The sequence below is a fragment of the Theropithecus gelada genome, chromosome 7b (assembly GCF_003255815.1).
Source record: "Theropithecus gelada isolate Dixy chromosome 7b, Tgel_1.0, whole genome shotgun sequence".
NCBI lineage: Eukaryota > Metazoa > Chordata > Mammalia > Primates > Cercopithecidae > Theropithecus > Theropithecus gelada.
Genome location: NC_037675.1, coordinates 5,051,420 through 5,120,633, shown reverse-complemented (window position 1 = coordinate 5,120,633; position 69,214 = coordinate 5,051,420). Strand labels below are relative to the sequence as shown.

The following is a 69,214-nucleotide window of genomic DNA, read 5'->3' as shown; positions in this document are numbered from 1 at the left end:
CCGCTTGGTAGAAGATCCTGAGACACACTCGCCCCACCCGGCCCCACAAGCAGCTTTCTCAAGGGCTGGAGTGACTTCCACTTCGAAGCGCAAGCACTTCACCTTCTCCTTTTTGTTCTTCTCTACCCTGTTTCCTTCTTTCTTTGTGAACTCAGAAAGCTTTGAGACTCCCCTCCCGTTCCTCCTTTCTTCCCCTTCACTCTTGCCGCCCGCCCCCCACCCCCATCCGCCTCTGTTTCTCTCTTCCTCTTTCCCTTGCTTTTATCTGGGGGAACCCCTTCACAGGTTTGCTGTATAACATTTCTCTTCCTTTCACTTGGCGCCGTTCAATTTTAATGTTCCTTTGAATGACACCAGGCGAGTGCTCCTTGGGTTTCCAAAGCCTCTCTCTGAAGTGGCTGGAGCCAGCGTCTTCCCCACCGAGGGACGTCCCTTCAGTGGCCTCTGGCTCTGTCCAGATGGTCTCTCTCCATTGGGAGCCTGGAATGAATTCTCATTGTGAGCATTCATCACTAACCACCTCCTCCCCACATTCAGCTGTCAGTCCTACTGGCCGCAGTGGAAAGAAAGCCAGCTCCATTATTTCTAGTGACAGACCTGGCCATCATTCCCAAGGTCTGTGGCTCCCATGCAGGCCTCGAGCTGGGGGTGGGGCAGGGCATGGGAAAGGGTTAAATAGATAAGCTCAAGACACAGTCCTGGCCCCCCTCGTCCTCTTCACACAGGAACCAGAAGGGTCTTCAGCAACGTGCATGGGATCATGTTACTTCCTGGCTTCCCATGCCTGAGAATGGCATCCAGACATGGCCTTCAAGGCTCTGTCTGCCCCATCTCCAGCCACTGTTCCCAGTTCCACGTCAGGAAATTCTCCTGCCCTCCTGGAGAGGCAGCCCAGGTTGCTAAAGAGGCACTTCAAGCACATTTCAAAGAATGCAATAATTCTGGAGAGGTGGGGAGGAGGAGAGCAGCACAAGCAAGGGCCGCCTCCAGGGTCAGGCTAGAGATGGGAGGTCAGGCATGGTGGGGAGGAGGGGAAGTGGGACTGGGTTCGAAGCCTGGCTCAGCTTGGAGGACCTGGCAGGGGCTCGGGGTGGGGGTGGAGCATCTCAATCCTGGTGCACAATGGAGTCATTCGAAGGGCTTTTAAAAATTATCAGAGTTGTTCCAGGTTCATTCCCTGGGTGGGCCACACACTGTTTTTAAGTTTAGCTCTCCAACCCTTCTTCCTGGTCCTCCCCTCCCCTTGGAAGAAAGTCCCTGGGGCTAGGTCCAGCCTGGGTGTTGGCATTGGCATTTGCCCTCCCAGGGCCACCGGGACTGGGAATCCCCAGGAGGGCTTTAGAAAGTGTCAGGAACTGCTCTGTGCACTGGGGCTTTTCTCCAGTGATGGGAAGGCTGCCTTGCTCAGTCAGCCCCAGGCCCCTGGACAGAAGGAACTAGGGGAGCACTAAGCACAGATGTCCCTAGAGAGTCTGCTGGAAGGGACCTAGTTCAAAAGAGGAAAGTGAGTCTCAGTCACCAGCGAGTACCACCACCAGGTAGCAGAGCTTGGGCTTTTCAGCCTTGGACACCACTGGCTAGGATGGAGTGAGGGCTGAGCTGGAACACTTCTGAGGAAATGATCTCCGACCCGATCACGCCACGATTATGAGAGCATCTTCAGCACTCATAAGCATCGCAGGCTGGATCCCTTTCTCTGACCTTCAGATGTGGCGTGCCAGAATCTGTGCTTAAAGATGAGGAAGGCCAGGTTTCTGCCCTCGAAGAACTCTGGATCTCGAGGGGACAGTGGGCCTAAACATAGAATATTCTAATACGGGTCCCTAGGCTTCCAGAGCTATAAGAGACAGGCTTGAGCAGGGAGAGACGAATTCCCCGAGGGAAACCTTGATGAGGAGGTGAAGAGACAAGTGAGGGTCTGGTGTCTACTCCCTTTTAACCACAGGCCTGGCCTTCCAGCCAGGGTGCTGTACCAAAGTGAATGCTGGGGCCGCTGAGTGGTACCCAGGCACTGATTTCCTCTTGACCCTCAGTCAGCTGAGCTAGGTGGGTCTGTGGATGGTTTGGACCAGCCTTGCCCAATTACCCCAGTGTATGGTCCAAATATGATTTTCTAGGTGTGCCATGCAGATCAGGAGCACTGTCGCAGGCCCCTTTCTCTATCACCAGTGCATCACTTTCATTGTGGAGCAGATTGGGGAACAAGCCAAAGGCTGGCCCCACAGACGCAAAGAATAAGTCACAACTCACCCACGTGGTGTGTTTCCTCCTAACTCCTTAGTTGGAATTTTCAGACTTGACAGAAACGTTAAGAACCTTCGTCCAGATTCACTCATTGTTGCCATTTTGCCACCTTTTCTTTATCACACTCTCTTTCACGTGGTTTTGCTGAGTCATTTGAAAGTGAGTTGCAGACAGCCCACCGCTGAGTACGTCAGCAGGTATATTTCAGGAGTGTGGACTTCCCTCTTTGCAACCACGGTGCCATCATCCCACCTAAGAAATTACCACTGTCCAATAATATCCAATCTACATCCCATTCATATTTCCCCAGTTGAACTCCAAAAATGTGTTTTATATGGCTGTTTTCCTGATCCAGAAAGCTTCATGCATTACATTTGGGTGTTGTGTTTCTTTACCTTCTTTTAATCTAGAACAGCCTCCCTGCTCTGTGTGTGTGTGTGTGTGTGTGTGTGTGTGTGAGAGAGAGAGAGAGAGAGAGAGAGAGAGAGGGAGATTGGCTTTGAAGAGTCCAGGAAGGCCAGCTGTGTTACACAATAGATTCATGTAATCGAATATGTTCAGGTTAAGTTTGCATAGTTTCAAAACTTGCCTGATAGTTGCTTCATTGTGTCCAGGAAAATCCTAACGCAGAGAGACTATCTCTTTGGCTCTCTGTCCCTATGTGAGTCGTGGGGTATCCTGTCCAGCCACCTAGAAAAAGCGATGGCTTTGGTAACATGACATGTTATGTATAAAATGCTTCCTGCCAGGTGAGGTGGCTCACGCCTATAATCCCAGCACTTTGGGAGGCCAAGGCGGGTGGATCACTTGAGGCCAGGAGTTCGAGACCAGCCTGGCCAACATAGTGAAACCCCATCTCTATTAAAAATACAAAAATTAGCCAGGTGTGGTGGTGGGCGCCTGTAACCCCAACTACTCGGGAGATTGAGGCAGAAGAATCGCTTGAACCCAGGAGATGGAGGTTGCAGTGAGCTGAGATAGTGCCACTGCACTCCAGCCTGGGTGGCAGAGTGAGACTGTCTCAAAAAAAAAAAAAAAAAAAAAAGTGCTTCTGATGCGTAAAGATTTCGCTGGCAGGGCAGATATTCTCTTCATTTAGTGGTTGGGATTCTGAGAGGTCGAGGCTATGCCCAGGTCCACTATCTTAGGCAAAAGTGGACTAGAGCCCTGCCTTGTGACCCAGCGTGGGGCTCTCTGCAGTGACAGCTGGGAGTCTTGCCCCACGACTGTATGACAGGTGGTCTCACCTCATTTCACTCCTGGATCCAACACGTGCTTGGCTGAGTGCTCAGCCGAGTATTGAATGTAATCGAATACAGTCCAATCCGTCTTGATGACTGCAAGTCATGAATAGGAGCCCTCGGTGCTGAGCTGAGGTATGGAGGTGTCCGAGCTGCTTATCCCATCCCTAATGGCCCCAAACTGTCACTGGGTCATTTTCAGCCTGCATCCTGGCCAGCCACCATTGTAGCCTCCAGCAGCGAGTGGCACCCCTTTCACCTCCTTGGGTTCCCTCTGCATCTGCCATGGTCTGAGAAGCTGGATAACCATGCTTGTTAGAACTGAGTCCAAAGCCTCCAAGCAAGGGGCACTGTCTCATAAAGAGAAAAGTGCCTGGGACACCAAAGGCCCCTCTTCAAGTCACCCACATCTGTTTCATTCTGGACTCAGCTTTTTGATATGCTCTGCAATTCTCTAGTCTTTTGGGGAAAATTTGAGGTGGCCAGAGAAGAGATCTCTGGACAAGTGTAATCTTGCTGTCACATATTAGGAAAGACCATAATGTACAGCAGAGGTGCCTGATAAGGAAACAGTCAGCTCGCAGTGAGAGCCAGAGCCTGGGGGCACTTTGTGGTAGCCATGCTGCTGGATGACCATGCCAGCTTGGGCTGTGGCTTGGTGAGGACACCCAGGCCTCAGGCCTGTGCACTGTGGCCACTGCCTCCTATGCATGTAGATCATGCCGCCTTAGTTGAGGAAGTCGTATCTGAGGATCTGGTCCCCAGCTGTAGGCAACAGCAGGAACCCTGGTACCCAGATCCCCCAGTCTCCAGGGAGGTGTCCTTAGTGCTACGGATGCGGTTGTTAAAGCCACATGTGAACACTCTGCAGATTTTCCCTGCGAGGTACAAGCCCTCCAGCCTCTTCCACCCAAATGTGTCACCATGGGCAGCACCTCCCTGAATTCTGTTCTTTCTTGAAGGAATTTCTGTTCCCATCAATTCGTAAGCACAGTGCCCCTTCTATTTCTTGGCTGAATGCTCTGGGGAGTTCACAGTGATCTCAATTTGACTTAACAGTGACTCCTTTACCAAGCCTTTTTTGCTTGTTTGCTTGCTTTTAATTTTGTTTTTTATCAGAGTAATATATGCGTCTTTTTTTACATCAAACAATACTGATGGGCTTCTAGTGCTAACACAGTAGGCCCCGCCCCACCTCACTCCCGACTCCAGCCCTCCAGCTAGTTAACCATTTGCAAACTGCTTACTTCCTCCTTCCTGTTGTTTACCTCCATGTTCTGAAATAATATGTTACTCCGATGACTTCTTGATTTATCAATTTTGGACATTATCTTTTGCCTCCATATTCTTGTAAGTGAGGACTCATCTCTCCACCACCCTATCATTCCTCCTCCTCCTCCTCTCTTAGTATTATCATTAGGTCGCAATTTTGGGTTAAGCCCACAGTGTAAATACTATTCACTGCTAAACATGGCACTGAACTACTATTACTTCTTTAAAAAAAAGAGTTCATTATTGTTTCTGTTGTTCTCACTGCATTACTTTTCTCTGTGCTTCTGATTCCTCCTAATATACCAACAGATGAGGAAAACATCATTGGATATTTATCTGTTGGTTCACTGATCAATTCTATTTTTTATTCTAGACACCTAGGTATCTTGCCAGTGAAATTCTTTTCTTTTCTTTTTGTTTGTTTGTTTCTTTGTTTGGTTTTTAGAGATAGGGTCTCACTCTGTCACCCAAGCTGGAATGCAGCAGTGTGATCACAGCTCCAACATCTGGGCTCAAGTGATCTTCCCACCTCAGCCTCCAGAGTAGCTAAGACTACCAGCATGCACCATCATGCCTGGCTAATTTTTTTATTTTTTGTAGAGGTTGGGTCTCACTATATTGCTTATGCTGGTCTCAAACTCCCAGGCTTAAGCGATCCTCCTGCCTTGGGCTCTCAAAAGTGCTGGGATTGTAGGTGTGAGCCACTGGGCCTGGCCACCAGTGAAATTCTTTAACTCTTTTTCAAAACAAATGAAAATTTTGTTCACTTTAATATATTAAAATAACTCCATGCCACCTCCTCTGAAAGCGCTTCCCTGACCCCCCAGCCTCTCTAAGGCTGCCCCTCCTCTGTTCTTACACACCAAATTAAAATTGCCTGTTGCTCTTACAACACCGTAAGTTCTTAAGGGCAGGACTGAGTCTTGTGCACTGCTATCTCCCTAGGAACGCACAGGAGCTGGCTGGCACATGGTAGGTGCTCAAAAAGTATTTGTGGGATTTGCTTTTGTCAAATGGAAGCGCAAGGGTGATTTTATAGGCTGCTGGTGGCTAGGTTAAATATCTGCCCCATGCCTCTTTGTTTTTTATTTATTTATTTATTTATTTTTTGAGACGGGGTTTTGCTCTGTTGCCCAGGCTTGAGTGCAGTGGCATGATCTCAGCTCACTGCAACCGCTGCATCCCAGGTTCAAGTGATTCTCTTGCCTCAGCCTCCCAGGTAGCTAGGATTGCAGGCGCCCACTACTACGTCTGGCTTATTTTTGTATTTTTAGTAGAGACAGGGTTTCACCATGTTGGCCAGGCTGGCTCGAACTCCCGACCTCAGGTGATCCACCCGCCTCAGCCTTCCAAAGTGCTGGGATTACAGGCATGAGCCACCGCGCCCGGCCCCTATGCCTCTTTGTATTTTCCATGCCCCCCTTCTCTCCAGCCTGCTTGTTGGGTTCTGAGGCCCTCCTGGGGCCTGTTCCAAGAAATAGCAGCCTTTTCCAGATAAAGATAGCAAAGGAAGCGTTTTCTTTCCCTGATCCATGTGTCTCCCCGCATCCCCTCCAGGCAGCATTAGGTTGGCCCCAAGCACCTCAGGGCTCTGTACTGGTCCTCGTGGCTTTATAATCCCAGCCCACACCACTGAGCTCGGCACAGACTGAGTGCTCAATAGATGAGTAAGGTTGAGACTCGCTCAATCAATCAGTCAATAAACCAATCAGTCTTCCTCCACTCAGCCTCTCTGCTCCCAGGCATTTCTCATTATCTAGCGTTTGGATGATCAGAAGGAAAAAGGAGCCTTTGCGTAAAGGTGACCCCATTTCAGGTTTCCTCATGACTCGATAGGTACTGAGAGACAGCAGGAGAAGGGAAGACAAAGAAGGGGGACGGGGAACACTCACCTGTGAGCGCAGAGGGACATTTTGGGAGACACTCGGTCACTAGACTGAGGGCTGTGTGTGGGCATTTGCTGGCACTATCTGGTGTGTAACTAAGGCCCAACCAGGAAGGACAGGAAATCTAAATCCAGGTCAGGGCACGTATATTGCACGTAGTCTTTGGGTCTTGGCTAACTCAGGAAGGTGCTGGTCTGCAGTGACCCGTGATGTGAGAACACGCCTCAACGTCCACAGAGGCCCTCCCTTGTGAGTGACATAGACCCAACAGCTGGTGGCCTGTAAAAAGAGCCAACCCACCCGCTCACCCTCCTGGAGTGAGGGCCCAGCCTGAGCAGGCGGCAGGCTTCCTTGGAGCAGTCCCTTGAGGGGACAGCCCATCCCAGGGCTGACTCAGAATGTCCTTTACCCCACACATCCACCGGGGACCGAGCACCTCCTGTGTGCAGGCAGCCGGAGAACCAGGTGGACATGGCCCAGGCAGGGTGAGTTGCCATGGCTTTCACCTCCAGCCAGAGGAGCTGTCTCACTGAGACCCCTCTCATCTGCCCCCCGCTACCTGGTTAAGGGTCCAAGGGCTCTGAGAGAGGAGACCTGCGGGCACCCAGAGGTCCGAGCTGCCTTTGGAGACCGAGCCTTGTGCACAGCATCACAGGCTGTCTCCCTTGGCTCACCCAGGACCCTATGGGAGGAGGCCACAGCCAGGCAGCCAGGGCAGGGAGCAGCCGACCCTGTAATAAAGCTGATGGGCACTGGCCTGTGGTGCCCCTGGAGAGGGAGCACTCCCCTTGGGGGTGTAGCCTGTTTGGGGGAAGCCTTTACAGCAGCTCTTTGATGTTTCTCCAGTGGAACTGAATTTATTTTTTGTACTTTTAGGAATTAACTTGCAGTGCTCAGCCTCTCCCTCCCCAGAAAGGAGAGAAGGAGAAAAGAAGAAAGGGTTTGCATTGTCACCGTGATTGGCACCGCCTGTGAATGAGGGGTCACTGCTTCAGGCTGCTCCTTTTCAAGCACGCCTTTCTCCCCTGCACGCTGCATTCACGCTAGAACATTCTTTCTTTCAAAGCTTCTGTCTTTCTCTCCCCCACCTTTTGTGTCTCTGCCTTCCTTCCCTTCACTTTTGCCTTTCATTCCGAGCCCTCACCACCTCCCTTGGGGTTCACTCTCTTCTCCCTCTCTTTTTTCCCCTTTTTCTTCTTCTTCTATTCAGTTCCTTTTTTCCCCTCTTGCCTCTCTCTCTCTTTTAAATTTCTTTTTTCTTTTTCCTTTTGAACAGTGCTTCTGTTTTCAAGGGAAGAGACCAGTAGAGAAGTGGGTTTATTTGAGGAAGGGAGAATAGTTTTTTTCTCCGTTGTTCTAAATGTGTAAAACAACAACAAAAACAAAAAAAACCTGTTGAAGGCACTGTTTTCTTTTAGGCTCCTGCTTTAAAGAGGGAAGAGTGTTTGGGGGTCTCCACCAGCTGGAGGGGCCTGTTTGTCACACAGGAGGAGTCCTGAGTGGGTCAGCAGGGATAGGTGACTGAAGGCCTGGGGTGGGACTGGCAGGATCTAGACATGGCCTTGGGATCCCTCCCTTCTGCCTGGCCCAATATGGGGCTCGAGGTGAGGGTGAAGGCAGAGGTGGATGTGGTCCCATGGGCCTCCCCACTCTGGCAGAGCCTGGTGTCACCATTCCCTGCCGAGGAGGGCTAAGTGGCGTCCGTGTGAACATGACGCAGGGGCTGAATGTGAGGAAGGGGGCCAGTCCACAATACACAGGCTGGACCGATGGCTGAGCTGGATAGCCCTCACCAAATAAGGGGCCTACCACCTTGGGTTTGGCAGCCTGTGTTGACACATCCTTTGTGGCAGGGACGCATGTGTCCCACGCATCAGAGGGATTTTAAAATGTCACTTGGGAGCTACAGAGAATATTCACTCAGGTTTTCCTAAATTATCCAAACAGAACAGTTTGATTCTTTCCCTGTAGGCCTCTTTATTTTTCTTTAAACCTGTGGAAACGAACCTCTTCTGAGAGCCGACATACGCTTGTCAATCAGGCGTGTGCGTATGCCTGGTTAGCACATTTACTTTACCTGCTAAGCGGTGGCTCCTCTCCTGTGTGCGTGGGTCAGTGGATAGGACCGCAGCAAGGCCTCCACTTTCTACATCCCCAGGGGCCACCAGTCGCTGTGGTCTGAGGAGTAAAGGTGGCCCTGCCTACTCTTGAGGTGTGTTTATACCTGTGTAGGCCAAACCCCCCGCACTGTGTCACACTTCCACATTACAATCACTGCTCCCTCCCCCGGAGTGCCTTTCTTCTGTTAATCCGCCTGCTGAACTCCTACACAACCTACAAAACCTTGCTCAGGTGCCACCTCCCCCTTTGACTCCCCCACATAGACTTAATCACATCTCCCTTTATCCACCTTCTGGGAGTTGTATGTCATAGCTATCAACTCACAAAGGTGATCATCCATTTACTGTGGCTGCTGGAGGGCGGAGACTGTTGTCTTCATCTCTCTAGCTCCTAGGAGAATGGCGTGCTGTCCGTGTTTGCCAGCAGAAAAGCCTTGCAAAACCTCAGTCACTCTACAGTGACCTCAGGGCTTGAGCCTGGTCAACTGGAACAGCAGAAAAAAGGAAGCTGGAAATGGCAGATGGCTTCAAGGACACGAGCCATGGAGAGGTTAGACAGTGACGGCTGACAGGTTTGCCGTCTAGGAACCGGTGCGGACCTGGGTAAGGGTGCAGCTCTAGTGAGGTCAACACTGAGGTGAGCGCCGAAGCCATGAGAGATGGTTTCTCTGAGGGAGCCCACTCAGGCCAAGGCCTGAGCCCAGGGGCCGCTGGGATGCAGGAGGCCAAGGAGTGGGCCGAGGTAGAGGGTGGTGGTGCGTGGCCTGGGAACCCAGAGAGGGTTGTGTGGCTGCTGCCAGATGAGGAGGAGGCCCAGCTCAAAGCTCTTGTGTTTGGCAAAGGGCTGCCACGTTCCAGAGGACAGTTGAACTCTGGTGGAGGGGACAGATATCATAGAGTAGAGCTTGAGGAGGTGATGGAGGACATAGATCTGGCCCCAGTTCAGGGGGTGGAGAGAAAACAAGAAATTGGACATTGCCAGGGTTGCAGCGGGCTGTGGTGCAGGCAGGGAGACTAAGTGTGCATGAAAGCTTTGAGCTGAAGGCCGGAGAGGGAAGAGACACGAGGGAGCAGGGGCCAGGTCTCTTCGGGAGGACCTACCTGCATGTCTGGGCACATTTCTGCCCTGCAGAAGGGGCACGTCGGGCAGTGGGCCTGGAAGACCCTGGCTACCTCCTCAGAGCACAGAAGAAGGGACCTGGTCACACTCTGGGTCCCCCAGGGCCACAGAGAAAGCTTGTGGGGCTCCCGTCCAGCCAGGGTTCCCAGGGGCCCCAGGAAAAACCATGGTCTCTGGGGGGGCACAGGGCTCTCTGCAGGAGGAAGCTCCCTCTGGGAGGGAGCCCTGAGATGTGAGTGGCCTGGGCTATGTGAGATGAGGGCTCCAGGCCCAGGTGTGCTGGCACAAGCCATCAGGCCTGGAGGTGTGGCCGGCAGGACCCTCCCAAGACAGAACCCTGTGTGCCCTTCCTCCTGCGCACCCAGCTCAGTGCCTGGCCCATAGTAGGTGCTTCATGAATGTTTGCTGAAGTGTGAATTGCATGTGTCGTTAACAGATGTAGAGTGGAAACAGTACAGCTCACAGCCAAGTGCTGTGTAAATTGTAAAGCCTCATGCAAATGGGAGTCCTATTGCTTCCCCACCCCACGCAGAGCACAGGGCCTCAGGGAAGGAGCCATATCCTCCCCAGGGAAGACTGGAGGAGGGCGGAGGGATAAGTCAGTGCCAGGTACGGAGGGCGGCAGGAGAAGAAAGGGCTAGTGACAGGAGAAGAAAGGGCTAGTGACCAAGCCAGACACCTAGACGGGTGGGGACAGCGAGCCCACTCATCAGTCGTGACCAGACCCAGGTAGAGGAAGATTGTCAATCGGATGTGGAAATGAGGGAGGTGGATCTGAAGTCCCAGATGGTGCTGAGTCCCTACTATGTGCAAGTTGGGTGCTAACACCCACTTCCCAGGAGGAGGGTCTGGGGCTCCAAAAGGGTTGGGGAAAAAGCTGTCCTCCATTTGGGTCTGGGTGACCAAGACAAGATGAACTGTGGGTAAAGGTAGCAGGGACTCTGCTTATCTAGGGACATTTGGGATTTATGCTCCAAGAGAGGGATCAGAATGGCTTTGGGGCAGGCACCATAGAGATTTGAGCCTGGGCCCAGGGGAGGAGGCCACCACTGCTCTTCCTGGCCCCACCTGCTTCTCAGGATACTACTAGCAACCCGGAAGCTGCCAGGGCGGGCCTGCCTGACCATCAGGTTTTTCCGGTTTGGGCAAGAACATCTCCTTACACCCATTAAGACGCCCACCCACAGCCGAGCTGGCCTAGAGATGGAAGGGGGGTTGGAGGCGGGTGGGGACAGGACGAGGGTCTGAGTTTGTGAACAGGCTTTAGTAGCAGGCATGTTTCTGGGGCCCCAGTTTCCCAGGTGGCAGGGGACCTAGCAGTCAATTCCCCACTGAGAACTGGCATCAAGGAGTCCAGCTCCTCCAGTAGCTACTGTGTGGCCCCAAGCGAGCTGCCGAATGCTAATAATAGCAGTAAACACCATAGGCGTGCCAGGTTCTGCTTTCAGCACTTTACATATTTTAACTGGTAAGGCAGGTGCTCTTGGTACCACCCCACTTTAGTAAGGAGAAAGAGTCATGCCGTTGGGAAGTAGCAGAGGATGCAAACTCAGGCCTTCAACTCTAGAGTCTGGATCTAAACCGGTGCTTCGAAACCTGGTGGTTTTTTTTTAAAGTCCATTTCTAAGCCTCACAGACTAATACTTTATCAACCTGGCTCAGATGTCACAGCGTTGTCACATTGCTATACAAGTTTCTTTTCTCTTTCTTTCCCTCCTTCCCTCCCTCCCTCTCTCCCTTCCTTCCTTCCTTCCTTCTGTCTTTTTTTTGACAGAGTCTTGCTCTGTCACCCGGCTGGGGTGTAGTGGCGCAATCTCAGCTCACTGCAACCTCCATCTCCCGGGTTCAAATGATTCTCCTGCCTCAGCCTCTGAGTAGCTGGGAGTACAGGGGTGCACCACTGCACCCGGCTAATTTTTGTTTTTTCTAGTAGAGGTGGCGTTTCACCATGTTGGCCAGGCTGGTCTTGAACCCCTGACTTCAAATGATCCACCCATTTCGGCCTCCCAAAATGCTGGGATTACAGGCGTGAGCCGCCACGCCCAGCCAAGTTTCTAAGGCTTCCCTTATCTATTTGGAAGCAGTGCCAGAGCTCGAGGGCCATGCTGCGAGGAGCAATGTTCTAAAGCTAGTAACCTTTCTGTGCCTCAGTTTCCATATTTGTAAAACAGGGTGATGGCACCAGTACCAACCATAGACTGCAGTCAGGATTAAATGACACACTGTACTGAAAGTTGGCCAGGCTGGCACTGTCACTCTCAGGGCAGCCAGCCAGTCTGTGAACGTCAGGTTTTGCCATCAGGAATAAGAGCCCACGCAGGTGCTGCCCATTCAGATGCCAGTGCAGAACCTGGCAGGGAGTGTCCCATGACCTCATGCCTGGGAAGGGCTTTGTAAACTGTAGAGGGCTGTGGCTGTGTGAGCAGGCCTGCTCATTCTCTTGCCCAGCCTGTCTTTCGGAGTTCCAGAAGATCTTGTGTTTCCTTCTTCACTTTGGCACCCAGAGCTGGGGGCATTTGAAGGAGGGAACCCACCAAGGCTCCCAGGGGCAGGCCCTGAGTACTTCAGAGCCAGGACACAGCCCAGCCTGTCCTTGTGTCAGCACAGGGAGGAGGGTGACTCTTGTCTCCTGGCTGTACACACATGAGTGTGTGTGGGCTTCACACAAGAAGCTTCTGGGCGTTTTGGTTTCAGGGGTTGGGGCTAGCACGGGGCGGGGTGGGGGTCCCATTCTTGGACCTGGCCCTTCCTCTGTGACCCATCTGAGCTGCGTTTGTTTGCTGAGGAGTGGGTCATTCCAGCTGGCAGGAGTGTGATCCCAGAAAGAGGTTATCTACACTCTGATGAGGAGAGTTGGATCTTGTACCTCATTTAGGAATGCGGTCTTCTGAGCTACCTGGATGAGTTGTAAAATTTCAGAAAAGAGGTAGCATCTGTGATGAGACTTCTAGAGGCCCACAGAAGATGCCTTCCCACCTCTCCAGCGTCCTCCTCAGGTGGAGCCCAAGGGACCCTCACAGCCCCACAGGCACTGGGGTTGAGACTGCCCATTTCCTGGCAATCCAGGGGCTCCCATGTGGACAATGGACTTAAGCTAGAACCTTCTGTGGGACCGGGTCCATTCCCAGCATCTCTGTCCTTCCTCACACCTGATTTCATTACTTTTTCCAAGTGTTCATCCTTTCCCAACTCCTTCATGGGGTTTAGATATTTTTAGTGATAGTGAGAACATGCCACATATTGAGGGGCCCTGGGTGACTCATATTGTATGTGTACATATATTGTGGTGTAAAAGCTAAAACTGACCATTTATCAGAAGCCAGCCCCCAGCTCCAGGTGTATCCCCTTGCATTATCTTATTGAATCTTCTTCCCCATCCTGTGGGGAAGGCAGCTGTTACCCCCATTTTACAGTTGAGAAAAAAGAGGCCCTGAAAGATGAAGCAACTTGCCCAACACAGTACAGCAAAGAGGTGGCCATGCCAATTCTAGAGCTTCCCATTGCTGAGGGGCCCCACCCTGCCTCCATGGCCTGCCCCAAGGGGCCTCAACCCCACAGGCAGTCGCACCCCAGGCAGAGGGGATGGAAACCCTCACACTACTAGTCACGGCCAGGCATTTGCTAGTTTTATTATCATCCCCTCTGCTAAAGTCACTTTCGCCCTTGGGTCACACATGCATTTGAATTCCAGCATCTGGGACACATGGCCCAGAGCCCACCACCCTGCAGATAGGGCTTCCAAGCTCCTACAGGTCATCCTCTGTGATCCAGTTTGGAGAGGAAACTAGTTCCTGCTCTGGGCTGAGCCGACCATGTTGGGTACCCTCCCCACTGACATCCATGGTCCTGCCCTCGAGACCCTCTTCTGTCTCTCCTTCCCAGGCCCCACTGTCCTCTGGTTCTCCTCCCGCCTCTCCTCTATCCTGCAGCCAACAGGCTGCCTTGGCCACCTCCTCTGTGAGCTCCTGGTAATGTGCAGACCCAGGAGCTCCTGGCTGGGATGCCCATCATGTGGCTCCTGCCTTCTCTGAACCTCTTATCTGAGGCGTGCATCTCCCTCCAGCTCGACTGCAGGGTCAAGGGTGGGTACCCGAGCTTCCACCCCTTGCATAGGTCCTACCCCTCGGCTCACTGCATGAAAGTATCGTTGTCAGGTGACTGAGGAAGGCATGGCTTTGTGCGCCACTCCTGCCTGCCTCTGGTGAGAGCCTGTGTGGATGGCCGCATGTGTCTGATGTCTGCGTGTGTACACTATCAGCTGATATGCTGCACCAGCCGTCCCTCCCCTCAGGAGATACACGAAGGCATTACGTGAATGAGAGAGGCATTCTTTACTCCTCCTGGCATAAATCCGTACTCGAGCTGGGTGTGTGGGTGACTGCAAAATAAATGTTGATTACAGTAGTGGCTTCGGGAGGCAGCCACTGCCAGGGGCTCTGCTGGCATGGAGGCCCAGGGAGGAGTCATAACGCTGCTGTGAGAATGGAGAGGGCTTGTGCCCAGGCCATACTCTTCGCCTGCCCTCAGACCTCAGCACCTTCCCTACCTCCTGCGCTTCTGTCCTCTTTCCCTTCCTTTCTCCATCCCGTGCTTCCAGCCTGGGCAGGCCCTCCTTTCTGGCTGGGTCTACGGGGGAAGGGGTCTTCCTAACCAGCTTCTCCCTTCTCTAGACCTCCCCGTACCCCTCCACCCAACCTTTCGGTAATAAACACCACAGATCATACTCATTTGTCTAATGGGCTCAGTTAAACCCCCTAACAACTCCAGGAAGTGAGAACCATTATCTCATGCCACAGATGAGGAGACTGAGGCACACACAGACCAAGGTGTGAGTGATGGGGCCAAACTGCATTCTGACTCTGTGGCCCCTGCCCTGAGTTTATCGCCTCCTAACGTGCCCATTTATATGGAAGAACATTCCTGATCCCTTAAATTTGTTTTTTTTTTTTTTAAAGCACATTTATTTACTGCTATTTCCTATCTGATACTTTCCACTACTACTTTGTGGTTCTTAATCTTGTCTCTAGCCAAATTGTGAGGTCCTGAGACTGGGGATCTTTGTGCCTCACCAGCACCCAGCACCAGCCTGGCTGGATGATCGGAACAATAATAATAGCAGTCGCACAGGCCAGGGCACCGTGGCTCATGCCTGTAATCCCAGCACTTTGGGAGGCCGAGGTGGGGAGATCACTTGAGGTCAGGAGTTGGAGACCAACCTGGCCAACATGGTGAAACCCCATCTCTACTAAAAATACAAAAATTAGCCGGGTGTGGTGATACACACCTGTAGTCCCAGCTACTTGGGAGGCTGAAGCAGGAGAATCTCTTGAACCTCGGAGGCAGAGGTTGCAGTGAGCCAAGATGGCACCACTGCACTCCAGCCTGGGCGACTCAGCCAGACTCCGTCTCAAAAAAAAAAAAAATTAGCAGTCACTCCCAGTAACTGGGTCCTTACTATACACCAGCCCTTATGAAACACGTCATTTCCTTTATGTCCTTGATCTTAAAAGCACAGGCAGACTAGGAGTGGTGGTTCACACCTGTAATCCCAGCACTTTGAGAGGCTGAGGTGGGCGGATCACCTGAGGTCAGGAGTTCAAGACCAGCCTGGCCAACATGGCAAAACCCCTCCTCTACTAAAAATACAAAAATTAGCTGGGTGTGGTGACGTGTGCCTGTAATCCCAATTATTTGGGAGGCTGAGGCAGGAGAATCGCTTGAACCAGAGAGGCAGAGGTTGCAGTGAGCTGAGATGGCACCACTGCACTCCAGCCTTGGCAACAGAGTGAGACTTTGTCTCAAAATAATAATAATAATAATAATAAATTAATTAATTAATAAAAGCAGAGGCATTTAAGTTAGACCCAACTCCACTTATTCTCTGGTGTACCCGGTGACTGTGGGTGAATCGCTCAACTCCTGTGCCCTGGTTTCCTCCTCTGTTAATAGGTTTTGTTGTCAATATTACGTGCTATATAAAAATGATCTCAATAGGCACAACTCCAGGCTGAAAGGAAGGGCACAGTGATTAGACCCTTCTCCTGTCACTATACAGACAAAGAAACCAAATCCCAGGGAGGAGGTTGAGACACTTGCCTGAGGGTGTACAGCTCCTAAGTGGCAGAGCTGGGGGTGGAGGACAGGTCTGCTGGGCTGAGAACCATGTACCCCTCCCTCCTACCACCTGCAGAGGAAGGGGCCGTCCTTCCCCGTTTCCTCCTCACCTCTGCTGCTTCTCATCTCCCCCTCCTCAGACCCTGCTCTTGGGGTCCAGGAGGTGCTGAGCCAGCCTTTTAGTGGAGGACTACCAATACCATACCCTCCTCCCTGGCCTGATCCCTGGCGCAGCAATACTTCTCACCTGCAGCCAGACACTCACACAGCTCGAGGGCTCCTGAAGACCTAGGGCCCCTTTCTTTATCCCCATGTGACATTTTTTTCTCGCAGGGGATCTCTTCTCTTGGTCATTTTGAGATGCTGGGGCCACAACCATAATCGGTTTGCTTCATTTTCTGCAGTCAGTCTCCATTCCCGGATCTTTGTTTCTCCTGTCATTTCTGATCACTCGAGATTAAACACAGCAATAGAGAAGCCAGGAGGAGGCTGAGCTAAGGAGGACTTGGAGTGATGTGACCTCACTCCTCCCAAGAACACAGGAAGAAGAGGAGTAAATGGGGAAGAATGTGATTATAATCGGCTCCAATCCTGCTTTTATCTTTTACTGGCTCTGTGACTTAGACAAATCATAGCTTCTGTAAGCCTCAGTTTGCTCATCTGTAAAATGAAAATTAAAATGTCTATCTTGGGCTGGGTTCGGTGACTCACGCCTGTAATCCCAGCACTTTGGGAGGCTGAGGTGGGCTTATCATCTGAGGTCAGGAGTTCGAGACCAGCCTGGCCAACATAGTGAAACCTCATCTCTACTAAAAATACAAAAAAACTAGCCAGGTGTGGTGGCGCATGCCTGTAATTCTAGCTACTCAGGAGGCTGAGGCAGGGGAATCGCTTGAACCAGGGAGGCGGAGGTTGCAGTGAGCTGAGATCGTGCCACTGCACTCCAGCCTGGGCAACAGAGAGAGACTCTGCCTCTTAAGATAATAATCATAAAAATAAAATAAAATAAAATGTCCATCTCCCTGGGACAGCCTGTCTCTTGTGCCTGGTCCATAATATGAGCTCAGTAAATGATCCCTGAAAAGAAATTAGAAAGAGCTGGCAACCTTTCATTCTGCCTTAAACTTGGGGCACAGAGACATGGGTGGGAAAGCCCGTGAATTTTGCTTCCTTTACTCAGAGGCAATTTAGGAACATAGAAGAGTGAATTGTGGAGAATTGGTGAACCTCACCATCCTGTTTGGAGTGAGGGAGCTGCGCACCCTGAGCATTTGTTGGGTGCCTCACCCTGGGGCCAGGCCCTGTGTCTCATTCACACAATGCAAGGTAGGGCCTGAAGAGGCAGCATGGGGCGGTGAATGGTTGGGTTTCCCTGGACAGCAGTGAACTCCTTTTTTTTTTTTTGAGACATGGTCTAACTCTGTCACCCGGGCTGGAGTGCAGTGGTGTGATCATGGCTCACTGCAACCTTGACCTCCCAGACTCAAGCCATCCTCCCAGTCAGCCCCCCAAGTAGCTGTTACTACAAGCACGTGCCATATGGCCTGTTAATATCTTGTAGAGATGGGGTTTCACAATGTTGCCCAGGGTGGTCTCGAACTCCTGAGCTTAAGTGATCCTCCCGCCTTGGCCTCCCAAAGTGCTGGGATTATAGTTGTGAGCCACTGCGCCAGTCAGCAGTGAATTCCTGCCTGGGGCTGGTCATGGGGGATTTCTGCACCTGGCCACCCCCTGTTCTAGATCCTGCCCTTGCTTCATCTTGAGGGGGTGCTGGCTTCTCCCCTATCCTGAACTCAGGGAAGCAGGGCCAGACTCTCTGGGATGCCTCTTCCCAGGGAGCTCCCCCAACACGTACTTCCCACCCTTGTGTTTTCTTCCTCCCCTCCCTAGGTGAGGTCAATAGAGAAGCTTCCCTGTGGCAGGCAGGGGTCCATTCTGGGGTTTGTCTCCCCTCTCCTGGCCCCCGTGGGGAGTCTGACCCTTAGAGATGACCGAGAGAGAGAAGGCCAGGACTGATCTGGAGAAGCCCTGGCTGATGGAATGGGGTTTCTTTTTCCCTCCTTTCTTTCTTCTTTTCTTTTTTATTTTTAAGCAAGAGATAAATAAATGTCACCCTGAGATGACAAGAGAACATTGAAGGAGATAAAAGGAGAGTAAAAGGAGCGAGAGAGCAGAGGCAGAGGACAGAGGGGGATTTGGACTGTACACTGCGATGAGGGGAGAGATGAAAGAGGGAAGAAAGAGATGAGATGGGAAGGCAGGACCGAGTGGCGGAGCGGAGGATGGGGTTGCCACGGAAACCGAAGGAGGGGAGGAATGGAGGGAGAGGAAGATGGGATGGAGAAGGCGGAGGGTTTGGTGCAGGAGGGGTCTGAGGCAAGGCTTGGTGAGAAGGAAGGGAAGCCATGAGGGGCTCCCAGGTGTGAATTAGGCCCCGGTGTGGGAAAACAGGTTGGCAGGGGAGGAAGACAAGACCCAGAAAGCCCATCCCTGACAGCTGAGGTAGAGAGGGCTGGGTCTCAGCCCTGGGCCTGCTCTATCCTGCCTGCGGGGGACTGCCTCAGTTTCCACATCTATATAGTGGAAATGGTACGTCCCATCCCAGAGGACTGCCCCGAAGGCTAGAAATGGTGTGCTTTCATCCCAGGCCCTGATGAAGTTCAAGCCCAGTGAATGGTCCTATTGTTACTTCCTTTGATCCTTATCTTTGTCCCCTTGAACTTGTGAGCTGAAGTTGTGTCTGTTTTTCCCGTTACATAAAGCTGGTGGTCTCTGGGTCCGGGATAGTGTACTTGTTTGGGGAACAGATGTGCTTCTTTGCTTCCGGACTTGGAGGAAAGATGTGGAGCCCTCTGGAAACATGAGGCCTGCTGTCCCTCCCCCTCAGAACAGGAACTGGCCCTAAAGCTCGGGGGAAAAGAGGTGGTCTGGGTCTATCTGGCTGCTGTCCAAAGCTGGGCTTAGCAAGGGGCCTCTTTTTTCTTTGCCCTTGAATATGGGTGTTCTCAAAAGGGCAACAATTTATTCTATCTGTGTACTCTGCTAGGGATGCAGTAGTGCGCAAACAGGCAAGGTCTCTGCCCTTGGAGAGTGTAATCTAACTGGGATGTCAGAATCTAACTGGGATGGTAGCTATTAGGCAAGTAATTCTATAAATAAATAAATCATTAACAAATGATTAAAAGTTACAATAAGGTCCAGGAAGGAAAAGTATGAAACTTGAGACTGCTCAGGATCTGGGGTCTAGACCTGGTCAGGGTGGGGCACGGGGTCAGGGCAAGCTTCCTGAGGAAGTGATACCTGGGCTGAAAGCTGAAGGGAGACGAATGAGGAAGAGCATTCCAGGTAGGGGACAGCATGTGTGAAGAGGTCGTGTGCAGGTGAGGTCTATTAAAGAACATGGATGAAGTCCGTGTGGCTTCACATGGAGGGAGGGGACAGCACGCTGTGGACTTGTCATGGAGGCAGGGACCAACCAGGCAAGTTCTGGAGGCCTTTGGTGAGATGTTTGGCTTGATTGCAAGAGCAATGGGAGGTGACTGGGATGTAGAGCAGGTGGGATGTCGTGACTGATTGGTACAAGCACAGGGCTTGCTTCAGTCTTCTCTCTTTTGACTGACTATTAGCATCCTAGGGCAAGAGACAGCTATGTGGCAGAACTCTTGAGAGCTCAAAACATTTCCTTCAGGTGGGTTGAATGGTGGAAATTCCTTGCCCCATACAATCTCCTGTGCACACCTTCACGGCCTCCAGACAGTAGAAGGTAAACACCCTGATGGGAGAGCCTGAGTTGGGGGGTGACCCTCATGTTTGACATGGATGGAAGGAAACACAAGGAGTCAAGAGCTCCAGAGGCATGGTGGCTCATGCCTGTAATCCCAGCACTTTGGGAAGCCGAGGTGGGCAGATCACCGGAGGTCAGAAGTTCAAGACCAGCCTGGGAAACACGGTGAAACCCCATCTCTACTAAAAAAATACAAAAATTAGCCAGGCATGGTGGTGCACACCTGTAATCCTAGCTACGTGGGAGGCTGAGGCAGGAGAATCGCTCTGCTACTGGAGGTTGCAGTGGGCCAAGATCACACCACTACATTCCAGCCTGGGCAACAGAGCAAGGCTCCATCTAAAAAAAAAAACAAAACGGCCAGGCACAGTGGCTCACGCCTGTAATCCCAGCACTTTGGGAGGCCGAGGCGGGTGGATCTCCGGAGGTCGGGAGTTTGAGACCAGCCTGACCAACATGGAGAAACCCTGTCTCTACGAAAAATACAAAAAAAATTAGCTGGCCGTGGTGGCTCATGCCTGTAATCCCAGCTACTCTGGAGGCTGAGGCAGGAGAATCGATTGAATCCGGAAGGCAGAGGTTGCGGTGAGCCAAGATCACACCACTGCACTCCAGCCCAGGCAACGAGAGCAAAGCTCAGTCTCAAAAAATATATATATATATCAAGAGCTCCAGATTAGTCCTCACTGAGGGGTAGGGGCCTTGGGGTCTTTGTTTCCATATCTGTAAAATGATGGCATTGGACAGGAGAGTCCCCAAAGTTCCTTTCAGCCCTGCCGGCGAAGATTCTAAGACCCACAGCCAAAGTGGCTGAAGCAAAGGGTCTTCAGCAAGGCCACCATCCTGCCATGGGAGAGCCAAGCGTCCCTCCCTTGCTGTAAAGAAACACGCATGCATTTACTGGGCATGTGAGCTTCGAGGTGGGAGGATCAGGCCCATGGCTTCTGGGATCCTGGTGTCTTCAGATCACAGGCGGCGCATTACTCCTGTACTTAGCATCAAAGAAAAGCTACCATGGGCTTTTTATGCAGCTCTGCAGGCAGCTCAGCATTTGCCCACAGTAATTTGTGCAGCAGACGCCCTGTTAGTTTAGGCAGGCTCATTTCTATAAGAACCAGAGGCCCACCCAACTCACCTCAGGGCTAATGGGGGTTGATTTCCAGCGAGGGTCCCCCAGGCTAGGAGCAGGGGCCGGGCACCATCTGGAATTCAGGTGCCTTCTGGGATCAGCGTTCCCTTGGGCTCTCCTCAGACACCCACTCCGCCACCACCACTTGCCCAGGCTCTCTGCCCCTTTGCGTTTTGGCCTCACTCTACCCCATGGCGCTCCTTTGTGTGTTCTTTGCCCGTCTGCTCCTGTGGCTGATGGACGACTGAGGCTTAATGCAGAGCCATGTTTCCAAGAGAGGAAAGTTTGGCTCAAGTTCTTTCAGGGGATGGGGAGGGCCAGGCCATAGGTCTGGGCCCAACTTCTGTATGAACTGCCCTAGATGGTGGGGGTATGCTGTGCTTGGAGGTATGCTATGCTATGCCAGGGGTGGAAGTGGGGCAGCTGCCATCAGGGGAAGGTGAGGAAGAAGGCACCTGGTGTGGGGAGGGGCCTCCCGCTTGATTCACCAGGCAAGGCCAGGTCACTGAGAGTATGCGTCAACTCTTGCTAATTAATTTCAAGAGGCCGGGCACGGTGGCTCACGCCTGTAATCCCAGCACTTTGGGAGGCCAAGCTGGGTGGATCACTTGAGCCCAAGAGTTTGAGACCAGCCTGGGTAGCATGGCGAAACACCGTCTCTACTAAAAAATCCAAAAATTAGCCAGGCGTGGTGGCGCACTCCTGTAGTCCCAGCTACTCGGGAGGCTGAGGCACGAGAATCACTTGAACCCAGAAGGTGGAGATTGCGGTGAGCTGAGATCCTGCCACTGCACTCCAGCCTGGGTGACAGAGCAAGACTAAATAATAATAATGATGATTTGGAGAATCAGAATCACTTGAGAAGCCTCTAGAAAATCCTGTGTCCAGGCCCTGAACCCAGAGATTCTGGTTTAACTGGTCTAGAGTGAGACCCCGGTATTGGCGTTCTAATCAAACAATACCAGTTCTGGAACTCTGTGGACCCAGGGTCTCTGTCTTCACAAGAGTTTGTGTCTGAGAAGTCACATCAAAATAGTTCAGGCCTTGCCGTGGGAGCCCCACTCCTCATTTCCTTGGGTTTTAGGGTCACTGTGACCTCTTAGAGGAGGGAGATCCTCACACAGGGGCCACCCTGTGGCAGTCAGGCCCACCTCAGCCCTCAGCTTATAAAAGCAGAGGCGTGGCTCCCAGGTCAGGTGTAGGTGCACCTGGGCCTGGGGGATGGATCAAGAGAGCTACCATTGTCAGAGCAGGCCCTGTAGGAGGGGCTCTCTCTCCTGGGAGGGCGTCAGGTGAGAAAGCACTCAGAGCTCCTGGGCCTGAGCTCCTGGAGACTCTGCCATTAGGGGAAGGCAAGGAAGAAGGTACCTGGGGTGGGAAGGGCCTTCTGGCTTGATTCACCAGACAAGGTCAGGTCACTGAGAGTGTGTCTGTTCTTGCTAATTAATTTGGAGAGGCCCTTCCCTATGCTGCCTGGAGACTACCCCAATGAGGAGGCAGGACTGTCCTGGGAGTGAGGTGCACAGAGAAGAGCAAAGCCTTGGTAGAACTCTCAGGCAAGGATTTCCCTCTCCATTTCACTTACGGCATTCAATCCTGGTCCCTTGGTGACTGTCAGCTTCCTTCTCTTCCCTTTTCTGTACCCTGGTGTCTTTCTCTAGAGACACTCCCCCGCTGGGCCCCCTCTGTTCCTCTGCAGTCACTGTCCTATAGGGGTGGCCTGGCTGTTGGGGGAGATGATCCACAGTGTGATCGTATCAGTCAGGGTTCTAGAGAGAAATAGGACCAGTAGGAGATACTATATATATGTGTGTGTATATATATATACACACACACACACACATACACACACACACACACACACATATATATATACACAGAGAGGTCTCTTTTAAGGAATTGGCTCCTGTGATTGTGGGGGCTGGCAAGTCCAAAATCTGCAGGGCATACCCAGGGGCTGGAAACTCAGGCAAGATTCATATGTCAAGGCAGAATTCTTTCTCTGGGAAACCTCAGTGTTTGCCCTTAAGGCCTTCAACTGATTGTTTGATGCCCACCCACATTATGGAGGGTCACCTGCTTTTCTTAAAGTCAACCAATTGTAAATGTGGGTCACATCTACAAGATACCTTCATAGCAACATCTAGCTTAGCCAAGCACACAGCCGGGCACCATAGCTTAGCCAAGATGACGCATAAGATTTACCATCACAGTGATGATCTCAGGCTGGGAGAAGGGTCCTCATCCTGCCCTCGTGTACTTCAAGGGAGGCAGTGCCTGCACTAAATCCTCAAAGATGATGGGAAATTCACCCAGTTCAAGGGAAGGGCAGTCCTGGCAGGGCAATCAGCCTGTGCAGAGGCCCCGAGGTAGGGAACATCGGTGAGTTGGGGGCAGAGGGGCCATGGAGCCCGCCTGGGAGCCATCTTGGGCAGCAAATGAAGGCATGGGCAGTGCATCCCACCTACCAAAAGGCTGTGGGGGATGCAGGGCTGGAGACCTGCATTCTAGTCCTTGCTCCCTCACTGTCTCACTGTGTGACCTTGGACCATTCCCTTCCCCTCCCTGGGTCTCAGTTTCCTTATCTGTTAACAGGGCTGGGCACGGTGCGCATCACGGTGGTTTGTGGGTTGGTGGCCCTGTGTCAGGGGCCCAGCCACCAGAGGCAGGGCTCAGTGAATCTGTCCATAGAGAAAGGGGAAGCAAGGCAGAGACAGGATCCCAGGAGGAAGAGACTCTGGAGCTTCCTCTGCCCCTCCCCCGTGCGGGCAGCAGCTCCCTGGGCCCCTGGCTCCTGAGGCCTGTGGGCTGGGCAGAAGTGAGACTGTGGCAAGGGGCCCCGAGGTGTGCACAGGCCTCCCAGCTCTCGCTTCCTCTTCCCTTCTGCGCATGCGAGCAGAGTTTCCCTTGAAGCCTCCTGCGAGGAGGACAACAGGGGAAACCAAGAGGCTGGTTTCCTTAGGCGGTGAAATCCCATGCATGTTTTTCACAGCTGTGTACAGGCCTGGAACTTCCTCTTCTCCTCCCACCTGGTTACCTGTCCCACCCACTCCAGCTTCAGCCTCTTCAGCCCCAGGGCCCTGGACTCCGAGGGGCAAAAAGCCCAGAGTCACATCCTGGAGGACTTGAATGCCAGACCCAGGGTCAGGAGTCCCCTCCCTGCTCTTGCTCTGTTGGGTCCTGAACTGCCTCCATGGGACCCAGCCCTCAGTCCTGTCCTCACTCCACCCCCATACTGCAGCCCCCACCTCCCAGAGATCCTGGTGCTTCATGTGGACTGATCTCATACAAGTCAACTCCCCAAGGGTGAGAACTTTAATTTGCCCCTTCTATGTACCCACAAGCAAGCACCTAATAGGTGCTTAGTAAATGTGCATTAAATCAGTGGCTCAAGCCTGGCACAGTGGCTTATGCCTGTCATCCCAGCACTTTGGGAGGCCAAGGTGAGAAGATCACTTGACCCCAGAAGTTCAAGACCAGCCTGGGCAACTTAGCAAGACTCCACCTCTACAAAAACAATGTAAAATTAGACAGGTGTGGTATCATATGCCTTTAGTCCCACCTACTTGGGAGGCTGAGGCGGGAGGATCGCCTGATCCCAGAAGTTTGAGGCTGCAGTGAGCTATGATGGCACCACTGCACTCCAGCCTGGACAACAGAGGAAGACCCATCTCTTAAAAAAATAAAAAGTCAGGCCGGGCGTGGTAGCTCACGCCTGTAATCCCAGCACTTTGGGAGGCCGAGGCGGGTGGATCACCTGAGGTCAGGAGTTCGAGACCAGCCTGGCCAACATGGCAAAACCTTGTCTCTATTAAAAATATAAAAAAATTAGCCGGGCATGGTGGTGGGTACCTGTAATCCCAGCTACTTTGGAGGCTGAGGCAGGAGAATTGCTTGAACCCAGGAGGCAGAGGTTGCAGCCATCCAATATCACACCACTGCACTCCAGCCTGGGCAACAGAGTGAGACTCTGTCTCAAATAAATAAATAAATAAATAAATAAATAAATAAAAAGTCAGAGGTTCAGCTGCAGGGTTGGAGACTGCAGTCTCTGAGCAACCTGGTAATTCAAGGCCAAGATGAGGGAGCCAACAGGCAAACCTGTCCTTCCAGCATAAGTTCGAGGCACTGCTGAGGCTGTGTCAGGGAGTATGGGCTCACTGGGTCCTCAGGAAATAGTCATCAAATTACATTGATCAGGGGTGCTTGGTGATGTCCCAAGCCTGGCCTGGCAGAAGCCCCAGACCTCTGTCTGTTCGTTGTTTTGTTTGTTTGTTTTTTATTTCTATACTTTTTTTTGTTTTGTTTTTTGAGATAGGGTTTCACTCCAGTCACCCAGGCTGGAGTGCAGTGGCACGATCTCAGCCCACTGCAACCTCCGCCTCCCGGGCTCAAGCGATTCTCCTGCCTCAGCCTCCTGAATATCTAGGGCTACAGGCATGCCACCATGCTTAGCTAATTTTTGCTTTTTTTTTTTTTTTTTTGTAGAGACGAGAGCTCATCATGTTACCCAGGCTGGTCACAAACTCCTGAGCTCAAGTGGTCCGCCTGCCTTGGCCTCCCAAAGTGCTGGGATTACAGGTGTGAGTCGCTGCACCCACCCTTCAGTTGGTGTTTGAGATCTCCCTAGTGGTAGGAATTAGCCAGAGTATCCAGGTGGCCACAAGGTCCTGTTGGTTCTTCCTTCAAAATGGCTCCTGTCGTGCCAGACCAGGTTTTGGGTGTCTTCACCTACTCTCTGCCCTGAGATCTGTGTCCTAAGGGACACCAGCCACCCTGATCCCACCCGATCCTCCCCTGCTCCTAGAGCAGGGGTGTGATGGGGTCCCCATGAGAGGAAAGGAGCACTGTTGTAAGCAGGGTGGGATGAGATGAGGTGCTGTCACAGCTTGGGGAAGGGACCCTGGCAACCGGCAAGTAGGTCAGTAGTTTGCCCGCCTCCGCGTTCCAAGTAGGCTCTTGTGCCCATTCTACAGATCAGGAAACAGACACGTGGAGGAGCCAGGTGACTTGCCCAGCCTTTACAGGACCCATGGGGCAAAGCCATAGAAGTCACAGTGAGAGATTCCAGAGCTCTGAGGAGCCTGTGTCCCTGCTTGGGTGGGGAAGGTCCCCTGCTGGCCCCCAGACGATGAGTGTTTGTTCCCTCCCCAGGGGCTGGCCTGGCCCTCAGGCCTGGGAGGTGGAGGTGCGGAGCCCTGGGAAATAGGGCAGTCCTGGGCTTCCGGTGTCACTGCACGCCCCTCCCCCTCCTGCCTTTGTTTCTTGGCCTCCACAGCCTCATTCTCTCTCCCTCCCCCTCACTCAGGCTCCTCCTCTGCTCCCCCTTCCCTGTCTCTTCATTTCTTCTCTCCCTCTCCCTTTCTCTCTCTCTCTCTGATATGGCCTCCCTTCCCCCACTCCCAGCACAACTACAGTCAGGCAGCTCATCTGCGTCTCTATTTCCCCGCCTTTCACATTGACTTTCTCCCCACCCTGGGGACCAAGGCCATCCTGGTGGGAGGCCACGCCACATCCCAGCCAGTGGACGCCCCTCATCTCGCCAGCCTGGGGCAGTCTGAGCTCCCCTTTCTCCTGGACCTGGGGGGAGCTTTTGTTCTGAGTCCTCAGCACAAGTGGTGGAAGAGGCCCTGCTCTAAGAAGGGAGGGGCCACAGTAGGGCCCCAGGCAGATGACAGAGGGGCCTTGGGGTGGATGGGGAGGCAGCCCTGGCACACAGGTGACACACACCTGGCAGGCTCTCTTCCTGCCGTGGATGGCCCCGTGCCAGGACATAAACAGAAGGGTTTAGCCCGGGAGATGGAACCAGAGCGGGTGAGGAGACACGAGCCACAATGCTGGCCCAGGAGGAGGAAGAACAGAGCGATACCGGGGCTCCCCACTCCTCATTTCCATGTGTGATAGGCAGGCAGAACACACATGCGAAACACAGGTAAATTAGATTCCCTCCTCAGCAGAGCCCCTTCTGCATACACGCACGCACGCACGCACACAGAGCCTGCCTGGCGTCTCCAGTGAACAAGACAACATGGACACAGGGCCTGCCCCCATAAGCCCCACAAAGTGAGCATTACAGGGTGGTGGGTGTTCTACTCAACCAAGTGTCCAGGCCAGTGTAAAAGAAAGCATGGGGCCAACTGCCCAGGTGGGCGGTGGCTCAATGAAGACTTCTAGTAGAAGGAGAGACCCCAGTTCCCCCAACCGGCTGAGGCCCTGGACCAGCCAGCCAGGAAGGAGCCCGAGGCTTCATGTTGCAGTTTGCCCAGGTCTTGCCTATGTGCCCCTGCTGGCCTGTAGTGACCCAGGACAGCTCCTGAGAACTGAGGAGCCGGGCTCAGATGTGACCTCCGCAGGTGCATAGCTGCAGATGGGACCCGCTGTGGGGCTAGACGGGCCTGGCTGCAGACCCAGCTCTCCCTTCATTGATGAGGCACTCGGGAGTATGTTACTCAAGCCTGGGTTTCCTGGGGCATGAGGTGGGGAGCGCACTACCCTACCCCTGCCCCCCGGGTTGTTTCTAGTATTAAATGACTCACTGGGGACCTGGTGAGTCTCTGTAATGAGAAGCTGTAGCTCTTCCGTGGTGTTCGTCGTCAGTTGTTGGCAGCTCTCTGTGCCGCTCTCCTGCCCCCACTTAGGCACAAACCCTCAAGAGCAAGGACTCTGGGTTAGTCCCTTTCTACAGCCAAGCACAGGCTCCTGAGACAGACGCACCTTCTCAAGTCCAAACTACCTGTTCATATGGGAAGGGGTTTGCTTCTGGTGTCCTGGTGTGACTATAAGGAATGGCTCCTTGTAGAAGGGGTCCCAGTGTGGACGGTCAGTTCCATGGTTACCCTTGCTGTAGGGAACCACACTTCAGCTCCCATGGGCAGTTCGTTGGCTGACGTTTTCGCCCTCTCCTCGCCTCTAAAGCAGTGTTAACTGTTTCCTTGTGCCCGCGCCCTTGAGGTTGGCAGGAGGGGGCTGATGCCTGGTATTAGGCTGCAGGGGAAAGGAGAGGAAAGGGAACTAACGACACTGCCATTCTCATCTCACTGTCCCATGAGTCAGGAGCCTTTTCCCCCCCATAGAGATGAGAATCACCTGATGTCACACGGCTAGTAGACAGCAGGGCCTAGATTGAACTCAGCATCCAGGGCCAAGGGGGAAGCACTGGCTTGGCCATTGATGCTCAGTTCCTCCTTGCTGGTCCTGCCTTTGGGGAAGTTTTCAAAAACTGCTGAACACATCATTTGCCCAAACCCCACAACAGACAGGAGGGTTGCCGCTGGGTGCTGTGTCAGACAGACCGCAGTGACAGGAGGCAGCCACATTCCTCAGCGTGCTCTACAAACCTGACAGTGGCTGGAGGGCACTAGGGGTGGCTGTGGTGGGCCCCGAGGGGCAGGACCCTACCTCATTCACCTTGCTGTCTCCAAGCACGAGCCCTAACCCATAGCAGGGATTTAGCAGCTATTTATTGTATAAATGAATGAATGAGTTCTCAGTCTCTAGCGGTTGTCCTCAGAATCACTTAAGCTTTGCTGAATTTGGGGCCCAAGAATGGAAACATCTCTTGGCTCTGTGACTTTTTTCAGAAAAGGCTTCTCCCAGAGATCTGGGCAGATAATAATGGTTTTTTTTGTTTGTTTGTTTTTTTCCTTTGAGACAGAGTCTTGCTGTGACGCCCAGGCTGGAATGCAATGGCGTGATCTCTGCTCGCTCCAACCTCCGCCTCCTGGGTTCAAGTGATTCTCCTGCCTCAGACTCCCAAGCAGCTGGGATTATAGGCACTTGCCACCACGCCCGGCTAATTTTTGTATTTTTAGTAGAGATGGGGTTTCACCATATTGGCCAGGCTGGTCTCGAACTCCTGACCTCAAGTGATCCGTCCACCTCAGTCTCCCAAAGTGCTGGGATTACAGGTGTGAGCCACCATGCTCCGGCCAATAGTGATTCTTTACAGTTGGTTAGGGCTTTATAATGAACCAAGCTGCTTCACTTGTGTTAGGACCCTGGGCTCTCACAACCTTTCCATGGGTGAGTGTTTTCATCCCTGTTTTTCAGATGGGGAAACTGAGCCACTGCTGTGACTTTGCTTAGTCACTTTCAAGTGACTGAGCTGGGACTCCAGGTCCTCACTGACTGCATTTCCCAGCAGCTGGACATTGGGGTGGGGTGTGGTGGTTTGGAAGCAGGGTTAGCCCCTCCAGCCTATTTCAGATGCACCCTGACCCCTAGGCCAAGGTTTCCTTCTATCTGATCCCTTCCACGAGAGCCTCACTCTAAGCTTAATAGTTTAATCTTTGGTGTCCGTTTCAAGAAGGCTAAATTCCTGTCTGGGGTATTTTTAGCCGTCCTCAGGAAAGGGAAGCTCCACTGGGCGCTAGGGGGAGGGGGATGCCTTGCCCGGAGCCGGTTTCCTAAGGAAGGGCTGCTGACCGTGTGCCTGACCGTTAGCCCTGGGAGAAGCTGGTAGTTGGTCGGTTGGGAGCCCTGAGAGCAGAGCAGGCGACAGTCACCCCAGTAATGCCATCCCCCCTCCTCTGATGTGCCAGGTGTTGAACCAGGGCAAGGGGTATAGACCCAGGAGGAGGCCGCCACCCCCTGTGGGCACACTGCCTGGCGTGCTGCAGTCCTTGGAAGCCTGGAGAGGGCACGAGGGCAGGCCGGGAGAGCCAGGAAGGCCCCAGGAGCAGGTGGACCTCGAGCCATGCCTCGGAGGCTGGTGGGAGGAGCAGGGGTCAATGGGGTTGGGAAAAGGCTGCCCCAGGTGGGAAGACCCATGGGTGCAAAGACCGGGCTCCACAGAGAGCTCACGGAGCAGGTGCCTCCATATGTGGCTGGAGCCCCCAGCGAGGGAAGAGGCTGCTGTGCTGGGGGTTTGTACCTGGGCAGGTGGGCACATTGGCACTATTCAGAAGATCATGTTAGGGGCAGGTACAGTGGCTCATGTCTGTAATCCTAGCATTTCGAGAGGTTGAGGCAGGAGGATCATTTCAGTGCTGGAGGTTGAGGCTGCAGTGAGCCATGATTGTGTCACAGTAGCCTGGGCAACAGAGCAAGACCCTATCTCTAATCAAAAAGAAAAAAAAAAAACCTGTTAGATGAGAGACTATGAATGTGAACCTGGGAGCCTGTTTGAGCATTCAATTCAGATAGTGGTCTCAAACATGTTAGCTGTCAAGGAGCCCTTCTTTCAAATCAGATCTGACATGAAACTCCAATGTATAAATCAGATAAAAGTGATATTTTGATCAGCATAAATTTAGATATTTAAATGTATAACATTTAGTTAATGAAGAAAAACAACAACCAGTTGTGATAGATGCATATGTTTAGCATCGGGGCTGACAAGTGATAGCCAGTGTTTGAGATCAGCCTCAGCACCTAATTTATTTTTTTATGTTGTGTCTTTTTGTCATACATTCTCATTCATACAGCCGAGTCATTACAAATAATGACAGTTAACACCTCACCGCACAGTCCCAAGGTCTGTGCAAATTAATTACTTTGGCAACAAAGCCAGTGGGGCTACTGAATGTGTTAGAATGTGGCGCATACTACATTTGAGTAGGTGGGCCTTTTAAAATCAGTTTTTAAATAGTAGAATCTTTATTTTTTGCATTTTTGAATACAATTTTTAAGGATTTTTTTTTTTTTCTTTTGAGACAAAGAGTCTTACTTTCCTGCCCAGGTTGGAGTGCAGTGGTGCAATCTCGGCTGACTTGCAACCTCCACCTCCCAGGTTCACACGATTCTCCTGCCTCAGCCTCCTATAGCTGGGATTACAGGCGCCCGCCACCACGCCCAGCTAATTTTGTAGTTTTAGTAGAGACGGGATTTCACCATGTTGGCCAGGCTGGTCTCGAACTCCTGACCTCAGGTGATCCGCCCACCTCAGCCTCCCAAAGTGCTGAGATTACAGATGTGAGCCACCATGCCCGGCCTTTTTAAGGAATTCTTGAAGGACCTGTAGAACACAATTTGAGAACCACTGAGGAAATCCCACCTCCCTGTTGTACAGATGGGAAGACTGAGGCCAGCAAGGGGGCAGAGCTTACCCAGGATCCCCCAGGGAGCTGGAGGAGATGGTCAGATACACAGCGGGAATCATTGCTCCCTGTAATTACAAGTGTGCACTGTTCCCAAGGCAGGAGTAGAAAAGACATCAGGGTCAGACACCCAAAATCAGCCAAGCTCTAGTCCGTGCTGTGTCTGTTGTCTGTCCATGCAGCAGTGAGCCAGCAATATTAACTTTCCCTTCTCCACCCACAGCGATGCCCTCCTAGCTAGCCGTCGCGGGATGGAGGGCTTCATGGACTCAGGGACACAGACGGACGCTGTGGTGGTGCTGTCCTTGGCTCAGGCTGCCGTGCTTGGCCTGGTCTCCGAAAATGAGCTCTTTGGAGCTACCATAAGCGCTGAGGCCTTCTACCCGGACCTGGGGCCCGAGCTTTCTGGAGCAGCCATGGGAGAGCCCGGGCCACCAGGCCCCGAGGTCTACCAGCTGGCCTGCAACGGGAGGGCCTTGGAGGAGCCGGCAGAGGAGGAGGTGCTGGAGGTGGAGGCAGCCTTCGAGAAGCACACCCGGCGGAAGACGCGGCCACCTGTGCGGCTGGTGCCCAAGGTCAAGTTTGAGAAGGTGGAGGAGGAGGAGCAAGAGGTCTATGAGGTTTCTGTGCCGGGTGACGACAAGGAAGCAGGGCCAGCAGAAGCCCCCACCGAGGCAGCCAGTGGCGGCTGCGAGACCCTGGTGCAAAGCAGCGCCGTCAAGATGATTGACCTCAGCGCCTTCAGCCGCAAGCCCCGGACGCTCCGGCATCTGCCCCGAACCCCGAGACCGGAGCTGGACGTGGCCCCGTATGACCCTCACTTCCCGGCCCCGGCCCCGGCCCGGGATGGCTTCCCCGAGCCCAGCATGGCGCTGCCTGGGCCAGAGGCCTTGCCCACAGAGTGTGGGTTCGAGCCACCCCACCTGGCCCCGCTGAGTGACCCCGAGGCCCCCAGCATGGAGTCCCCGGAGCCTGTCAAGCCGGAACAGGGCTTCGTGTGGCAGGAGGCCGGCGAGTTCGAGGCTGACGTGGCGGGTTCGACCGTGGAACGCCACAAGAAGGCCCAGCTGGATCGGCTGGACATCAACGTGCAGATCGACGACTCCTACCTGGTGGAGGCGGGCGACCGCCAGAAGCGCTGGCAGTGCCGCATGTGCGAGAAGTCCTACACGTCCAAGTACAACCTGGTGACGCACATCCTGGGCCACAACGGCATCAAGCCACACTCGTGCCCACACTGCAGCAAGCTCTTCAAGCAGCCCAGCCACCTGCAGACGCACCTGCTGACGCACCAGGGCACCCGGCCCCACAAGTGCCAGGTATGCCACAAGGCCTTCACGCAGACCAGCCACCTCAAGCGCCACATGCTGCTGCACTCGGAGGTCAAGCCCTACAGCTGCCACTTCTGTGGCCGCGGTTTCGCCTACCCCAGCGAGCTCAAGGCCCACGAAGTGAAGCACGAGAGTGGCCGCTGCCACGTCTGCGTCGAGTGCGGCCTGGACTTCTCCACCCTGACCCAGCTCAAGCGCCACCTGGCCTCTCATCAGGGCCCCACCCTCTACCAGTGCCTCGAGTGTGACAAGTCCTTCCACTACCGCAGCCAGTTGCAGAACCACATGCTCAAGCACCAGAACGTGCGGCCTTTCGTGTGCACTGAATGCGGCATGGAGTTCAGCCAGATCCACCACCTCAAGCAGCACTCCCTCACCCACAAGGTAAGGCCATCCCCAGGGCCTGGGGATCTGCCTGCCCCTCCTGCCAATTTTTCATCCAGTACTTTCCGGAGTCCCAGATGGGACCATTTAGGTGGTCTCCTAGTTTTATCATTACATACTTATTTTGATGAGTATTAGAAAGAAATGCTATATAAGTGAAATTAATTTTTTAAGTAGTAAAGCTTTACGCATTCAAAAACGTATTTGGCCGGGCACAGTGGCTCACGCCTGTAATCCCAGCACTTTGGGAGGCCGAGGCAGGCAGATTGCTTAGTCTTGGAGTTTGAGACCAGCCTGGGCAAAATAATGAGACCCCATTGCTACAAAAAAATTTAAACATGGCCGGGCATGATGGCTCATGCCTATAATCCCAGCACTTTGGGAGGCCAAGGCGGGCAGATCACCTGAGGTCAGAAGTTCAAGACCAGCCTGGCCGATGTGGTGAAACCCTATCTCTACTAAAAATACAAAAATTAGCTGGGTGTGGTGGCGGATGCCTGTAATCCTAGCTACTTGGGAGGCTGAGGCAGGAGAATCACTTGAACCCAGGAGGCAGAGGTTGCAGTCAGCCGAGATTGCACCATTGCACTCCAGCCTGGGCAACAGGAGCGAAACTCCATCTCAAAAAAAAAAAAAAAAAATTTAAACGTTATGTGCCACTACCTGTAGTCCCAGCGACTTGGGAGGCTAAGGTGGGAGGATCACCTGAGCCTGAGAGGCTGAGGTTGCAGTGAGCTGAAATCACGACACTGCACTTCAGCCTGGGCAACCAGACTGAGACCTTGTCTCAAAAAAAAAAAAAAAAAAAAAAAGTTTTTAAATGAAATGTTTATGGAACCCCTGCAAGACCCAAGGAACACAGTTTGAAAATCACTGAAATAGCCTACCCTCCCTATCTTCTAGATGGGAGGACAGAGGCCAGAGAAAGGCCAGGATGCAACAGGGAGGCGTCCTAGCTCAGTGGTCAGAAGTACAGAGGGTGTCCTTTGTTCCTTGTCATTACAAAAGCGAATCAAAACCTGTGACTTCCCTTTAGGAACAGGCTAAATATATTTAATTTTCAAAGCAGAGAAGATGTAAGGAAAAATATTTGTTACGGAAAAGTACAAGTCGTTCTAGAATATGGCTAAACTATAAACAGTGGCTCGGGAGGGCAGAAAATTGAGCAGCACTTTCTAATCTACCATGTCCCTAAACCCAGCCTTAACCCATACTCCCCTGCTCTCCATTCCCTGCCTTCAGCCACTAGTCTCCCCACTTTTCAGCCAACATCACCTCCTCTGAGAGGCCCTCATATCCAGGTAGGTGGAATGAGGCCCCTCGGGTCCCACAATCCCACTCTGGTACTTGGCTGCCCCATGGTTTCCACCAAAATCCCACCAACTTTACCCTTCAAAGCTGAATGTACATGGAGCTTCCTCTCCCCATAACAGTGGCCTATGAGTGATACTCCAGGTCAAATATGTGACCCTGTCTCTCACAGTAGACACTACAGGGAGTCGGGGAGCTGTTAACACCCGGCCAGGCGTAGAAACCAGCAATTTGTAGATTTCATTGCAGAGGCTCCTCCAGTCAACTGGTAGTAGCTGCCTAAAATGTGATGTGAAGAAGGAGTCTAGCCAGGCATGGTGCTGCACACCTGTAGTCCCAGCTACTCAGGAAGCTGGGGTGGGAGGTTTGCTCAAACCTGGGAGTTTGAGGCTATGATTGCTCCTATTAATAGCCACTGCTCTCTAGCCTGGACAACATAGCAAGACTTTAAAAGAAAAAAAAAGAAGGATTCTGGGCCGAATGCAATGGCTCATACCTGTAATCCCAACACTTTGGGAGGCTGAGGCAGGAGAATCACTTGAGCCCGGGAGTTTGAGACCAGCCTGGCCAACATAGTGAAACCCTGGCTCTACTAAAAATATTTTTAAAAAAATAGCTGGGTGTAGTGGTGTGCACCTGTAGTCCCAGCTACTAGGGAGGCTGAGGCACAATAATTGCTTGAACCCAGGAGGCAGAGATTCCAGTGAGTTGAGATTGTACCCCTGTGCTCCAGCCCAGGTGACACAGTGAGACTCTATTCAAAAAAAAAAAATAGTAATAATAAATAAATAAATTAGCCAGGCATGGTGGCGCACACCTGTGGTCCAGCTATACATGAGACTGAAGCAGGAGGATCGCTTGAGTCCAGGAGGTCAAGGCTGCAGTGAGCTGTGATTGTACCACTGCACTCCAGCCTGGGCAACAGCAAGGCTGTCTCCAAAAAGAGAAAAGGACTCTGAAACTGAATCTAGGCCTGGCAATAAAACCTTATGATTGATTGTTAATGTCTACAAGGAGTGATTGTGCATGGTGACAGCACATGTGCTATACATTTGCCATCTTTCTCCTCTACTAGGGGACTTAAAAATCCCAAGTCTAGGGCCTGGCGCAGTGGCTCACGCCTTTAATCTCAGCACTTTAGGAGGCCAAGGTGGGCAGATCACAAGGTCGGGAGTTGGAGGCCAGCCTGGCCAACATGGCAAAACCCCATCTCTACTAAAAATACAAAAATTAGCCAGGCGTGGTGGTGGGCGCTTGTAGTCCCAGCTACACGGGAGGCTGAGGCAGGACAATTGCTTGAACCCAGGGGGCAGAGGTTGCAGGGAGCCAAGATCATGCCACTGCACTCTAGCCTGGGCAACAAAAGCAAGACTGTCTCAAAAAACAAAAAAAAAAACAAAAAAAAAAACCCAAGTCCATAGAGTGTTAATACTGTGAAGAAAAGCTGAAAGCAAAATCCAAAGGCTAATAAAACTGAAAATGTCCCTATTATCAGCCTAAATTTGTACAATGTGCACATCATGTGTTTTATAAAATAAACTCCTGAATGGCAGGGCCCCCTGGTGGTCATACACATCTGCAGTGTGTCAAGAGGGTATACAACACAAGTCCCTGCTGCTAAGAGACATAGACACGGGAACTGTTAAGTTATAATACAAAGTTTTATACCAAACAAGCAGTTAAGACAGCAGCTGTGACCACAGACACATGTCCCATTGGGTTCCTACTAAATTACTTACTCATCAAAAAGAAAAACACTCCCATAAATTTTTATTTATTTATTTTTACTTTTTTTTTTTTTTGAGACAGTCTTACTCTGTCACCTAAGCTGGAGTGCAGTGGTGTGGTCTCGGCTCACTGCAACCTCTGCCTCCTGGGTTTAAGCAATTCTTCTGCCTCAGCCTCCTGAGACGCTGGGATTACAGGTGTATACTACACTCGGCTAATTTTTGTATTTTTAGTAGAGATGGGGTTTCACCATGTTGGCCAGCCTGGTCTCGAACTCCTGACCTTGTGATCTGCCCGCCTCAGCCTCCCAAAGTGCTAGGATTACAGGCATGAGCCACCATACTTGGCCTTTTTCAAATTTTAGAGATAGGGTCTTGCCGTGTTATCCACACTGGTCTTGAATTCCTGGCCTCAGGTGATCCTCTTGCCTCAGCCTCCCAAAATGCTGGGATTACAGGTGTGAGCTACCGTGCCCAGCCCAGCTCCCAGCTTTTATCCTAACTTTCCTTCATGGATAATAAATTGGACCCCTTTGCACACAACACCCTGTCCTGCTCTGGGAGTGACCTCCAAACCATAGAAAAGCATGTTCACAGTCCAAACCAGTGGGTTTTCCCCTGGAATCCATGTCTCCTGGGGGTGAATAGCCCAAAGTCCATCAATGATAAGAATCATCTGGGGGCCCTGTTGAGAATAAAAATTCCTAGGCCCATCCCAGGCCCCACAAATTAGACCCTCCAGGGAGCGGCCTGTAAGGCTGTCTGTTGGACAGAACTACAGGTGGCTGTTATCACCATGGAAGTTAGGAGAACACTTTCAAGAGGTCAGTGGATAGGCTCTAGGAGTTTAAGACCCTTTTTAATTCTACACAGACCTAAGTGCCATTTTTGGGGGGGTGTCCATAGCTTCAATCATATTATCAAAAGGGTCTGTGAACCAAAAAGGCCACCAAGAGACAGCACGGAAGATAAAAACACATACACATGTCCTTGATCTGATGAAACAGTCCACAGACAGCAGGCAGACCCTGTGTCTTTTTGACCACAGGCCCCTGCCGCCTAGTGTGGTACTGGCTTGGGGCAGGTGCCCGGTAAATGGTTGTTGAATGAATGAATGAATGAATGAGCACGCATTTGCCTTAGTGCACTAGTACAGACCTTATGTACACATCCACCCTGGGGGCAGGAGACAGCAGGTATCTGGATCGTTACAGTAAGGCACAGCCTGTTTCTGTCTATTACTGAAAGGCTTCCTGGAGTAAGTGGCTCTGCCCCAACATTCTTTGGTGGTTTTAAACAAGTGTTACCTATTTTGGAATACCCTTAAAAAGAGACATTTCCCAGAAACTGTGCCTTTGTGATGCTATGGCCCTGCACCTACCCGGCTCCCCACCGAGGGTCACTGCCAGAGGTTGTGGCCATTGGGTGGCCCTGACCATCACCCCCCACCCCACAGGGCGTGAAGGAGTTCAAGTGCGAGGTGTGTGGCCGGGAGTTCACCCTACAGGCAAACATGAAGCGGCACATGCTGATCCACACCAGCGTCCGGCCCTACCAGTGCCACATCTGCTTCAAGACCTTTGTGCAGAAGCAGACCCTCAAGACCCACATGATTGTACACTCGCCCGTGAAGCCATTCAAATGCAAGGTACCAGGCCGTCAGGCCCCAGGGCTGGGACCTCCCCAAGGGTGGCCTGGAATCAGCATGCCTGCAGCAGCTGTGGCCCACCAAGCGCTGGCCTGGCCAGTGTGGGCAAGAGGAGCCCCGGCTGGGTGAAACTTAGCCTGGGCTTTGGGGGTTGGGAGGGCAGGTGAGGATTCAGATCCTGAAAGCTGCTGAAGTTGGGTTTTTATGAGAGCTGGGGAGGGGGTGAAGGTCATGGCGCAGCCACAGAGAAAGGACCCCATCCTGGGGGCTTAGTGCTGCTAGAGATCCAAGCCCTGGGTTTCTGATAACTCCGGCTCAGAGAAAGTGGGGCAGACCCACAGGAGCAGTGACCCGCAATGGATGGCTTGTGTCCCTGTCTCTCGGGTGTCTGGGGTCACATGGAAAAGCATAAAGAGAGAACTGTCCATAAAGAACAGGATTCTGGACCGGGCATGGTGGCGCATGCCTGTAATCTCAGCATTTTGGGAGGCTAAGGTGGGTGGATCATTCGAGGTACGGAATTCGAGACCAGCCTGGCCAACGTAGTGAATCCCCTTCTCTACTAAAAATACAAAAAATTAGCTGGGCATGGTGGCACATGCCTGTAAAACCAGCTACTCAGGAGGCTAAGGCAGGAGAATCACTTGAACCCAGGAGGCAGAAGTTGCAGTGAGCCAAGATCACGCCACTGCAACAGTGAGAGTCTGTCTCAAAAAAAAAAAAAAAAAAAAAAAAAAGAATAGGATTCCGGCCTGGCCATAGAGGTGGGAGTGGGCTGGGGTCCAGGGAAAGCAGGTTCCCCACAGGCTCAGGACACCGGGTTGATGTGTTCTAGGTGTGCGGGAAGTCCTTCAACCGCATGTACAACCTGCTGGGTCACATGCACCTGCACGCGGGCAGCAAGCCCTTCAAGTGCCCCTACTGCTCCAGCAAGTTTAATCTCAAGGGCAACCTGAGCCGGCACATGAAGGTCAAGCATGGCGTCATGGACATCGGCCTGGACAGCCAAGGTGGGTGGGCCAAGCGCAATGGACAGAGCAGGAATGATACCAACATGGCACACTCAGGAGCCTCCTGCCCAGTTAGAGGAGTGGGGAGGCTGGCCAAGGCTGAGACTTCATTGGGATGGGCTCAGGTCTGGAGAGGGGGGGACCCTGGAGGGCCATGATGACAATAACGATGGGATATTTATGTCTTCTTCAAAGGACTTAAATGAGCTCACGTAAACAATATAATAAAAATCATAACTAACATTTATTGAGTGCTAACTGTGTGCCAGGCCTTTATTAACTCGTGATCCTCAGAGCGAAGTTGGCTCTGTTATTATCGTCATTTTACAGATGCAGAAACTGAAGAACAGTAAAGTTAGGTAGCTCATGCAAGATGACAACACAGCAGGAGGTGACAGACACTTTATTTCGTTACCGCAAGATAATATTTCAAATAAGTGGATGGGAAAGAAAGTTAAAAAGGGGAAAAAATGGCAGCTGGAAAGATAAGGGAGAGCCAGGTGAGGTCCCAACTCCCAAGTACACCATGGGAGGTCCCAGGGAAGGGACATGCAGAGGGGAGATCTGAGCTTCCCAGCAACCAAGGCAAAAAAGTGTCAATCAGTCACACTCTTCACAAGTGCCTGCCACAAACGATAAGCCACGTACTCATGAAAGGGCCAGACGGGCCTGACGTTAAGATCTGGGAGAAATTTTGGGAGAGGACCCTACACCTCAGCAGTTCATAGAAGTTTCAGAGGCTGTCAGAAAACATGCCAAGTATTAGCGGTAGCCTTTCCCTCCAGCAGTGGTCAGTACTGAAGGCATTTCTGTTGGGTGACAGCAAAGCTATTAGCCTCTCTGGCCTCATGGTGGGGAGGGACTGCTGTGGAGACTCCACAGGAAGGAGGGAGCCGACAGTACCACAGGGAGGCTCCTTCTACAGTTTGGAGCTATTTCTGGTGCTCTGGCTAGGCATGATGGCTCACACCTATAATCCTGGCACTTTAGGAGGCCGAGGCAGCAGGATCACTTAAGGCCAGGAGTTTGATACCAAACCGGGCAACATAATGAGACCTGGTCTCTACAAAACTATTTTAAAATTAGCTGGGTGTGGTGGCGTGTGCCTATAGTCTCAGCTACTTGGGAGTCTAAGGCAGGAAGATCACTTGAGCCCGGGAGTTCAAGGCTGCAGTGAACTGTGATCGGACCACGGCACTCCAGCCTGGGTGACAAAGCAAGACCCTATCGCCAAAAAATAATAATAATTCTGGTGTGCCTCTGAGTCACACCAGCTGGGAACATGCCTTGGCAGTAACCAGGTGAGCTGACTTGCCACGTGGGATTATTTACTGGAACGCAGTCAGGCACGCAGGGGACAGCTGCAGTAGCCTTAACTCTGGTTTTGGAGCAGCTGACCAGTGAATGACCTGGGTTTTCTGGCAGAAACAGGTATCTCAGTTATTTTGTTTTGTTTTTCAGTTGTCTATTAAGGTTACTTCTAGTAGATGAGAATGAAACCCCATCGGCTGCTCTTGGTAGCTCCTTGCTACTCAAAATGTGGTAGGAGGATGAGCAGCGTCGGCCCCACCTGGGATCTTGCTGGCCTCTCAGCTCCACCCACACCTGCTGAATCAGACTCTGCACTTCAAAAAGATCTCTGGGCCATATGTTGCACAGTCAAGCTTGAGACACACTGGACCAGACTAGTGCCTCAGAGTCTCCTGGAGGGCTTGTTGAAACAAAGTGCTGGCCCCACCCCTAGAGTTTCTGATTCAGTAGGTCTGGGGTGGGGTGTGAGACACTGCCTTTCCCACAAGTTCCCGGTTCTTAGCAAAAGGGCCGCTGGTTCAGGGACCTCACATTGAGAACCTTTGATCCAGACTCCAGAGGGCTGGCTGGCAAATCAGCTGCATGTTGGGAGTCACCTGAGGAATGTTTTAAATGCTGATGCCTGACTTTGGACCTGAGGTTCAAATGTAAGTGATCTGGAATGTGGCCTGGGATCAGGATTTTTGTAAAGCACTCTGGGTGACTCCATGTGCAGTAGATTTTGACAGCTGTGTTCCCGTGGGTCTGTCCTGTTGCGAACCCACCAGAAGGAAGCAGAGCAGACCATGCCCTTTTGGAAATAACCGGGACCATGAAGAGACTGTCAGTGTTACAGCTCTTTTAGAATTTGTTAGGCTGGGTGTACTGGCTCACGCCTGTAATCCCAACACTTTGGGAGGCTAAGGTGGGCAGATCACCTGAGGTTGGGAGTTCGAGACCCGCCTGGCTAACATGATGAAACCCCGTCTCTACTAAAAATACAAAAATTAGCTGGGTATGTTGGCGCATGCCTGTAATCCCAGCTACTCAGGAAGCTGAGGCAGGAGAATTGCTTGAACCTGGGAGGCGGAGGTTGCAGTGAGCTGAGATTGTGCCACTGCACTCCAGCCTGGATGACAGAGCGAGAATTTGACTCAAAAAAAAAAAAAAGAATTTGTTTAGCAGGTTTTCCAGTTTTTACCAAAAACCCCGCCCCCTGTAAACAAGATTTTTTAAAAAGACAATCCCTGTACACCTTGTTCCTAGGGGTGGTGAAGGTACAACCTCTTTCTATATGAGCTCAGTCACCAGGGATGCTTAGAATTGCTCTATTCCCTGGCTGTACCAGATGACAGAATGAAGCGATTGGCCCTGGAACGACTGGCCTCCAGGTCCCCACCTCCCACATACAGCCTTGGTCTGGGAAGCCCAGGCTTGATGCGTATGCAGAAGGCAGGCAGCATACATTCTAGACAGAACAATCTCGTAACTATGGGGCTGTCATTTGGGGAGGTGGATCAATGTCCTTATAAAAAATGCTACAGACTATTCTCTGGGGCCCACAGGACAGGACCAATAGACTTGATAAACAAAATGGGGATGGCATACAGAGACCCACAGGTAGAAATTTTCCCAAGGTGCTTTATTTAGCTTGTTTTTAAAACCAGCTATGTAACATGAGGGTGTGGCACTAGGACTGAGGGAAGAAACAGCCCAAATCTATAAGATATGGGACAGGTGACCTTGTTTTGTAAAGTCCGGCAGACTCACAGTGCGTTAGATGCTACAGGCACGCATAACAGATGCCCAGTCAGACTGGCCTAAACAATAAGGAAATTAAGAAATGGCTCAAGGCCAGGTGTGGTAGCACACACCTATCATCCCAGCTACTTGGAAGGCTGAGTTGGGAGGATTGCTTTGAGGTGAGGCTGCAGTGAGCTGTGATTGCACCACCGCACTCCAGCCTTGGCAAAAGAGCAAGACCTTGTCAAAAGTAGAAAGAAAAGAAATGTCTCAAAGTCTAGGCCCTCTTCAGAGCTGGCTGATTCAGCTCGCCAACAGTGACAGCAGAGTGAGGCTTCCTCTGTCCACAGCATTAGCTGCAAATATCCTCATGGTCACAAGATGGCTGCCAGTGGCCGTCAGGGTGTGTGCTTCCTTGTTCACATCCAGTGGAAGAGTAACAGCCTGCTCCCCTTAGCTCTCCGACATCAATGAGAAGGTGCTAAGAACTTACTAGCAGGCCTTTCCTCATGACCTTCTCAACAGGATTGGGTCACATGCCTATTCCTGAACCACTAATTGGCAAGGGATGGGATTACCCTTAGACCAGTGGTTCTCAACTGAGCATGAGTATGTCTTCCAGGTGACATTTGGCCGTGTTTGGAGACATTTATGGTTGTCACAACTGGGGTGATGCTACTGGCATCTCATGGGTAGAGGCCAGGGATGCTGTTAAACATCCTACAATGCATAGGACAGCCCCACAACAAAAGAATTATGGCCCTAAGTGCCAAGGCTGACAAAGCCTGCCTTAGACCTGCTAGGGCTGCCCCCAGCCTGGGGTCTGTTTCCCCCCCACACACACATCTCAGCAGACAGGGCCAGATGTACTTTGGGGGCCAGCCACAGCCCCTGCCAGCCTCCCAGTTCCCCCAGATCGTACCCTGGGCTTCCCCTGTAAGAGCTTTATAATTACAAAATTCCAAGGGGCCTCTTCAGAGTTTTTGCCTGACATATCTTTATGAACCTACCCTGAGTGTTTGTCTGTCCCTTGGAAAGCCAGGCCCAAGGATACCAATGGCTAGAACCGATAGAAAAGCACAGATGCTGGCAAGAGGCCAAAGGAGGAACAGCACCCTCCAGCATTTTGAGGCAGAGCAGCACAGTGGCTCAGAACAACAGCATGTGCTGGGTGACCTTTGGCAAGTTGATTCACCTCTCTAAACCTCAGCCTGTTGAGCTGCTAAATGGGGTTGTTGTGACTGTTGGATGAGGCGAGGCCTGTGAAGTGGCTGGCATGCAGCAGGTGCTAATAAGTGTTGCAAAGGTGATGTGCAGGCAGCTTCCCATGGCCAACGAGAAACATTGCAGAGAAGGAATAAGTAGGGCTTAGTGACTCTGACGGGTCAATAGAGGAATGACCCAAAGAAGACTTCAAGGCCAGGCCTGCAGTTCTCACAAGGGCCCTCACTGATAGCACCCACTCCCCCACACTCAGCTTTACGGCCTAGGTCTGGTGACCCAGCTAGAAGCCACAGGACCCTGAGGCGTCCGAGGGTGGGAAGGCTGAGAGGCAGCGGAGGCTCCTGGAGGCTGTGACTGGGAAGCCCTCTCTTTAGAAAGGCCATCAGCTTCCTGCATGGGGGTGACTGGCTCCTCCCATGAGACAGTAGCCAGGTCTGACTGTGCCCCTCTCTTACAGACCCCATGATGGAGCTGACAGGCACTGACCCTTCTGAGCTCGACGGCCAGCAGGAGATGGAAGACTTTGAGGAGAACGCCTACAGCTATGCGAGCGTGGACAGCAGCGCCGAGGCCAGTGTCCTCACTGAACAGGCCATGAAAGAGATGGCCTACTACAATGTGCTATAGCACAAGCTGGGCCACCCCCAACGGGGACCAGGGGGGCCAGGGAATGGGGGTGAGACCCATGGGCTGCAGGCTGCACCTCCTGCAGCCAAGAAACAAGCTACTGCCCCACTGTTCTGAGCCCTCCCTCCCCAAGTCATTTGCACCACTAGGGACCTTTAGACCAAATGGAGACTGTACTACTGGCCCCGGCTGTGAGCCAGCACAGGCCCAGGCATCCCAGCAAGGGAAGGAGAACACGAGGCCCAGATCTGAGTCTCCCTGGCCTGCTTCCATGGGGGTGGGAGAAGTGGGGCCACTGGGGACAGGTCACAAGGGCACAGGCCCTCAGGGTCTCTCCAGGCCCAGCAGAGCTCTTTCAGGGGTCCTGACACTGGAAGAACAGACCACTTGAGCCATGTCTTTGTCACGGCCAACTCCTGCCTCTAAAGATGTCTGAGCTCCCTTCTGGCCAGTACTGCCCACCCCTCCCTTGTCCAGGCCCCCTTCCCTGCCCTGTCGACGGACTGCCAGGCAGGGCACTCTGCCTTCTACCTCCCGGGGTCTCCCACGTGCTCTTCAAGCCAGGCATGCACGTGGCCCTGGCCCTGGCCTGCAGGACAGCTGGGGGGAGCCCAGCCCCCAGAAGACCCCTGTCCTACATCCCTTCCTGGAAGCGGGTGTCCCTAAAGTGGATTGCAACACGTCATCCACTTCGGCCCTAGCTGGAACGCCTCACCAGGGGGCCCCCACCAGGAACAAAGCCGGGACAGGCCCTGCGTCGGGCACACACTAACAAAAACCAGAAGCATGGGGCAGAGCAGGGCGGAATGAGGGCACCACGGGGGACCAAGAAGGGTTGTCCTTGGGGAAGGCCCAGGACCACCTGCGGGGGAGGGGGACCGCAGTCATTTCTTATTCCTCAGTGTCCACCTTGCGACGGGGATAACCACAAGTCAGCAGCTCCCCGGAAAGAGCAACGTATTTAAAAAAGGAAAGTGAAGCCCACAGAGGGAAATCAAGGGTTTTTTTGAGCAAAGGGGGTCTTCTGAAGGTAACTTATTTTTTTCTTTCCAACTGTGTGTCACCTATGACCTTTTCTGATGGAGATGCATTTTCTTTTTCCAAGCATAAGCTTCCTCGTGTGCTGTGCGTGCTTCCTTCCTACCCACCCACCCCGAGCAGCCTGGCCGAGCAGGACCGGGGCTCCATGGGGACTGTCACACTGGCCCTGGAGGTGCAGCTGCTGGCAGCAGCCTCAGCAGGCTGGGGTGGGAGGCAGGAGAAAGCAGAGCTGGAAAGCCCTCCACCCCTGCCTGGCTCCTGCAGTTGCTGATTTGTTCCATCCCATGTCCCATCCTCAGCTGTCAGGGCTGCTGACTCTGCTCAGCCAAGAGCTAGCTCTCTCGCTCGCCTGCTCTCTTCCCCTCTGTTCCCACGCCAGCTCCTGCCCCTGGAACCAGAGACGACAGGCCCAGGGCAGTGAAATATCACATTCAGGAACTCTAGGGCACCCGGACCCCCACCCACTTGCCTCCTGAGGCCTCAGTGGGGAGTGGCAAGCAGGAGTCGTCCCCAAAGGCACAGATGAAGCCACTAACTTCAGCCTAGAAACCCGGAGAGGGAAACAGCCTCGGGTGGGAGGAACCAATCTGCAGCCCAGCCACCCCCAAGGCTGGATCCTTAAGTGAAGGACCAAGCCAGGCCTCAGGGTGACTGTGATCAGGACTGAGGATGGACAAGGTGGCCCAAGTGTGGCTCCCAGACCCCAAGGCCCCACAACCTCCCAGGTGCCCGCCATGATGACCCTCAGGTGGCAGTGACCCCGTCACTGCACAAGACATTTTCTCCTGCTGAGCAGAAGGCATCATCCCCTGCAACTACCTCTTCCTACAACGTCTTTCTCCCCTGGTACCAAAAAGAACCCTGTACCTCCTCCTCCTCCTCCCACCTGCCAGTGCAGTGGCCTTGGTCTTGGAAACTGAAGGGAGAAGGTCTGGCCCCCGGGGTGGGGCTCTCCTTTCCCTCCCCCAGCCCCACTGTCAGCACTGGCCCTCTGTGAGGTTCGATACTTGAACGCCCCCTGCCCTGTGCCTTGGACCTGGGCAAAGCTAGGAGGAGGAAACAGCACAACTCACAGTTTGAGCTGGGGGGTGGTCTCGGCAAGGCTCCTGTCTGCACCCCTCCCTACACTTCTCAAAAGAGGTGCACAGCCTCTCGGGTGACTTGGAAACTCCTGGACAAATTCCATTCTAACTTATTTTGACATGTATACAAACCAACTGTTTAGAGATTCCACTTGTGCAAAGCCCTACTGTGTTTTTATGTTCCTGTTTAAAAGAGAAGTTTACTTAGCAATAATTATAAATAAATGAATATTCTTTAGTGAGGTGACTGCAAATGCTTCTTTCCCCAGCTCTTGGGGACCTGGCCCTCACCCCTAGTAGGAACTCTCAGCAAAACTTCCCAGCCCCACACAGCAGGGCTGCACTCTCCAGGGGCGGCCCAGGGGAGGCTGAGACCATCCTCTGCACTGGAATGGCCACCTGCAGGGCCAGGCGCCTACAGCCACTGCCCCAGGCCCAAAAGAGTCAAGCCCTGCATTCCCAGCACTTGTAGAGAAAAGCTGCTTCCCCTCCCTACCCACCCACATGGCTTCAGGAAAGAAGCCAGCTCCCGATGCCAGGCTGGGCTTCGGAGGCTGCATTCAGCAGAGCTGCCAGCCCTGTGCTGATGACAGGCAAGAAGAGGCAGGAAACCTTGAGCTTCTTCCCAGGGGCTGGGCCTGCTGGAGCCAGCAGTCCACATTTCTTCTTACAGCCCTGAGAGTTTCAGAGCATTACTCAGGAAGAGGAAGCGGGGGGTCACCAGTGTGGGTGGAGGGCTAGAGCCCTTCCAAGGCCACTCGGTCTACAGCAATGGTCAGGTTTCAGGAGCCATAGGAGTCCCCCTAGTATTTAGGAAAGGGACTTTGTAAGATGGGATTTTGAGAGATGGGGTCTCACTCTACTCAGGTGCAATCATAGCTCACTACAGCCTCAAACTCCTGGCCTCCCAAAGTGCTGGGACTGTAGGCATGAGCCACCACACCTGGCCAGGACTTTATAAAGATTATACAACTCTTCTCCAGGACATTTTAACACCAAAAAGTAGAAGCTTTGCAGAACTTACTATGCAGCAGACAGTCCTTTTGATTATATGTAGCTTTAGAGCAACTTTTATTTTTCCTTTTTACATGGGGCTAAAGAACTTGCATAGAGCAATTTTTGTTTGTTTTTGACAGTCTTGCTCTGTCACCCAGGCTGGAGTGCAGTGGCGCCATCTCGACTCACTGCAACTTCTGCCTCCCAGGTTCAAGCCATTTTCCTGCCTCAGCCTCCCGAGTAGCTGGGACTACAGGTGCGCATCACCATGCCCAGCTAATTTTTGTATTTTGAGTAGAGATGGGGTTTCACCATGTTGGCCAGGCTCGTCTCGAACTCCTGGCCTCAAGTGATCCACTCACCTCAGTCTCCCAAAGTACTGGGATTATAGGCGTGCACCACTATGCTTGGCTGAGAGCAATTTTTCACAAGCTTACTTTTCTAGTTTTGCCAATGCATGGTGAAGTGAACCCAAGCCTGGGAACCACTGGCCTAGACAATGCGGGGCCCTCGTTCACCCACACCCAAGCCCTGCCAAACTCAGTCAGCCTTGGAAAGGAGAAGTGTGAGGCAGGTGTGGGTAGGACCTGTTTTTAGTACCTAGAGAAAGGCTAAGAAAGTGGTCTGGAGATGTTTAGAAGGTTAAAACCAACGAAGAAAACAATCAATGACAACCTATCAGGGACTGATTGACTCTCAGAATGCAGAACTGGACACAGAAACTGGATCATGGTAGAAATTTCCAGGGAACCCACAGGCCTGTGCCCTGAGTGTCCGAGAGCTCCGCAGGGGGCCCCTGTGGAATGCGGGATCCCAGGGCTGCCTGGTCCCCTCCCCGCGGTGGCAGCCCCTTCCTGAGGTGCTCTGGTCTGCCCCAGGGGAACCTGCCAGCTCTAGCAGGGCCTCTGCCTCAGGGTCCCACTACCTCCTCCCCTCAGGGACAAACACAGCAGACAGTTTTGTGAAGAGCTTTTTAGTAGCTAAATATGGCACCATGTGTTCCAAGGGCAATATAAATTACAGTATGCAAAACATACTGACTGGCTGAGGTAAAACACACTGCTCCTGCCTCACGTCACCAGGAGGGGGAACACACATATGCTTTTAAAAACATCTCGCTTACAAAAAATCCCCTAGAAAGGCCTCCAGAGAGGGGCTGTGAGGCTCACCCTCTGCCGTGCTCAGGAGGACCCGCCGGCTCGGCCCTGGCCCACTGCAGCCATGGGTGGCGCCTCCCTCTACTGCCTGCCCAGGGCTCTGTCCAGGTTGCTCTTGATGGTGTCGAGGAAGTCCGTGGTGTTCAGGAAGTGCTCGTTCAGCTTCACACTGCAGAGAGAGCACCACTCACATCAGGGGCGGCTCCAGGCCCTTCCAGGGAACAGCCTGAGCTTGGGCATCAGAACAGCCATCTCCTGCCACCCAGGCTATAGGCCAGAGGCCAGCTATAGGCCACTGCCATGAGGCCACAGCGATTTGGCAGGCACCAGTAGGGTCTGTCTTTCCAGGTAACTGCTCTCCTGAGAGAAGCTGGGAGAGGGGCATGGGCAGGGTCAGAAGGAGCTCTGAGCAGCCAGCTTCAGGGATGGGGAGGAACTCACTAGGCCTGGTCTGCAGAGGCTGGCCTGAGCAATCTCTTGGGGCTATGGATATGTCCTGCCCCAGGCCCCCTGGCAGCTAAGCTGACTCATGAGGGGAACTTTAGGAAGGGTTCCCTGGCTTCCTCCCACCTGGCCCCAGGGTCTGCCCACCACCCCAGGCCACGCACTTGCTGAGGCCATGAATGCAGCCCGCCAGGTCCTTGGTCATGGCTCCGCTCTCCACCGTCTCCACGCACACCTTCTCCAGCGTCTGGGCAAACCTACGGGGGATGGGGCAGAATGAGACCCCATCTGTGCAAGGGCAGGACCCAGAGCCTGTCCTGAGCAGCTCCAGCCTTTCCCTCCATGCTCACCTGATGAGGTCCTGGTTCCCATCCAGTTTCCCTCGGTGCTCCAGGCCACGTGTCCAGGCAAAGATGCTGGCGATGGGGTTGGTGCTGGTGGGCCGGCCCTGGGGATGGGGGTCGCAGGGGATCAAGAGCCGAGCCAGCTAGCGAGGAGGCTGCCCAGATACAGCTGCCCACCCCTGGGGACTGGCGGGTCAGGCTCATCCTTCCAGCCCTTAGCCCAGTGGGCTAGAGGTAGAGGGGCATTGTGAGGCCCCATGCCCTGCACTCACCTTCTGGTGCTCCCGATAGTGGCGGGTGACGGTCCCATGAGCAGCCTCAGCCTCAATCGTCTTCCCATCAGGGCAGACCAGGACAGATGTCATCAGGCCAAGAGAGCCAAAGCCTGGAGGGTAGAAAGCCTTTCTCTCAGGGCCTCGCCTCTCCTGGGGCCACCCAGCTGAGCCCTGCTGCCCTCTATAACCCAATATTGTAGCTGTCACAGTTTGTGGCTCTACTCAGCCTCCCCCAACTGCAACTGGGAGGACAGGGACTGTTCCAGGCCTCTCCACCCTGCTGTGGGTCTCCAAGGCCCAGCACAGGGCTGGAGGGCACTAGAGGGTGGCTATCAGCAGCACATTAACATCCATCTGTGTCACCAGCTCCAGGCACCCCACAGCCTGTGGCCCATAGGGCCCAAGACCCCACAGAGTCCTGTGGTCCCCCACAGTCTGCCATCCAGCCTGGCTCGTGACCTGGAGGCACATTCAAGCAAAACAATAAAGCTGTGGTCAGCTATTTCCCGACAATCACTTTTGCAGCTGCTCTCTTAGGCCACTTTCAAGCTTTTTGATTAATTTCCGAATGTTCCCAAATCCACATGTCAACTCCAGCAAACTTTCCTATTGTCAAGGGCTCCAGGGCTTCGAAGGCACCCCCATGACACCAAAATAAGGATTGAAGAAAGAAAACATGGACAACATCTACAGGAAAATGCTTTGTCTATGAATTCTAAGAATTTTGGCTGTGAGCAATCCCTTCTCCATTTTACCTGCATCTTCACACCATTCCTTAGACACTTAAGGTTAATTTTCACGCCTCTGCCTCATCTGCCACGGCGTTTCATCCTTCTATCCTACATGGGAATTGTTCTGGTGAGAGGATCCCCACTGAACTTTCCAAAGTAAAGCCAAAGGTTTACACAAAGTAACAAGACTCTGCTTTTCATCAGAACCGGTCCCGGGCTTCCCTTTTCCCCTTACCAGGAGCTGCCCTGGCAAACTTAGGTTTCTCTTTCACTCTCTATGTCCTGCCTATTTCCCATGCCTACCACCTTTCCTGCTCTTGTTCCCAACACAATTGGCCCATTTCTTGCTGTTCTTCTCTAACGGTCTCACCTTTTTTTTTTTTTTTTTTTTGAAGACGGAGTTTCACCCTTGTCGCCCAGGCTGGAGTGCAATGGCGCAATCTCAGCTCACTGCAACCTCTGCCTCTGGGGTTCAAGAGATTCTCCTGCCTCAGCCTCTCAAGTAGCTGGGATTACAGGTGCCTGCCACCACGCCCGCCTCCACGCCCGGCTGACTTTTTTGCATTTTTAGGAGAGACGGGGTTTCGCCATGTTGGCCACGCTGGTCTCAAACTCCTGACCTCATCACCTATACTTTTTACTGCAATCTGATTTGTCTTTTAGGACACCCTAGGGCTTGGGGGTTTGCAGGCTTCCCCGACATTCTCTTCCATCCATTGGGTTCACTATGCAAAAAGCATTCGCTGTAGTTTAAAGAACCTCCAGTCCTGCTTGATCCCATTTTCCTACTGGAATCAGAGTCATGAGGCTCCATCATGGACTGGAGCAACCTAGGGCTGACAACCTCGCCCTGGAATTCCTGTGCCCTCCTTTCTCTCTAAGAGCAGCCTCAGTAATACACCAGTCCAAACCTAATTTGTGATCCTCTCTCACTCAGATGCCAGGGAGCTCTTGCCACCCTGCTGTCCACAGAGGACCCTGCAATGACTCCTGCTGCTCCACTAGAGTTTTCTACCAAAAGGGTCTGAAAATCCCTCCAGCCAGAGAAGACCAATAGTCCACCCCCACAGGGAGCAGCATCCTCCCAGCATACCCTGGGCCAGGATGTCTGACTGCACATCTCCGTCATAGTTCTTGCAGGCCCACACAAAGCCGCCCGAAGACTTGAGGACCTGAGCCACCATGTCATCAATGAGCCGGTGCTCATACCAGATCTTATTCTTCTCGAAGTCGGTCTTATAGTGCCTGGGAGTAAAAAGGTCTGTTATGGGGAGAGGGCAGAAGGCTGACAGGCTGGGGATCCCTCCCTGAGCCTCGGAGCTGAGCCAAATGCATTCTAATAGTGACCTCCCCAGGGTATAGGATGGGAACAGCGTGGGGGGAAGGGAAGAAAGGCCACGGAGTACATGGATGAGGCTTTACTTGTCAAAGATCTCCTGGAAGATGTCCTTGAAACGCCCATCGTAGGCTTTCAGTATGGTGTTCTTGGTGCTCATGTACAGCGGCCATTTCTTCTGGATGGCATACTGGAAGCAGCTGTGCGCGAAACCCGAGATGGACTGCAGCGGGAGAGACAGGGCCCTGGCGTGGTGCCCTAGCCTGGAGATTGCCAGCAACCTCCCACCTCCCAGGAACGGTGCCCCGCGGCCCACACGACTGTTTAACACCAGCCTCCGTGCAGTGAACAGGATGTTTCTGCTGGCCCAGCCTCTCCCTCTCAACTTCCCAGGAGCAAGGGGCCCCTCAACTTTGCTTTGGAAAGCACCGCCTTTTCCCCAGTTCTTAGACTAGTGGCTGGGCAGGGCTAATTCCCAGGCCTAGCGCTGGGGTTGACAGTGTGTCCCTGGGCTTATCCAATCAGAAGCCCTTCTCCCCCGGGCCTCTATGATTGGCTCAGAGGTGGTCATGTGACTCAACCTGGCATTTGAGCTGGAACTGAGGGTAAAGAGGCATTCTCTTCTGATGGGGTAGCCAAGCAGGCAGGAGTACGCCTGGAGCTGTTTGTGGCCACTTCTTTTCTTTTCTTTCTTCTTCTTCTTCTTTTTTTTTTTTTTTTCCAAGAGATGGGGTCTCACTGTTGCCCAGGCTGGTCTCAAGCTTCTGGCCTCAAGCAATCCTCCTGCCTCGGCCTCCCAAAGTGCTGGGATTACAAGTGTGAGCCACCATGCCCAGCCCTGGCGGCCATTTCTGCCTCTTTGTGGCCTAAGAATGAGGCCATCACAGAAGAAAGGAAAACCACGAGACAGAGATGAAGAGATAAGCTGGGAGAGGAGGGGCCCAGGATGCCGGAGCCAGCCTCACCTCATCGGTGTTGTACATGCCCATGCCCACACCGCCTGCGGGGAAGTTGTACACTTCCCACTCCTTGACACCGCTGCCATCTTTCGGGGTGAAGACCATTTTGAACGTGCCAGCCCGGTCTGCCACAAAGTCTGTGGCCTTGTACTGCAGAGACAAGAGAATGGCTAGGCCAGGAGCTCCAGTCGGGGGGTACCCAGGTCAGTGGATCCCCTCTCCCACCCTGGCCTACCTGGTCGCCATGGGCGTGCCTGCCAATGGTGATGGGCTTGGTCCAGCCAGGGACGAGGCGTGGGATGTTTTTGCAGATGATGGGCTCCCGGAAGACAGTCCCCCCCAGGATGTTCCGGATAGTTCCATTGGGACTTTTCCACATCTTCTTCAGCTTGAACTCTGTGAGGACAGAGATAAAGTGGTCCCACTGCAGCCGCCACCTTTCAACCAGAATTTGAACCCCAAGCAACAACACAGCCAGACGGCGGTCCTAAAATTCTTCACGAGGGAGGCAGTGGAGTCTAGAGTGCAAATGTGTGGGCTCTGGAGTCTGCCAATTTTTTTTTTTTTGAGACGGAGTTTTGCTCTTATTGCCCACGCCGGAGCGCAATGGCGCGATCTCGGCTCACCACAACCTTCGCCTCCTGGGTTCAAGCAGTTCTCCTGCCTCAGCCTCCCGAGTAGCTGGGATTATAGGCATGTGCCACCACACCCAACTAATTTTGTATTTTTAGTGGAGACGGGGTTTCTCCATGTTGGTCAGGCTGGTCTCGACCTCCCAACCTCAGGTGATCTGCCTGCCTCAGCCTCCCAAAGTGCTGGGATTACAGGCGTGAGCCAAGTCTGCCAATTTTAATGGTGAGGCTTACAAAAGTGACTCAACTGAAGCTGTAAAAGAAAATTACTGGAAAAATACCTAGCCTAAGTGTTGTCGTAAGGACTAAATGAGCTCGTGTGTAAAGGGCCTAGAACGGTGCCCGGTCCATGCTAAGTGCTCTGTTGGCCATTATGATTCCCACGTCACACATGGAGGGAGTACAGTCCGGGAGAAGGGCTTGTCTGACGAAGCCTGACAACACACTGCCCACTCCGCATGCTCCGGTCCTGGCCCCAACGCCGCCCCAGTTCCTAAGGCTGTGACCCTCTCCTGCCTTGTCCATAAATGGGGATACATAACTCCCAGGGTTCAGGTGAAATGAAGAGCTCAGCACTCAAATGATCCCAGTGCTGTGGGTCAGGCATGACCTGCAGGACAGGGGCAGGCCTGGGGAGTTTGCAGATGTATCTTGAGTGCTTCCCGCCCGCTCCCTCCGACTGTGGAAAGTAGGAAGAGAGAGCTCAGAAAACTCCTCAACCATCCTTTCTCAAATTATCCAAACCTGGCCTCTCTGCTCACACACTGCTGTCACTTCATGGAACCCTCGAGAGCGGCCCCAGCAGCCAAGGACCAGAAGCCAGTCCAGGCCTGGGCGGGGGGCACTTCTCAGTGATCCTGCATGACCATGGGAACAGGGGCAGACCTGCAAGGCCAAGCCAGCAGCAGGAGGGCAACAGCGATGTTCCCCAGAGGCTGCTGAGGCTCTGAAGGACACAGGCCTTACACACAGCACTCCTCTGCACAATCTCTCTGCAAACCTGCCTGCAAGATTGTCCACGCCAGAATGGACTGCTGCCCAAAGAAGCCATCATTACTGTGACCACATCAGCATTACCTTCCTCCTCCTCAGCCCTGTCACCAATGACACCTACCACTGTCAGAGCCATAGAGTGCAGCAGAAACACCACTGTCCTGGGAGATGGAAGACGTGGATTCTGTCCTCAGCTCTGCTGTGCCCTAACCGTGGAACCTGAGGCCAGCCCCTTTCCCATGCCTGCCCCAGCCTCATCAACAGTGACCTCTGAGGCCCCACTGTCCACCAGGCACACACAGGGAGACTAGCCTCAGGTGCAGTTGGCCTCAGGAAAGCCCCAGCTCCGGAGCCTCCCAACCTCCCAGTCCTGAGATGAGTGACATGGCCAACTGCCCCACCCCAAGTCTGGAGAGGCAGGTGGGAGAAGCCTGTGACCCTCCCTGGCCCGCCCACCTCCACACCCTCGCACCTTCCACACGGGCCTCATCAGGGGTGATGGTGGCACACTTGACAGCCACACTGTACTTCTGGGTGGCCAATGCAGAGTCAATGGTGACCTGGTCATCGGTCTGGTCACGGTTTGGGAGCCCGAGGTCAAAATACTTTAGCTGGATGTCCACGTGGGGCAGGATGAGCTGGGGATAGAGGGCCAGAGCAAGGCGTCACCCCAGCGATTCAGGGACACGACAACAAAGGGCAGCATAGGAAGTCTGCAGGCCACAGCAGGAGACAGTCAGAACAGGGATGAGTGGAGGGGCGCAGCAGAAAGCTGGAGCCAGCCATTTCTCAGTGGGGCCTGGCCAGAGCTGGCAGAGGCTGGGGCTCTGGAGAGAGGTTGGCAGGCCAGGCCTCAGCCTTTTGGAGGGTTCTTCCCCCATTGTGCCTATCTGCCCGCCCGCCTCACACAGCCCACCGACTCAGCCAAACCCCAACCCCAAGTACATCTAGATTTCTGCATACAACTGGTCTCCTCCTCTCCTCAAGTGCTTTGAGATCTGACAATCGGAAGTGGCAGTTCTCAACCTGTGTCCCATGAACGCACACACAGTGTGGCGCACCTTCACAAGGACTGCACGCTCTCCTGGACATACACAGACCACGGCAACTTTGGAGACGCCAAGTAGCCACACTGGGACCCCTTTGCCAGGGCGGCTCACCACAGCTGCAGGCCGGGGCACTGCCCTGCACACCAGCCCTGTTCCCCTTTCACTCCTTTTCAAGAAGTGAGGTAAAGTGCAGGGGATCAAGACGGAAATGATACAGGATTAACCTTGAAGCTGCTCAAAGTTGACACAACGTGTGGGATTTGGCACCAGCACAACACAGACTGCTGGGGACAGGCCCCCGCCTGACGACTTCCGAACGATTAGCGGACCAGATGTGAAAGAAGGGTAGACAGACGGGGAGAAACTGCTGCTGCTGCCCAACCAGGACAACGGGGGAGTCCTAGGGACCTGCAGTCCAGAAGGCCCTGTGGGACAGAACACCCCCTGGCCAGCCCACCTGGAGAGCCACCCACTTCGGGATGGGGCACTACCTTCTCCTTGATGAACTGCCAGATAATACGGGTCATCTCATCACCATCCATCTCCACCACAGGCTTTGCCACCTTGATCCTTTTGTCAGCATCTAGAAGCGGGGACACATAGTGCATCATGCCCCTGGGGAGGCTGGAGTGGGGCGCCCTCTCCTCCCAGCCAGGCCCGCCCTTCACCAGGAGACGGTGGCAGAAAGCCAGGGCTCCAATTGCCCAGCGTCCACTCCCCCATCTGCAAATCAGCTCCCTGACTGCTTAGAGCAGGGGCCCCCAACTCCCAGGCCATGGACTAGTACCGTGGGCTCTGGAGAGAGGTCAGCAGACCAGGCCACAGCCTTTAATGCAGGTACATGGACTGTTAGGAACTGGGCCACACAGCAGGAGAGCAGCAGGCGAGTGAGCACTACCACCTGAGCTCATGCCTGGGAACTGCGCACGCAAGGGATCTAGGTTGCGTGCTCCTTATGAGAATCTAATGCGTGATGATGTCACTGTCTCTCAGCACCTCCAGATGGGACTGTCTAGTTGCAGGAAAACAAGCTCAGGGCTCCCCCCAATTGTACATTATGGTGAGCTGTATAATTTTTTCATTATATATTACAATGTAATAATAATAGAAATAAAGTGCACAATAAATGTAATGCACCTGAATCACCCCAAAACCATCACCATCCCCGCTGCCCACCACTCTGCCACCCATGGAAAACCTGTCTTCCATGAAACTGGCCCCTGGTGCCAAAAAGTTTGGTAACTGCTGGTTTAGAGCACCTGGATCCATCCTCACTTACTTCCTTTCCTTTCTTTCCTTCCTTCCTTTTCTTTCCTTCCTTCCTTCCTGTCCTTCAGTCCTCCCTTTCTCTCTCTCTCTCTCTCTCTCTCTTTCTTGGCAGGGTCCTGTTCTGTTGATCAGGCTGGAATGCACTGATGCCATCATAGCTTACTGCAGCAGTGACCTCCTGGCCTCAAGTGATGCTCCGACCACAGCCTCCCACGTAGCTGGGACTACAGGCGCATGCCACCACACCCAGCTATTTTTTGCACCTCAGCCTCCCTAGTAGCTGGGGCTACACACCCATGCCTAGATATTTCTTTTGTCCAAGACTTAGTTCTTTACAGTTTTCCCTGCAATTCTATGAGCTACCCTGTGTAGCTCATAATAAAATCCTCTCCAAGTTAACCAGTCACTTTGTCTGTTGCTTGTAACCCAAGAGCCCTTAACTAACTTGTAGTGATAAAGGAAATGGTATATAGACAGGTATTGAGTGCCTACTATGTGCCTTACAGGGTACCAATGCTATATAATGTGATTCCATTTAATCCCAAAAATAACCCCAAGGAGGTATCATTACCTCTATTTTATTTATTTATTTATTTTTATTTTTATTTTTTGTGACAGAGTCTTTGCCCTGTCGCCCAGGCTGGAATGCAATGGCGCGATCTCGGCTCACTGCAACCTCCGCCCGCCTCCCACATTTAAGCGATTCTCCTGTCTCAGCTTCCCGAGTAGCTGGGATTACAGGCACATGCCAACAAGTCTGGCTAATTTTTGTATTTTTAGTAGAGACAGGGTTTTGCCATGTTGGCCAGGCTGGTCTGGAACTCCTAACCTCAGGTGATCCTCCTGCCTTGGCCTCCCAAAGTGCTGGGATTACAGGCATGAGCCACCACACCTGGCCGTTATCTCCATTTTAAATGTGGGAAACTGAGGCTCAGAGAGGTTAACAGCTTACTGCCCAAGGTTACAGAGCTTGAAAACAGCAGAGCCACGAGGACTCTGATCTTATTCAACAGGAAGGACAGGCTTACAGCACCTGCGAATGGAACTCTGAACCCTTGATCCCAGTCGACGCAGGTCGGTCAGTCCTACCAGAGAAGCATCAAAGGACTCAATGAGGGGCTGATCAGAGGTCCAAGGAGACAATGGAGGGTAGGGAGCAGGAGATGCTACTGAAGGAGAGTCTGACTTGCAGGAAAACCCAACAGTATGGTAAGTGCATTTCAAAGAAAGCTCAGGAACTAGCCACCTAACAATGAATCAATACAGCTGCTTTGGACAAGGTTTGTTGAACCTCAGCCTGCAGCAGACAGCGGCACCGGAGCACCAGCCTGCTCCTCTGCCCACAGCCTGGGAAGAAGCAGCAACTGCAGAGCAGGGAACAAGATCTACTAAAACTTCAGTCACAGGGAAATCTCACCAGCTCGGAACAGGATGGCTGAGAGCTGTGCCCTCCCCCCAAAGCAGCACTCCTCAGCCTCACTTACAACCTGCTTACTCTTGTGTTACACACAGTCCTTAGAAACGTAGTGATGTGTCTTCCAGCTCCACTCTAGATTAGACAGAGCAAATCAGATGAAGGGAAGAGAATGCTCATCTGAAAACACTGGGTTGGGGCTGGGTGCAATGGCTCACGCCTGTAATCCTAGCACTTTGGGAGGCTGAGGCAGGTGGATCACTGAAGGTAAGGAGTTCAAGACCAGCCTGGCCAACATGGTGAAACTCCATCTGTACTAAAAATACAAAAATTAGTCGGGCGTGGTGGCATGTGTCTGTAATCCCAGCTACCGGGGAGGCTGAGGCAGGAGAATCACTTGAACCCGGGAGGCGGAGGTTGCAGTGAGCCAAGATCACGCCACTACACTCCAGCCTGGGCAACAGAGCGAGATTCCATCAAAAAGAAAAGAAAAAAGAAGAGGAGAGGGGAGGGGAGGGGAGGGGAGAGGAGAGGAGAGAAGAAGGGAAAGGAAAGGAAAGGAAAGAAGTCGGAAGAACTGACAACTGCTAAGTTGACAAGGGACAGAATACCTGGAAAAGCAGGCCTAGAAACCACCATGGCACATTTAAAACAAAAGTGACTAAAGCCTAACAGACCTCAAACAACTCACTTTTCAAAGACATGCAAAGAGGTGTTTTGTTTTTTTTTTTTAAATCTAAAAATAATCTTAGAGATCATTTAGGGGGAATAATGAGACTCAGAGAGTGTGGTCTGCATCACAGGCAAGATAGAACCCAGGTCCCTGACCCAAATGCAGTCTCTGGAAGACCTGTGGGTCAGATGTAGGGAAGCAGAACACAAACACAGCCTTGAACTGTTTCATTCCCTAGAGAACAAAAGCTGGCTGGCTGCTGCTGGCTCTGCCACCTTTCCCAAGATGCGATGGGGATTTTGAACCCAATCTACAAGATTCTTTCACTTTTCTCTAAAGCTTGAGTGGAAAGAGCTGCAGAACCTGCGGAAAGTCTGCTGAGCTGTTGTAGAGCTAGTTTAGTTCTGGGGAGCATCTCCTATGAGTTCATTTGAGGACAGCTAATCAAATTTGTTTTAAAACAAAAAAAAAGAACTATCATAATCTGGAGCCCTAAGAAGAGACTCACTTGGGACCAGTTTTACAGGTTTCAGCCTCAGCCTGGGCTCCACGGTTGGCCTTCAGGCAGGCATGGCTAGGAGAGTTCAAGGTCAAGATCAAAGACCTGGTGTGTCAACCCTCAGGGACCATGGGACCTGCTTATTTACTCACCGGCAAGTGCTAACTAAGCACTTATCCAGTACCCCACTGGGATACTGAAATGCCTAAAACACATGAGCCGAGGCCGGCAGAGACTTGTTCTGCTTGTTCCAGGTAGTAGTTTTTTAAAAAAAATCTTACCTGGTGGCCAAGTTTTAAAAATCAGTAAATCTCAACAATAAAACAAATAACTCCTTGTTAACATGGACGAAAGACTGGCTGGGCACCGTGGCTCACTCCTGTAATCCCAACACTTTGGGAGGCCGAGGTGGGCAGATCACTTGAGGTCAGGAGTTCAAGACCAGCCTGGCCACAATGGTGAAACTCTGTCTCTACTAAAAATAGAAAAAAAATTAGCCTGGTGTGGTGACACACACCTGTAGTCCCAGCTATTTGGGAGGCTGAGGCAGGAGAACTGCTTGAACCCAGGAGGTGGAGGTTGCAGTGAAGAGAGATCACGCCACTGCCCTCCAGCCTGGGTAACAGGAAATAAATAAATATAATGGACAAAAGACTTAAGTGGACATTTCAAGTCCAAAGATGATATACAAATGGCCAACAAGCACATGAAAAGATGCTCAACATCACTAATCATTAGGGAAATGCAAATCAAAACCATAATGAGATACCACCCCACTATCCCCTCACAACCACTAAAATAGCTACTATTGGGGGGAAAAAAACAAACAAACAAAAAAAACAAAAAAACAGAAAATAAAGTGCTGGCAAGGATGTGGAGAAACTGGAAATATTGTGCCCAGTTGGTGGGAATGTGAAATGGTGCAGCTGCTGTGGAAAACAGTATGGGTGTTCCTCAGCTAAAAGAAAAAGAATTACTATTATGATCCAGCAATTCTGCTTCTGGATATACATTCAAAAAAAATTGAAAGCGGGGTCTGAAAGAGATACATGTATGCCCACATTCATAGCAGCAATGTTCACAATGGCAAAAGGGAGAAGCAACCCACGTGTCCATCACAGATGAATGGATAAAGACAATGTGATACAGTCCCCCCTTATCCAAGGTTTTATTTCCATGACGTCAGTTACCTGTGGTGTCAGTTACCCACAGTCAACCATAGTCCAAAAATAGGTGACTACAGTACAATAAGATACTTTAAGAGAGACTACATTCATGTAACTTTCATTATACTATATTGTTATAATTGTTCTATTTTATTACTAGTATTATTGCTAATCTCTTACTGTCCCTAATTCATAAATTAAACTTTATCATAGATCTGTATGCATAGGAAAAAACACAGTATCCACAGGCTCTGCAGTTTCAGGTATCCACTGGGGGTCTTGAAATGCATCCTCCAAGGATAAGGGGGACTACCGTATCTACAATGGAATATGATTCAGCCTTGAAAAGGTGGGAAATTCTGACACCTGCTACAAAGTGGATGAACCTGGGGGGCATTATGCTACGTAAAATAAACCAGTCACAAAAGACAAATACCATATGATTCTACTTACATGAGGTACCTAGAATAGTCAAATTCATAGAAACAGAAAGTAAAATGGTGGTTGCCAGGGACTGGGGACCGGAAATGGGGAGGTGTTGTTTAATGGGTAGAGAGTTTCAGTTTTGCAAGGTGACAAAGTTCTGGTGATGGATGGTGGTAATGGTTGCACAACAGTGTGAATGTACTCAACAATACTGTACACTGAAAAATGATTAACATGGTAAGTTTTATACTTTTTTTCCAAAATAATAAAAATTTAAACCAGTCAAAATAAAATCAGGAGATTTTATATAAAAATCTAGATATGCAGCAGGCACTCACTCATGGCAAGGATGGGCTGGGCTGAGGAGGGCCTCTCCCTTCATTCCATGACAGCTAAGTGCCCTCCAGTGTGGCCCAGGGCACTGGAGTTTGAGACCCCTGTCTGCTGTTCAGCCTGTATGGTGGAGATACAGTCATGGTCTGCCCTTCTCTGGGAGACAAGTGGTGACAAGCTACCTGAAATGCATGGAGCAGCAGCTAGGCCTCCCTGAAAACCTCCGAAGTGACAGCCACCATGAATCTTCAGCTGATGCATTGCACAAACACTGGTCTCTTGGCGAGAGGGTAGGATGGAATTACACCACTCACCAGAGGCCCATTAGGCCGAGTCTGGGGCTCCTAGCACCCAATACCAAGTAAGGATTTCAAAACCCATCCCTGGCTTCCTGCTGCTCCCAGCAGGAGGCTAGAGGTCCAGTCACAGGCAGCCAGCCCCAGGCATAACTGCTCCCTCCACATTCCGACCCATGCTCTCAATAGAGGGCTGTTCAGTCAGCACGTCCCAGCAAAGGATCAGAGAGTGGGGAAAGGTTCCAATTCCTGGGGGCTCAAGAAGGCTGGACAGCAATTTCGTATAATTTATTTTATGTATGTATGTATGTATGTATGTATGTATGTATTGAGATGGAGTCTCACTCATCGCCCACGCTGGAGGGCAGTGGCATGATCTTGGCTCACTGCAACCTCCACCTCCCGGGTTCAAGCAATTCTCCTGCCTCAGCCTCCTGAGTAGCTGGGATTACAGGCACCCGCCACCACACCCAGCTAATTTTTGTATTTTTAGTAGAGATGGGGTTTCACCATGGTGGCCAAGAAGGTCTCGAACTTCTGGCCCCAAGTGATCCGCCCGCCTCCTCCCAAAGTCCTGGGAGCCACCCCACCGGGCCAGAACAGCCATTTTGGAACAAACTCTAGTAGTTTCCTTGGTGTCATCCTTCATTCCTTCCCTTCTCTCATATCCATATCCAAACCACCAAAACCAGAAGCCACCCTCAGACAAGCCCATCCTTGCCATGAGTGAGTGCCTGCTGGGTATCTAGATTGTTATGTAAAATCTCCTGAACTGGAATCTTTCCCCACTACTGGCACTTCCTTTAAAATATACCCAGAATCCAACCACTTCTTCACCATCCCCAGTGCCACCATCCAGATCCAAGCCATCATCCTCTCTTGCCAGGTCCTGAAGCTAGAATGCTCCTGATAAGACGGAAATCAGATCACGGCACTTCTCTCAAAACCCTGCAAAGTAAAAGCCAACGTTCTCAAAAACGGCCTGTGAGCCCTCTACAGACCCCACTGCCAAACTCAACTTGGTGCCTGCTGAGCCAGCCTTCACACCATCCTCTCTGCTCTTCCATCATGCCCTTGACACCTGCAAGTCCCTCTTCCCCTGCTTCCAGAAAATGGCCTGCTTCCTCCCCTCCTCAGTGATTCCTTCAGTGAGGACTTTTCTGGCTGCCCTATCCAAACTTTTGTGCACACCTTTCTTGTCTTTTTCTCCTTAGCTCTTCTCTTTTTTGCGGGGAGCGGAGGCAGGGTCTTGCTTTGTCACCCAGGCTAGAGTGCAGTGGCACAATCATACCTCACTGCAGCCTTGACCTCCTGGGCTCAAGTGATCCTCCTGAGTAGCTAAGACTACAGACACGCACCATTGTGCCTGGCTAATTTTATTTTTTATTTTTGTAGAGACGGGGTCTCACTATATTGCCCAGGCTGGTCTGGAGTTCCCAGCCTCAAGCAATCCTCCCACCTCAGCTTCCCAAAGTGCTGGGATTACAGGTGTGAGCCACAGTGCCTGGCCTTCCTTAGCTCTTGTACCCATATATCACGCTAGTCAACGTCTATCTTGTTTACTGTCTGCCCCCTCCCACATCAGAATTCGAGCTCCTAAGGGTTTTGAAAGAGTCTCTGCTGGTTTCATTTCCAGCTCTATCCCCAGCACCCGGCATGGTGTCTGGCACAAAGTAGGAGTACACTACTTTTGTCAAAGACATAAATAAAGGTCAAGTTGAAGTCAACGCCATCTGTGGTCAGGGCTGCCCTGCCCTCATCTTCTGTTTCACTGAATGTGCTTCCTCCCCTCTCACTCATCTGGTATGCATTGCCACACAGGGGCCAGTGAGTTCTTACCAGCAGCCTGCACCAGATGTACACAGGTGGCATCTCTCACCAGCACTGGGCCCCATGCCCTGCAGAAGCTTACAACCTACAGTGTACTAATATTTGTAATCTGCTGGTATTTTTAACATGGGTTTACAGAGTATAAACCCCAGAGAAGGCCATAGACTCCAGCTTCCAGTAATCCAAGAGCAGTTTCCAGCACCTCATACCCTGAATGGAACCAGCCCAAGAGCCCTCAACTTCACACAGAAGATGTGGGAGCAGGCCTCAGCCATTCCAAAGAGGCTTTTCCTCAGTACCTACTAGGCCTAAACACAACCACCCAAATCAGCTCTGGCAGGGCAGCTAGGGCCTTATCTGACATGGCAGAAAGATCTGCACACTTAAGGGGCAAGAATTAAGAAATTTCTGGGTTAGGAGTGGAGTAAAGGAAGGTTAGATAAGTAATTCTCCCACCGGGCGGTTCACAGAACTGGCCCCCACTGCCCCAAGCTCTAACTTACCAGAAACATCACCAGCAGTCGCTAAGCCTATGGCGTTGCAAAATAGGAAAAGATGCGTGCAGGAATTACCAGGCAGCAAAGACACGGGGCTCTTTTAGCCCAAAAATATTCTTTCCTTGTCATCAAGGGGAATACCAAGTATTCTGTCTCCAGCTGCGTTGCCAGGTAACAAGTTGGCAGAGTCGCAACTGTATACAGTCTGATGTCCAACTCAAAAACCAAGCAATTTCCCCATTCATAACCAACCCACATGGGGACTTCTAGAAGGACCCACAACTGACTACTTTTTCTGCATCCAAATTCAGGACCCTTAAAAGGGGCTTTGTGTTCCAGTTTTGTGTTTTTTGTGTTGTTTTGTTTCTTTTTTTACCATCAAGGCAGAAAAGAAGGGAGAATTAAAGATTGTAGCTCACTTCCACCGTATTTTTGCTGAAGGTGGTGTGCTCTATGGGAATCTTAGGGGCCTGGGGCACTTGGAACCTGGGAGTTGCTGGGCTGATCCCTGAGACAGATTCCCAGAGGTACAAAAGCAGACATGCCCCTTTCTCCTTGGGAGGGGAGGCAGGACTGGGGCCCAAGCCTCCCTACCCCCAGCTCTAGTCAGCTGCTCCCACAATCTGGTTAACCATTACCTCCTCTGGCCAGGCCAGGGCTGGCGGGCCCCACCCCCTCTTCCTCACTCTCCTGGCTCACTGCAAGGGGCTCCTGGCCAGATTAGGATAGGGGTTTCCATGACAACAGGCATCAGACAGGGCCAAGGGACCTACATTGTTCCCTGCCTTTTGTAGCTGTGTTGGGTAGCCAGGGTGAGGGACAGGCCGATGCCCACACGCCAGGCAAGGCAGCCTGCGTTGGTAACGGAGGCTCGGGTTAAGTCTTGCTTATTACGACCCGACTACTGTCTTCTCTCCTAAGCAGGGAGCTAAGGGTACCCAGAAGCCGTGGGAACAATTCCGCAAAGTGACATTTTGCGCGGGCTGCCAGATCTCTGCGGCGAGTGAGCCAGGCAGGGAGGGCATGTGCCTGCCAAGGCAGGTCAAGTCAAGGAGAGGCCCCAGGATGGAGCCTCAAGTGCAGCGATGAAGGCGAAGGGGTGGGGGTGGGGGTGGGGGCGGCCAAACAAAAGGGGAAAATTAAAAAGGACGCTCCTCCAGCTGTGTGTAAAAGGCTCCAAAAATAGCTGACGTGGGCCTGGTATCAGCGTGCGCCTGGCTGAAAAGGAAGGGGAAGTGCATGCCTCCCGCCTCCCAGCCTTTGTCTGAGCAGGGGCCGCGCCACGACCCTCCCTCTTGCCAGGGGAGCGCGCGGGGTGCTCCAGCACCCAGCGGGTGCTAGTCTCGTTCCAGGGGCGCAGGGCGGGCAGGCCACCCTTCGGGTCCCGGACACTCTCAGGACCTCCTCCCGAAATACCTAGGGGCGCGCGGCAGCCCCGAGCCCCCGCCCGCGCAGAACTGGCCGTCGCCCGGGCCACCAGTTGCCACCGTCCCTCAAGTCCCCACCCACCGCCTGGCCCGGCCGGGAAGCTCCGGGCGGGGGAGCACGGAGCGAAGCTGTCCCCCGGCCCTTTGTGCGCCCGGCCCCGCCGTCCCCTGGCTGCGGGCTGGCTGGACGCGCTCCCCGGCCCCAGCCTGGGAAGCTGCCACGTCGCAGCTGGGGGCGCGCGCCCGCCTGGACCCTCCGCGCGGCACTCACAGTGGCGCCTCGTCTGCTCTTGCGAGGTGGGGGCTGTCAGGGCCGCCGGCGCCCAGGCCGGCCGCGAGCCTGAGGCTCTGCAGAGCGAGCGCACGACCCGCAGGTAGCCGGCCATCCCAAGCAGGAGAGTGAAAGAGCAGGGCGGGAGAGGTCAGAGCGCTCGCCGCTCCTCCCAGCTGCCTTGCCACGGGCTAACGCTGGGCCTGGCGGGCGCGGGCCGAGCGGACACCACCGGGGCGGGGCTGCCGGGCCCGCCGCCCCATTGGGCCTTGCCGGGGAGGAGGCGGGGCCAGGGCCTCCGACGCCTCCAGTGTCCCGCGAAGCCGGGACCCAGAGGCCTGGCCCGGCCGGTGCTTCTGTGGGCGCTGCTGAAAGCCCAGCTCTGCAGGAGCTACAGGCGTGAGACCTACCGGGACCCGCTAGCGGAATCGGGGCTGGGTGATTAGCAGAGCCGCTTGCGAGGCTGATCCTCTCCAGGATGCCCCATGTAGACCTGGATGTCAGTTACTGGCGCTTTAGCTTAAACCCAAAGGTCAATCTGAGCGAACCCTTGCTTCCCTCGCCTGCAGGGCGGAACCCCAAGGCGCATTAGCCCAGCGCGGCTGCTGCATTCTTGAGCCAGGACCACCGGCGCCTGCGCCTCCTCGAGTCCGCTGTCGCGTCCAGCTGGTGTAGAGAGTTGAAATCCCACTTTGGGCCGGGCGCGGTGGCTCACGGCTGTAATCCTAGAACTTTTGGGAGGTCGAGGCAGGCGGATCACTTGAGGTCGGGAGTTCGAGACCAGCCTGGCTAACATAATGAAAACCCCCGTCTCTACTAAAAATACAAAAATTAGCCGGGCATGGTGGTGCGCCTGCAATCCCAGCTACTCTGGAGGCTGAGGCAGGAGAATCACTTGAACCTGGGAGGCAGAGGTTGCAGTTAGCTGAGATCATGCCACTGCACTCCAGCCTGGACAACAGAGCGAGACTCAGTCTCAAAAAAACAAAACAAAAACAAAAACAAACCAAAAAAACCGAAGAAAGAAATATGATTGGACCAGAAGCCAATAACCTGAGTGGGGAAACCCAGCAAGGCCTGTCCATGTAGATTCTTCTTGGCCTCTCTCTACAGCAGTCCTTCCTTCTGAGGATGGGGCAGGACTCTCTCTGGGATGGAGGGGTCTTAGGACCTGCAAGCAAACAAGGTAGGTCAGATAATTTATTTATGGCCAGTTTTTACCCAGAAACGTGTGGGAGAAGGTTAGAGTAATATTTTTGGGTTCGATGTCTGGCTTTGGGGGAGAAGGGCTCTGGTTTCTATGACCTGCATTGAGGAAGAAGGATTCTAGTTTCTATGGCTGGCCTCCGAGGAGAGTGAGGGGCCGAAGACAGGAGGGAGGGAGAGGGTCAGAGAGAGCTGCTCCTGAGGCCTGCGTTTTGGGGTATTGTTTTCTGAGACCCTGGAGTAATCAAGCAGCCACAGTAGAAAACAGTTCCATTTTTTCCTGTTTGCATAGAAAAGATTTTTTTTTAATTAAAAATAGAGATGGGAGGGTCTCACTATGTTGCCCAGGCTGGTCTCCAGCTGTTAAGCTCAAATGATCCTCCCGCCTAGGCCTCCCAAAGCACTGGGATTACCGGTGTGAGCCATTGCATCTGGCCACAAAAGACGATTATAATTAGTTCTGCCACAAAGTTTCTCTCTTCATCTGTTTTCTTAAACTAAGACACTAGCTGAGGGCTGGGTTTTCTTTGGAAAAACCTGACCTCTTTCCCTCCTCTGCTTTCCCAGTCACACTAATTCACTCCAAATAGGAGCAACCTATGTGCTGTGTTCTCAGCCCTCCCCTCCACTGCCTCACAGTCAACAGTGCCAGGTGGAGCTGGGCCAGGAAGGTGACCTTCGACTAGTGACTTCAAAGCTCCCCTCACCGAGTCCTAGCCGGCAGAGCTACTGCTCTGGCCCTAGGATCCAGAAGGCTGAGCCCAAGGGAGGGCTGCTTTTGGGCCCCCCAGAGTCTGAGACCTCTGTCAAAGGCCTGGTCTTGGGCCAGTTTGTGCCAGAAAAGACCCCCTATCCCTTTGACTCTGTTCAGAATTCTGTTGCTCCAAACACAAGTAGAGATCATGGAAACCTCTGGCATTTGACCTTCCTGCCAACCTGGTATTATCAGGTGCCTGGATCTCAATGTCCACACCTGTAAAGTGGAAGACTGGACCCCTGAAGATCCTTCTGGTTCAAACAATGAGACTTATGTATGTCAACCACCCACACCACCACCTCTGAAATGGTGGTAGTGAAATTGCTGCCCCCCTCCCCCTACCAAGGACTCCACCCTTCCTCTGCATGATGGACTGGTATCTCAGAGGCCTGGCCAGAGGCAGCACTGTAGGTGGATCAGAGAGGGAGCACTTGTGTTCCTTGTAAGCACAGCAGCAGCTGGAGGCAATTGAAGCAAAATCTTTAAACTGCCTCTAACTGCCTGCCTCCTAAGCCCCCAGCTCCATGCCAGCCTTTCCCATACAATCCCTGTTTGATGAGGCAGCTGATGCCAGCTCCATTGGGTCGTAGAGGTTTCCACACTTGCTCAATGGCGCACTGCTGGGAAGTAGTAAAACTCCAGTTCAAATCAATTCCAATCCTGTTGTTGTTGTCGTTGTTTTTTCCGAGACAGGGTCTTACTCTGTTGCCCGGGCAGGAGTGCAATGGCATGATCACGGCTCCCTGCAGCCTCAACCTCCCAAGTTCAAGTGATCCTCCTACCTTAGCCTCCTGAGTAGTTTGGACTACAAGAACATGCCACCATGCCTGGCTAATTTTTTTTCTATTACTTTTTTAAGGAGAAAGAGGGAGAAACCACAGCCCCTATTTATTGTGCTGGTCTGGAATTCCTGGTGATGGTAACTATTGGCCCTGAAAGCTGCTGCAGAGAAAGATGGTGTTTAAAGGAAAGGGGCTCAGATCCTCCCGTTTGGGGTCAGTGGAATTGAAAATTTCCACCCTTCCACATTTTCAATCAAACCCTAATTTGCCGTTGAATTTAGGTCATGTGCAAGTTCCCTGTGGAGGCACAAAAATTTGTATTACTCCATCCCTACCCGCTGGGAGCCAGACACACATGTATACAATCACCATAAACACAGGCACAAGAGGAAAGTGTCTGCTGGGTGTGGTGGTTCACACCTGTAATCCCAGCACTTTGGGAGGCCAAGGCAGGAGGATCCCTTGAGCTCAGGAGTTTGAGACCAGCTTGGGCAGCAGAGTGAGACCTTAATCTCTATTAAAAAAAAAAAAAAAAAGAGAGAGAGAGAGAGAAAGAAGGTGTCCCAAGAGGAGTGTAGATGACACTTGAAGCATCTGGCAAGGAGAAAAGCACCTCGGGTGCAGGAGACCCTGGAGAGCCTGGGGAAGGAGCATCCATCTAGCTGCCTCTTCAAAGAGCTCTAAGGTCTCGGGGGAGGCTGGACAGGACAGCTAGGAGTGGTCAGGGACTCACATTTCTTTTTCTTTTTTCTTTGGAGACAGAGTCTTGCTCTGTTGCCCAGGCTGGCGTGCAGTGGCGGGATCTCGGCTCATTGCAAACTCTGCCTCCCAGGTTCAAGCAATTCTCCTGTCTCAGCCTCTCAAGTAGCTAGGATTACAGGTATGCGCCACCACGCCCAGCTAATTTTTGTATTTTGAGTAGAGACAGGGGTTTCACCATGTTGGCCAGGCTGGTCTTGAACTCCTGACTTCAGGTGATCAGCCCGCTTCAACCTCCCAAAGTGCTGGGATTACAGGCATGAGCCACCATGCCCAGCCTCCTTTTTTTTTTTTTTTTGAGATAGGCTGGAGTGCAGCAGTGTGATCTCAGCTTATTGCAACCTCCGCCTCCCAGGTTCAAGTGATTCTCTTGCTTCAGTCTCCCAAGTAGCTGAAATTACAGGCACAAGCCACTGCACCAGGCTTTTTCTTTTTTTTCTTTCTTTCTTTTTTTTTTTTTTTTTTTTTTTTGAGACAGGGTCTCACTCTGTTGCCCAGGCTGGAGTGCAATGGTGCAGTGGTGCAATCTCAGCTCACTGCAGCCTCGACTTCCCGGGCTCAAGTGATTCTCCCACCTCAATTTCGTGAGTAGCTGGGACTACAGGTGCATGCCTGGCTAATTTTTGTATTGTATGTAGAGATAGGGTTTCAGCATGTTTCCCAGGCTGTTTTGGAACTCCTAGGCTCAAGTGATCCTCCCACCTTGGCCTCCCAAAGTGCTGGCATTACAGGAATGAATCCCGCAGGTGCTCACATTTCATCCAGCCAACACTCCAGGGCATTCATTTTGGGGTGTGCAATAGGCAGACGGTAACATCTGGCAACAGTGGTGAGAGGGTATTGGGATCGAGCCTGGGGAAGGGAGACAAGAGTTCCTGAGCCAGGGACAGGCCTGACACAGGGTGCTGGCAGAATCCCAAAGAGGGACTCCAGAGGTGGCATAGAAGAGAGAGAATCAGCAGGAATTGTAGCTGGTTGGACATGGGGCATGGTGGGGGGAGGAGTCAGAGTGACTCAGACTTCCATCCCTGGGACTGGAAGAATGGCACAGCCATTATTAGAAATCGGAGAATAGGAGGAGGAGAGAGTTGTGGGAGAGGCGTTGACAGCAGAGCTATTTATGGTCATCTCCAAACTTATTTCCCTGCCAGCTGTCTGTGTCCCTTCCCCCACCCAATCTGCCCTACCTGCTGCTTCCAGCACTGTCCTCCTAAAGCCCAATCCTGAGCAGCTACTCCACAGCTCAGATACCCACAGGAGCTTCCCACGCCATACACAATCAACTCTGAACAGCTTCTAACAGTCCATGGCCTCCACCTCCCTCTCCT

At 52.5% G+C, this 69,214-nt stretch overlaps 2 protein-coding genes and 1 non-coding gene across 6 annotated transcripts; 2 read left to right on the top strand and 1 right to left on the bottom strand.

Moving 5' to 3' along the window:
* The first annotated feature begins 20,944 nt into the window (after positions 1–20,944).
* On the top strand, positions 20,945–45,612 carry ZNF710 (zinc finger protein 710). The gene is made up of 6 exons (XM_025392710.1): positions 20,945–20,976; positions 24,047–24,053; positions 31,171–32,662; positions 37,157–37,348; positions 38,184–38,358; positions 43,073–45,612. The coding sequence occupies exons 3-6, from the start codon at positions 31,199–31,201 to the stop codon at positions 43,240–43,242; spliced, it is 2,001 nt and encodes a 666-aa protein (XP_025248495.1). The 5' UTR covers positions 20,945–20,976; positions 24,047–24,053; positions 31,171–31,198; the 3' UTR covers positions 43,243–45,612.
* LOC112629537 lies at positions 40,494–40,556 on the top strand. Its single transcript, XR_003120640.1, has one exon. It is a non-coding gene; the product is annotated as a U7 small nuclear RNA (small nuclear RNA).
* A 1,706-nt stretch (positions 45,613–47,318) lies between the features above and the next one.
* On the bottom strand, positions 47,319–64,661 carry IDH2 (isocitrate dehydrogenase (NADP(+)) 2, mitochondrial). 4 transcript variants are annotated; one of them, XM_025391050.1, is made up of 12 exons: positions 64,383–64,620; positions 54,773–54,864; positions 53,705–53,870; positions 52,850–52,918; positions 51,843–52,003; positions 51,614–51,757; positions 50,735–50,871; positions 50,406–50,557; positions 48,579–48,691; positions 48,313–48,410; positions 48,127–48,219; positions 47,319–47,687 (listed from the first exon to the last, which is right to left on the bottom strand). In XM_025391050.1, the coding sequence occupies exons 1-12, from the start codon at positions 64,495–64,497 to the stop codon at positions 47,600–47,602; spliced, it is 1,428 nt and encodes a 475-aa protein (XP_025246835.1). In that variant the 5' UTR covers positions 64,498–64,620; the 3' UTR covers positions 47,319–47,599. The 4 variants fall into 4 exon arrangements, with proteins under 4 accessions (XP_025246835.1, XP_025246836.1, XP_025246838.1 ...); XM_025391051.1 differs by lacking the exon at positions 52,850–52,918 and having other exon boundaries at positions 64,383–64,661; XM_025391053.1 differs by lacking the exons at positions 52,850–52,918; positions 64,383–64,620 and adding an exon at positions 62,691–62,808.
* Positions 64,662–69,214: the final 4,553 nt, after the last annotated feature.

What these genes read in the sequence shown, in the direction of transcription:
- ZNF710 (XM_025392710.1), top strand. Translation starts at nt 31,199, where the DNA reads ATGGAGGGCTTCATGGACTCAGGGACACAGACGGACGCTGTGGTGGTG. An exon ending in AGCACTCCCTCACCCACAAG is followed by an intron (nt 32,663 to 37,156) that starts GTAAGGCCATCC and finishes CCCACCCCACAG; the next exon opens with GGCGTGAAGGAGTTCAAGTG. An exon ending in TGAAGCCATTCAAATGCAAG is followed by an intron (nt 37,349 to 38,183) that starts GTACCAGGCCGT and finishes GATGTGTTCTAG; the next exon opens with GTGTGCGGGAAGTCCTTCAA.
- IDH2 (XM_025391050.1), bottom strand. Translation starts at nt 64,497, where the DNA reads ATGGCCGGCTACCTGCGGGTCGTGCGCTCGCTCTGCAGAGCCTCAGGC. An exon ending in ACTATCGGGAGCACCAGAAG is followed by an intron (nt 48,411 to 48,578) that starts GTGAGTGCAGGG and finishes CCCCATCCCCAG; the next exon opens with GGCCGGCCCACCAGCACCAA. An exon ending in TGCATTCATGGCCTCAGCAA is followed by an intron (nt 47,688 to 48,126) that starts GTGCGTGGCCTG and finishes CTCTCTCTGCAG; the next exon opens with TGTGAAGCTGAACGAGCACT.